Here is a 72,089-nt window from a genome sequence, read left to right as displayed (position 1 = left end):
CCTTTCCTTGAGGCAAAAAATGATGAAAACAAAACAAGACAATGAGACACCATGTTAAAGCTCTGTTTAAGGTGATATGCAAATGAGATAAGGAGTTATTATGAATGGGGAGAAAGAAAATTACAAAAAGGTCCTTCTCCAGTGGAAACCCAGGGACATGAATATTCATGAAGGTCTTCTGCGGTTCCTGTTCACTGGGTCAAACCGACCTGACAATGTGCCACTGGGCTGCAAGTGAGACAGGCAACCGCCCTTTGAGCAACTTCTCCGTGAAATGGACATGTGATTTTTTTTGTGTGCGTGCTGGGAAAGCTGTAGGGGAAACAGAAGCCGGAGGAAAATAATATGCGCAGGTGATCAAGTTCCTTGGAGTTCAGATGCTAGCCTGGCAAGGAGTGGCAGCACAGTGTGCTGTCCACTTCTCTGACATGATGTGGCAAACCGCTGACCATGTCTCACCTGGCCTCTTTCACACTCCACACAGTCACAGGTTATTAATGGGATGCTACAGCAGAGGGATGTTTATATGAGTCAGTGCTCACCCAGGCCTCAATGCTTACTTTAAAATGTGACTGCTCGGCTGGGAAACCAGTCATAGATTTTGGATGCCTGATTATACAGCACTGTAGGGTTGCCATGCTTTAACACTACATAAAGTAACAACAGTAAATTGCCGACAAGAGGACGCTCACCAGAATTTATAAAATAATAAAAGCCAATAGTCTTGAGACTGTGGAGTTGAAGTTGCCACAATTCAAAGCTACCAATGCAGAGCTACCTATTTTCTTCTAATGAAATAGATTCACTAAAATGTATTTTATTAGAAGGAGGAAATACGCTAATATTTTATTTTAAGGTCTTCTGCATTTGCAAGGTCACAACAGAGGACACCGTTTTATTTAAAGAGTTTTTTTTTTTTGCGTGCAAAATGGGCAACCAGGTGATACAAAATTGCTGTCAAAACATCTCGATGGGTCAGTAATGGAGGGACTGTGTGCAGTGGCGAAGTGAGAGAATGTGTGATAATATGTCACTATGGGCCTCTGATGCAGAAATTAGAATACCTACTTTCTCTCCACCTAATTGATCACTGCATGGTCACATTACTAGATCTTTATGCAGGAAAACTTGCATTGGCTCCCACCAATCCTGTGTTATAATATAGCACCTAGTGTCCCACATACATCATATGTGCTGATGTTTGGACCATATTTGATACAGTGACTGCTGGATTCACCTGGAGGAAAGTGACTGTTATAAAGCACCTTTTTTGTGGCATTTAACCCCTTCCTTAGTCACTGCTATCTATTGCTGTGTTACTGATAACCTCAACCTTATTTTGCATTGTCTTTCTGTGCTTCATGCCTGTGAGTCATGCCAATAACTGAAACAATAATGAAGTGAGCTGTTATTACACATGAGGGACCACCACGATCCATGCACAGGTGGTATGGTAGTTGTTGCATGTAATCTTGTTACATGTTCATCTAGACAATTCACACATTTGTTGTTACACAGTTTAGTCACAATGTTGTCCCCCTGGCTGTTACAACGCTATACTTAAATGTTGTAAAAGCAGGCTTACTATTACACACGCATAATTAACTGCAAACAGTAAGCACACATATTACATAACAATGGGAATTTACTCGGTCATAATGGGTATATGGTCTTAGATAATATTGTAAGTATACTAAATAGAGGTAAATGAAAAAAGAAATCCCTTCAAAAATACATTTTATTGATTATAATATATTAACATGGCATTAAATCCCTTGTAACAATAAGTTATAAATCATAAAGAGTCATTTGCAATATAATTATTATGAGTGTTACTAGTAATTCTTTCTAGGACATGATCCCCCCTGCATATATAACAATATACATAAATCCAAAAGACTGAATAGTGTTGTATATTCTCCTAAAATAACTGAATTGGCAAGTTATCAAATTCATAACACATTACAATACCACATTAAACACAGTGTGGAATGGAAACTCATTATGCTAAATAATGACCCTGTGCCTCATTGTCTAGTCGCAGCACTGCTGAAATTAAAAGCCATCTAAATGTGAATTTCTCCCACTGGAAAAGTGCGGAAGCAGCAGTTTTCTGAACAGCGTGTCCTCAAGACCGTGTCTGGTCTGAACTCAGAGGCTTTAAGCAAACCCCCGCCCCAAAAACAAAACCTGCCAATTCACCGCATTATCTTTAGACCTGATTAATGAGGAGCGATCCTTTGGGAAAATGATATATGAAAAGGATTGTGCAAGAAGCCAATTAATATATGGGAGGGCCACAGTTCACAGCCGACATTTCTTCCACATGACAGGTTTACAATTTTCATTGTTGGGGGTAAACACTTTTTCATATCATGCAGGATTATGGTGAATATCTAGGAATAGAAGGTGATACATAATACATGCACTGTCACCTTACAACATTTGATAGAGGAAAGACCAGGAAATCCATTTGATAAGAGTTGATAACATTGATCAAGGTCACTGTGGGAGCAGCCACGCTTAACGGATAAAAATCAGTGGCAGTGTGTCTTCACTCTGTGCCTGCTGGTGCTTCTCAACCGTCAGTGGTTCGTTCTCTAGCAGAATCTGTAGTCTCATTTGTTGAATTATTGAATTCCCAAGCCGTCTCCACACAATATTCAGATACATTATTCAACACATAACCCCGTAAATATAAATTATGGAAAACATTCAGGACGATTGCCAAGCTTTAAAGGAAACAAAACGTATGAATTTTAAATGCACGCTGCTATACTGCTAATGGTGCCGCGGATAGTGCAAGCACTACTTAGTGTACTTTTACAGTACGTACAAATGCCTGTTGGGATTGGACACAATGAGGTCTAGTCCAAAGTATCCCATTTAGTCTCCTTTAATCAAATTAGTTCCCAAAGAGTTCTCTGAAATGTCTGTGTCTGAATGACCTTGGCTCTCCCTTTCTGTACCAGTGGCGTTATCTTCTTCTTCCATGAGAACTGCCACTCTGCCAAGTTAGATAAGACTGTGATCAGAGAGTGATTTATTCCTGGACAACTCAGTGTCTATAAGGGCTTTGTACAACCGGGTGTTTTTTTCTGTTTGACTGTTAAAAAATGTAGCTGGCAAAAAAAGTAGGCTATTTTACCACCCACGCTGAAAATTTAATTTAAAACACTTGCAGGTACTTTAAACGAGATAATTAAAGTGATCAAAACTGCTTGATAAAGAAAATTACTGAGTGAAATACATTTATGTATATCATTTTAAATTTGTGTAGTTTGAGTAGTTAACATTTTCTGTACAGTGTTACATCATATTACAACAAAGTGATTTTTACAGCTTGAATGCAGGATACTTAGAAAGACAATCTAAAGTGTCACTTATCTTAGAATATTTCAGTTAATGTAATGTATTATACTTTGACTATCATGTCTGAAATATGACTGCAAGTTGACCTCTTGAATTTGTAATGAAAAACGTATTGCATACATTTATTACCGAGCATGTAATATTTCTCTGAAAGATTTCATTTCCCTTTACAATATAGTGTACAGTTTTGACATGCCTGGATTCACTAGAATAGAGAAAAGTTATTTAGTCTCAGTGGTGCCTCAGGGGCCCCTACACAGCAAGAATCATTACAGCTGCAGGTGTGACCATTGTTTGGCCCCCAATAACCTGTGACCCCTGTTTGCCTTCATCAAATGGCAACCTCTGTAAAATATGAGCAATTCAACTTTCATCTCTCCCTGTAAATTATTCTCTGAGTGGAAGATTTCTTCTGATCAAGAGACATAGTTACCCATGATTGTTTGACAAATTACTGAAGAAAGGTCTCCAAATGACTGGCAGGCAAGACAAGGTTATACTAAATTATTTTCAAATTGTAGTGCGGTACAGGTGTTAGAAATACAGCAAGAAGGTGTTTTAAGGAGCAGCTGGCACGTTGTAGGTGCCTATACCCAGAGGAGTGATCTCACCAATAAGGAGCTCCAAAAAACAGAAGAAAAAAAAAACTTTTTTGCATTACATTGACCAGGAGGTTTTTCCTTGCACCATACTCCACAGTGATGTGCAGTAAGTACAACAGAATAAGCGGAGAATAAGCGGACAGAGAAAAATCTTAAATAACACACTCACACATACATTAATTGAAGGCAAAGTCCGACAAGCTGGTCTCAGAGTTTAAAAAAAGGGCAGCAGTCTTCTCAGGGCTGAGCTTTATCTGTGATACCTGAGTTGTCAGCAGGCAGCGGCGGCAGGTGGGATGACGGAGTGCCCAGGAGGAGGGCAAGGATCATGTGTGTGTCTGGCATCCATGCTGACACTGACTTCGTTACCCACTGTCGGACTCCTCCATCTCACCAAGGGCACCCGGGCAGAATTTGCAGATGCCAACAGACCTCTGTGCTCCTATTGATGTTACCATTGTATACAACAAAAAAACTGGAGCAGGGCCCTTGGGAGATAACAGACACCCAATCCAAGGCATCCTGGGAAACTGACCTCCTTTGTTTGCATGTCTCCCAAACCATTTGGTGGCTGTACATGAACTACTTGTTGATAAAGTGATGAAAGTAATAACTGTTGAAGAGGCTGTATTAGATATTCATAGAACATTATCAATTTGTATAGCGAATACCCTGATCCGATTTACATAGCTTACCTTCTACACATAGTCCATTCGAACAGTACATTTCCTGTAACAATTCAGGTTAAATACCTTTCAAAGAAGTTCTGGTGTTCAAAGACCATGTCCGTAACCACAACTTCATACAGCTGCCCCTTCACCAAATCAGTCAATTAATCAACACATTCATCAATCAATGGACATACAGAGCATGCAGATATGGACGCGGTGGCTATGGTGGCAACATGTCAGTAAATTCCATGATGTCCTGGAGATCTCCCCTGCAGTACACAGTATGGTGTATGACATCTGTGCCAAAATTTTACCATCTGCACCTGTGCCCCATTAGCACAGCCTCTGTTGGGTATTCAGCTTGCCTTTCACCAGCACTTGCTGCAGCAAGGCAAATGAGCATGTGTTTAATGAACTGCACACACCCACCCTGTGTGGAATCCACAGTCTATAGGCTAATTGTTTTTCAGAGAAATAGAGGGAAGCCAGTGGTTAATAATGTGAATAGACAACTTGGTCGCAGATATTCCATCAAAATTCAGTAAAAGCTGACTCTGCAGTATTTAATTTTCTACTGCAGCAAAGAACATTATGGTCACACTTCCCTGTAACGTGTATTTGAAACTAATCTTAAACTAAAAAAACATGACTTCTCTTATCCTGCTGTGACTCCAACCAAAATGGAAGCTTCAATAAAAAAAACTTCTCCAATGATGGGCTTGGAAACTTGTCATCTGCTGCAAAGTATTGCTAACCGTGACTGCTTACCAGTGGCTTAATGACCCTGTTCTTGATTGACAGATCAGACTAACTCTTCTAGTGAAATGTTATGATCATATTTTTAAAACAACAAACAAAAAAGCCCTATTTTCAGACATTACATGCTATTTCATTGTTTCTATTTTGTTCCTCTTGGCTCCTTCAGGCACCCAATGATGAGTGAAATGATTTTGAGGAATATGTGACACCTCTTGTTAACAGAGATTTATTGTGGGGTGGTGTGTTCAAAGGCTATAACAATATTAATCAAACAGACGCTGTGGCACCAATGCCAGCCATCCTTCACAGTTGATCAGGACAGATTTGTAATCGTGGGGACCACTCTTCAAGCCTGGCTGCTCAAAAGGGAGGGCGAAGTGTTACTTTGAACACTGTTTCTACTGTTGAGTGAGCTTCACGTAAGTCACAGTAATGGTGGTAGACACTGTAAAGGTCCAGCCTAAGGACAGTGGAACACCTAAGACAAGTGTGTGCTAATGGAATCCTTCCATGACACTCCCCAGAGACTGCTTTTCGGCTGTCCACAGTAATGCGGACTCACAGGATGACTGAAACACACAGAATTTCAGAATATGATGCAAAGCAATTGAATGAACTACACTCTATATTAAAAGTTATAAAATGTATTGAGCATAAAAAAACCCTTCTAGGTCTATTTCTGCTTGTGCTCATTTAAAAATGCATATGAAAAAGTTATGAATTATGAATGGACACCAACAAAATTGAATCAATATTCAGAATCTGTATACTTTACTTTTCTTAAATTATACATGCATAAAGAGTGTTGGTGGCTCAGTATAATTTCAAAAGTCACTTCTTCCACTTCGCCTTTGTCAACATGCTCTTTTTGGAGCTATAACTTAAGCATTAATTTTGACTAAGTGCTCATTACATTTATTTACATTTTTGCAGAGCATAAATATATTATGCATAGATTTTCAGGCTTTTTGAATCAACAAATACAGCATAGTGCAGCATCTGTATGCAATATGCAATAGGACTTTGGTTCTCAAACTTTTTTATCCCCCTGTACCTTCCAGTGAATGCTTTTGCCACCCCATTCACTCAATGGCAAATGTAAGACAAATTCTCATTTTCTTTCATCAAGGACATGAATCCAAATTGAATATACTCGGGTTGATGTTTAAATTGCTTGTTGATGAGTTGATATTTCTGTAAATGTATTGTGAAATGTGTTTATTTTGTATGCCTCTCACTAATAGTTAGTCTGGCATTTTTCTTCAGTATCTAATTTGAAGTCAAAGCAGTATGCTCACATGGCTTTTGTATACTAGACATGACCAGTCTGTCTGGTTTTATGAGAACCAGACAACAATCCATCTCTTTGATCAAAGGGCAATATTAGGCTAGTATGCTGTATTTATTTAGTTAAGCTATCTTTTGTGGTGCCAATAATGCAAAACATCCACAGCCATTGGCTCCATTATTAACCCAATCACAATCCAACATGTTCATTTTTTTTAATGCATAAGTTGTATGAATGTGTGGCACTTCTGATTACTTTCAGCACTAGGGTGTGAAGGACAGTGTCCTCCTGAAAGTGCCACTCTGTGGTCTTACACTAAAGCATTATGGCACTCAAACCTGAATAAGCCAGTATATCATGAATGTTGGCATTGCAAAAGGGTGCTGTTAGGTACAATGCAAAGCAGATTGCTGGAAACCCCCTTTCTGTGTTAATATTCAAAACATACCACAGGCTTGAATGCTATAATACTTTTTATAAAACATATCCGTAGTTGACTAAACTTAAGGGTAGATATTTAGATATCAGTGAAAATAGCCACCAAATAACTGTCAATGAAAGTAGTTACCAAGCTTGTTACAATGCAATTGCTATTGTAACATTCACAGTTTTATAAAATGGTGCTGCTGGATTCATTATAACTAGCTAGCAAACTACTGAATGAGCAAGCTAACAAGCAGATTTTAGAAACATTGAAGCAGAATTCAGATGCTGGCTTACCACAAGAACTTCTTAATTTTCTTTGTTGTAACCATTAATCTCAACACATCCATTCACTGTAGCCTATAATTAAAGTTACAGAGATATTTGTCCAAGATGTTGGTCTCAGTTTTTGCAACAGACCATACACATATTTAGTTTGGGACAGAGAAGATGTTACTCCACTTCTCCCACATTTCACCCATCCCTGTCTCCCTCCACTGGCTACCAGTAATGGCTTGCATCCATCAAAATGCTGGTGCTAGCCTACCAGACAGAGCAAATTTTGGTTCCCCTTATCTTCAATCCATCAATAGACCTTGTATACCACCCTCTTTGGGATTCTTGGCTGTCCTCCCATCTTGCAATTGCGCGTCCCGTTGGTGTCCCTTGTCTATCTTGGCTTTGTCAGTATGTGGTGGGATGAGCTTTTTCTTCTAGTCAGAACATTGGAATTGCTAGTCACATTCTTTTACAGACTGAAAAGCCACCTTTTCACACTGTACTTTTTTCCCCTACTCTAGTGTAATCTCTGGTTCCCTTTTTCATTTAATTTTTATATGTTGTAGTTTTGCTAGTCTTGTTGTCCATCTGTTTTGGAATGTTGTAGTCATTGTGTAAACCATAAAGTTATTCACATAATCATAATAATAGAAATGCTGTGTTTCACTTATGTGTTGAAACATGTACACACTCATAATCTCAGCCTTGTGTCATTGTGCACTATTTAAACATGCCTTGTTGTGTCCTCGGGTTGTACAACATTTCGTGCTGTTTTGTTAAGTGCACTTCGTACTCATGCTTTAGAAGTCACCCTGGAAAAGCACATCTGCTAAAAGACAAAATGTAAATGTATATTAAAACAATGTACAAAAATTCCATTTACCCAGGGTATATAAAGGAATATCGTCATGACTGGAACGCATATTCACCAATAGGAACAATAGATTGGAACTAGTCATTTTATAATATGCTGTTATTACTACAAAATTGGCAGGTTGCATTACATAGCACCTACCACAGTGTGTAGCAAGCAAGCTATCTAGACACAGAGGCTCCAGTTTGTGATCTAGCTTGCTAACAATCTACTGGTGGTTGGCACTAGCTTGTAGTAACTATTATATAGCTGGTTTATAGCTTAGTTCACCAGCTACTTAGCCATCCAAATTATGACACAGGTAAAGACAGTGATACTGCACTTGGAAGCTTAGTGCTATTGTCCATGCCCACAATAGTCTAGGAGGTCACAAAGTTACTGGTGTGTGTAACTCTCTTGAAGCCCAATAAATGAAGCAAACTTTACCTGTAACAATCAATTGAAAGAATGCTCAATGATCTTTTGAAATGCTTGCAACAAGCATAGCTAAAAAAAGTTTTCACTTGTTTACAAGTGTTAGCAAGGAGCCGTCAATATTAACATACTCATACAACATCTCATGGACCCCCCCCCCTCCCCCCAGTGGCCATCTGCACCCCCCCAGGCTGAGATCCACTGCAATATTATAGCAGCATTATGCATCTAATAAACTGAGTTTTTGTATCAATCAGAAAACCTTGTGAAAACTTCTTTCACTGTGAATATATACAGAGCTGATGTTAAAATGACCTGGCTTACTTCTTGTTGCTAAGTTTCAAATTTGGCTCCTGTTATTTTCCAACCAAGTCTGCCGCAAATGAGTATTTCTGGAACTTGCCCTTCTTTGCTGCCAGAGCTGGCACAAAGCAGCTTGTCACATGTTTGATTGTTTTACCCTCTGCAGTAAATACAGTAATTACACAAGTTTGGCCTGGCTGCAATGCTAATGATTGATGCTGACAGTCTGGCAAAGTTTTACAGTGTTTACGGACCCCTACTCTTGTCTCATTAATGTTTCAGCTTGGCATTATGCTTAGACAGCCATTGGGGAGGGACAAAAATAGTGAAAGTCTTCATGGACAACACATATGCTACAAGTTCAGCTATAATTACCAGCATGCCTCTGTTTTTGTTTTGATGATGTAACGATTGCTGCTGATTAAATAATCAAAACTCTGTGGCATTTTAAGTGGAGTAAAAATTTTATTTGAAATGATTTTAGAGGTAATTTAGAGGTAATTTCATTTTAAAACATGAACTGACAGAGGCACTTGATATTGATGCCTGTCTCACCTCCAGTACAATCATTTGAGCAGGAATGAAATGTACAACAAACTGCCATTTTGTTTGGTTCACAAAAACATAGCAAATCGTAGCAAAAAATGGTCAACATTCTAACATGTAAATGGGGCAACTACATGCATCTTAAATTCTCTCTATATACAGTACTGTTGATCCATAAGAATCAGTCTGTAAATAGAAGTACCTATCCCCAGATACCTGCATACACATGTGGGTCACATCTCTTTGAATTATTCCCGTTAATTAAATGCATGACTCTGAGGCAGCGTGTTTAAGTAACAATGGGGCATTTTGAACAGACAATTAAACAAGAGGAAGTGCAAATCCTCCCTGCTGTGAATGTCACTGCTTTAAATGTGTAATAAGATGTCAAGACAAATGACTCCAAACATTTACATCAGTGGCAGTCTTTACTAAAGGGATTTGCATGTATGATGATTTATAACCCTATATTCTGCATCCCTGGTAAGTGTGTTATAATGTACCATAAGTGTATTGAGATTACAAGTATTTTGAAAGTCAAGGTGCCCTCCATAACAACAACCAGAGAAAGGTTATGCACTCTAAAGACATTGAACAAAGCATAAAACATATAGTATAAGTAAAAAATGTAAAATGGTAGAAATGAGTTTTTGGGATAAGGAATTTCTTTGTAAAAATGATCAGTTAGTTCACTTATTCTTATGCCTGAACATTTGTATGGAACTGGATCTTGAAATTAATGTAAGGTGTCCTAGAGTGAGCAAGAAAGAATTTGAAAGTAAAGCCCAGAGAAAGGCATCTTAAGGCTTGGTATGCCCAATGGAAAACTTTACACTGGTCCTCTAACTCCCATGCACAACATTTAAACAAGAGAATTTCTATATAGAAAAGCCGGAGACATTTATTCAGGTTTGCTTGTTCTTTCTATGACCTGAAAGAAACCATCCAGCCATGACTCTGCACCTATGGTGTGTCCCTGCACCACCTTAATTTCACCATCACATGGCATAACAAAACAGCGAAGGGCATTAACAGTTTGAGTCGGGGATTTAGGCCTGGAAAGAGAATAGATGCCTCTACTTGCTCTTGATCATTACTGTACTGCCAAACAGCCACATGCAGGTAGCAGCTGCTCAGGAGGAAAGTACAAATGAATAGTTTTACATTTCTCTCTACAGTCCATTAGGCTTCTTTCAATTGAACACACAAGGGAGGGCATATTTAAGAGTGTTAGCAACCAATCAGAGTCTGATATCTGAGGGTGCTCATGTGAAACAGAATCCAAGTTCAGTTGTTGCCCATTGTCGGGCTCATTTTTACATGCTAATGTACCATTAGCATTCAGATGGAGGAAACCCCCAAGTGCAAATCAATCACTTTACAGGACACCATTCCCCCTTCTCTTGTTCCCATGATTCAGCGCAGCTTTTCATTTCACCACTGGAACAGCAGCCATGGTCATTCCAGTATGTGGTGCTGATGCATTTCGTTGGCTGAGGTACATGCTAAGAAGGTCGAACTGTAAACACAAATAGCCATACCCCAGTGCAGACCACAGCACAAGTTCAGCACATTGGGTAATTAGTTTCTATCAGTTTCCCTTCAGTTTACTGATGCAGTCCCACACATCACAAGCTTTTCCAGTGACATATTGGAAGTTTATAAAGCACTCTGAAACCCTCTGGGCTCCCATTAATTCACTGTGAGACGAGCTCTCTCGCAGCTCCGTGAGAACCGCGTCAATTACGAATGCAACCAAAACGTTTGAGATGAACGATGCTGAGGACAGAAGGGATTTGCCTGCCGCTCTGAAGCACTTACAAAATGCTAAGAGGACTTCAAGGGCTGTAATGTAATGTGTCTCTTCAGCGTGTTTCACATCAAGCCACTTTTGTATTACATTCAGACGGATGTACTTTGCAGAAATCTGTATAGCTTGTTTGGCACAGATTACCAGCTCAGCTAATTTAGTACTTAACATGGCAAGATAAAGTAGCTTAGGAAGAGACATCTCTAAGCCATTGGCCCACCACCCTCAAAAAAAAAAAAAAAAAAACAAAAAACCAGAAGATGAATTCTGCTGAAAACAAATTATGTACATCCTGCCTCATGCTGGTGTCCATTTTTCTGCAATGTCATGAATGAAAGTACAAATATTCTGTAATACCTGCACTCAGAGAAAGTATTCCCCTGAACTGAACATTCATTAATCTTTGACTGGAGCAGAAATTGGTCATGACACAGCCTTAATAGCATTAGGCCACATCTATAATGCACTCTACACAAAAGAGACTGTCCCAGTCAGATTCTTTGATGATATCTCTGTTCTGCATTCAGAACACAGTTGGTTCCAATTGTCCTGGGTATTTAATTCCAAAGATAAGCACTGCGAGGATGCCCAGCCCCCGGTTCAAGAGGGATGGAGAAGCTTAGAGTCAAACTCTCTCAGAGGACACAGAGACGTGGTGTGTCTGTCTTATCGTCCTCTGACAGCCCCGTTGGAACCACGCGGAAGTGTTTTATTGAATTTGCAGAACGAGCTGTGGCCTATACAGTGCTGTCCCCAGTGCCGGAGGATTAAAGCGGCCATGAATCGAGTACCGGAGAGGAGGCACAGACGGCTAAACCATGCAAATCCAAGTAACTCTGCTCCAAAAGATGCTGAAATAGATTATTCCGTACATGTTAACAAGTGGCATTGTGGGTAAAATTACAGACACTATGGTATTTCAGGAGGCTTCTGAGATATTGAAGAAATCTCTGTGTTCTCTCTAGACAGAGAACACAAGGCGTTTTTAACTTCTGTGAAGTACTGCATGTGCAGACGAATGTCCGGAGGAATGCCAGCAAATCCTTTTGGTCTTTGCCAAGAATTGAGCGGAAGAGAGGAAGATTGGGGGGGGGGGGGTCACATTGTACATCCAGATGGACACACATGCGGGCAGATGCCCTTGTGTGTCCGCCCTGCTGTTGCACATACCATTGCCACAAATTCCCAGGATTTATCGCCAGCGGGTCAGACTACTGCTCCCTTTTCGTTTCCTCCCAAAGTTCTTCCGATCCCCCCTATCGGAGCCTGCAGGCCGCTCAAACCTCATCTGGCTGAGAAGGGTGGTCATAGGAGAGACAGTGCCCGGGCACTGCAGGCACACTGATAAAACAGTCCAGTATGTTATGCTAAAGGGCTGAGCCGGAATACTCCATCAACCAAAACAGTTGCTCATGAAAGAATTCTGGGTAAAGGAAGAGCTGATTTCCCTGGAGCTCACTGAGAATAATTGGCTTTTTGGAAAGTGAGTTTTTTGCAATTCAGTGCATGGATAGGACCCTTGAAAGTTTTGCAGAAAGACCAGATGGCAAATGAGAAATTCTACCACCTAGACTAAGGAATGACACTCTAAGCTTTGCAAGGAAAGAACTTTAAAACTAGATCCAGCAGATCAGTAATCTCAAAATAATAATAGTGGCAGTGTTACCACAGACCTGAACCGAGCCTTAGTGGCAATGCATACCATACTGGATCTACAATAACAGTTTTGCAGGCATCCAAAGCTCCTTCAAATGCTCTAAAAGTATGACCCATAAATGGGATTGAGATGAAACAGAAGCGATATGATCCATTTCCCTGTCACTCTCCTTTTTCCTTTATTGAGAGAACTGCCCTTGTATAAAGGAGGGAAAAAAATCCCTCCCCTCTTGTAAACAAACCTCCTGCCTTCTTAAACTGGCTCGTATTTTGAGATTGCTGCATGGGTCAAAGATCCGGTGTTATCACAGGCCAAGAGCTGAGCGCTGTTAAAGGTTATCGCTGCCTCTCAGGGGAAGCGTTGGATGTGTTCTTAAAGATAGAGAACCCGGGTGCTCGGTGTTCCATGAAAATGCAATAAAGTGTTGGGAAATCAGGGCAAAGTGTACCAAATGTGCTCAGACTTTCCTTACTATGTATCCACAAAACCCTTTGCGTGGTTCAAGTAAGAGATCGGTACACTTAACATTCATTATTGTTATTTTTAATGGGAAGAGTGGGAAGGAAATGAGCTGACCTGAGTGATTCGACTGACCGGGCACGAGTGAGATTGACGTCAGAGATACGGCATAACCCAAGATGGCTGACTCTCCATACTCAATATTAGTGGTTCTGTCCTTGCATGGTTGAACCAGAAAATTCCATAACCAGAATTCATTAGATCAGCAATTTAAAAAAGCAACTGAAACTCTTGACATGAAACTCGTCAGAAAGCAGGGGTTTCATAATGATGAATCTGGCATAACAGCTAATTCAGTACAGATGGCTGAAAAAAGCTACAGTGAGTGCATTAGGTTACAGGTTCAGTCTGATCTCCTTGGTTTACCAGAAAATAAATTAATCTACCAGCCACAGAGGCACTGGCTTTTCTTATGACTTGATCAGGGGCTCCTATGGATTGTTTCATATTGTTCAGCTGCAAAGTGGAAGTACATAAATAAATCAACCGACCCAAATCCAGATTCAATTAGCTGCAGCAAACCAAATTAGATTTTTAAAATAACTCCACTTGCCTCCATGTAAATCATACATGCAAAACATAAAGTTTGGGCCCCACACAACATTTTCATCTCTAATTAGGCTGGTTTTAATTGGCTGAGCATGCTGTCGCTCCTGGCTGATGGAGGAAGCGGAGGTGACTCTTGATCCCGTCTGCCACTGCCTCCCAGAACAGGGAAATTCTAAAGTACAATTAAAATGCTCATTTCAGAAACACAGCGGGCAAAGAGGTGTGGATTTTCATATACTTCTCCCGTTTGGGAGTAACGAGCTCTAGTGGTGACGTTTGGTGACATCTCATATCGTTTGCGAAACAGGCAATTATAATGACTCATAGTGATAGAGGGAAGGAGGGAAGGAGGAAGAGAAGGAAGGAAAGGAAATTCAAAGCATATTTATTAAGAAAACATAAGAGAACATCCACTTCATGTTGTGTCATTATTTCTCAAAGTCTAACCAAGGAAAATTAGAAGGTAAGAAAATTCATGAGATTGCTTCGGGGAAAGGGTTTTAGTTAAGCGATTTGAGAGTTAGGTTAAAGCATTCAATTTGACTTAATGTTGCCCCAGACCACTTTAGGGAGACATAATATAGCAGTTTCATGAATATAAATATTTTATTTGATTATTTAGGATGGATCTTTGAAAGACATATTCTGGATGATTTTCGTGGATGGGAACTGAGAGTTCAACATTAACATGTATTTTTGTGAGTCCCTGAGGATGTTGTAAATTGGAACAAATGAAAAAGGTAGATTCTGCTCTTGACCACCATCACCATTCATTTGGCATTTACTGTATTTCTTGTCAGGAATGGGGTTTATTTCATGCTGGAACCAAGATTCAATTAAAAGTGAATATTATTTACAAACAGTAACCCAGTGAATATTCACAGAGAAAATTAGTAAATAATACTAGTAGGTAATATTAATAATAGCAGCCAAAATACACTTGGGTGCCACAAAAAGAAATAATTTAGCAATAGCTGTCTGTGACTGTTGACAACATGATTAAATCTAATTTAATTTATTTGTATGAGTCAACAAACGCATTAGTGGTCAAATAGTCTCAAAAATGTTTCACAAAAGGAGAAAAAAAGGACATTTTAATTAATCAAAAGTATAAAATTTTATATATGAAGCTGATCTTCAAACAGACAACTATCTCTGTTAAATTCAGGTGATTGTATTGTATTATATTTCAATGTTAGTATAATACTGTTTCTACATTTGCTATGTATATTTGAACAGGAGCTGAGGGGTGCAACACCAATCACCCTGACCTCCATTTCCCGCTCAGGTATCAACCACCCGCCCACCAAACAGTTCATAGATAAAGGAGCAAGTAGAACTGTGACAATCTTTAGTCATGGTAATTCATACGTTTTATATACAATGCAGATTCACCATCAATTCACCTCTCCCTCCCATCTCCCTCCCTGCTACCTAATTCATTGCATGTGCTCTGCATTACAGTCAGTACTTTCCCCCGGGCCCTCCCACCTGTGCTTGCTGCCCACTCTGCGACCCTCAGGTAATGACATATTCTAATGTATTTTTACAAGTTAGCTCAGTCCAAAAATGTGCCCAGACAGACACAGCTGCTGGTCTGCATTCTTTCAGCTGGTACAAAAAAGCTTCTTAAACTCAGACATCACATTGTGTCTGTATAATTTTGTGTTTACAGAATGCTACTATTGTTTTTTTAAAAATATTTTAATAAATATTTGCTTTTATAAAGCACTTGCTCCCCAAGAAAAGAAAGAAAATGCAAAAGTATGGCAATACATAACTAACATCCAACATTTAAAGACCAGCCAGCATTCTGTGTCATCTGAACGTTCCAGAAATAGAAACAATACTCTACTTTGTGCTTATGTTTTCTCAGATACATGCCTCTGGTTTAGATGAACCAATGGAATCTGGCCATCTAAGATGCAACAACAAATACATGCTGGTAAATTCTCACATCATGTCCACCATTAGAAGCTCTGTTTTATACTTATGACAAAGGTGCAGTTGCTCTAGCACCTGTCTATCTGCAGTTTACCATCAGGCAACCGAACATACATGTACTTAAATGGTCAGTCAGTCACTTCCACAGACAATCAAAATTCTCAGGAGGGAATAAAAAAATCTACTCATTCAAAAATCCACTCTTACTTTCACCTCAGACCTGATTCAATCCAGATTCAATCTACTGAACCACTTTGCTTTTCTAGTCCACAGCTTTTTAATCCTGACTTCAGGTCAGCCCACTATCACAGATATGTGTGGCTTGCAGTCGGCAGTTTGATCCCTACCGAGATAATAATGCATGAGACCATTTTCAATTGAGTAATCCTTTTCACATAGGTTGTATAGTGAAATTCAGATGCTACCTTTTGGGCATGCGGATTTGTTAGCATTTACAAATCTTGAGCAGACTTTGAAATATATTCACACTGAGTAAGATGACTTAATGCTATAATCTCCCCTGCAGTGTGACTTATTTGAATTAAATAATGCTCATAATAATAAAAAAGCTGTATGTTGTTCAAACTTTGTGAAAACAAGCTATGTTCTTTTTTTATAATGAGACCCTTCCAAATATGTTGTCCACTGCAATTGCCAAGCTGTGGGCTCTGCAGTGATACATACTTAACTGCACATATTAAATGTGCACATATTCATAAGAATGCACAAGTCATTTCTACATTGCTTTGCTTTGCAAAAGGCTTTGGCATTCTATGCTGAAACTGGCAATTTGCTAACATTTATAGTATGAACTCTCTCAACACTCCCCTCGTTGACAGCTTTGATGTATTAACTACTGATAGCATAAGATTAGGTTCCCCAAAAGAGTTGGGTTTCAGTCATTTTAGTGACCTAGTTTAATTTTTAGTGGCTGTGAACTGTGGAGATCAGTCATTTCACAACACTATATCTGAGATTTTGTCTGAAATTACAATGGCGGTTCTAGAACTTCACCCTAGATCTGCAGACAAAGATGGAATAACATTTTTTTTTTTAAATAAATGAGAAAGAATACATCATACAAGATTTCAATGCTGTATCCATTCCGTGGAACAGCTGACCCCAGTTACCTCTGTTGCGTTGTTGCCACCTTGTTGTAACAGGTACATTGTCTTGACTTTTTTCAACTTGAATCATCTGGCAGTGATACCTTCTTGCAGCTCTCTCCTGTATAATGGCTGAAACTAAGAGGAGTTGAGCTTGGTTAGTACGTGGATGGATCCCCTGGTAAAACCAGGTTACTGCCAGAAGCGTTGTTGATTAGCCAGCAGGGGACTGTCTTTCCCTGCAGGAATTCAATGCCCCAGTGCAGCAGCTTTGGACTCTGTACCATAGTAGATTCTGTCTTTCAGATAAGACACTGAATTGAGAAAAAAATAATAATTTTTAAAAATTAAACTGAGACTTAAATGAGAGTTAAATTGATTCTGCTTGGTCAATAATGATCCTGTGGTGCTTATTGCCAAGATTAGGGGCATCCCTGGCTAAATTATCAATCAGATGCTTTCAGTCTGGCATTTAATATCCCACAGGTTAATTGACAAAATAATCCCCTCCCCAAAGACATCATTGTAGAAGAGAACTGGCTCAAATACTAGTTCTACAAAGGTTAACTAATGACAATTAAAAAATCATTTAAATGGCAGATTTCATAACCACATTCCCAACTGTTCCTTGCCTTAAAGGAAAAAAATATATGTTTAGACCTATTTTTAAAAAGAAAATAATTTATTTTATAGAACTGAATTGAATTTGTTGAATGTGTCAACTATGGAGCAGGCATTTTAAAAGTCTTGCTGTTGTATCTTCAGTATGTGCATGAAAGACTGGAGAGCTTCATGGTCCTGTAGCATTACTTCAAAGCCATGCTTATTTGCAAAGGTTAAACAGTTTCTCTAGAAACAGCATAAAACCAACTAAAATAGGATGTAATTTTGCCAGTTCAATTTAAACCAGAGTATTCTGCAAACCAGAAAAGAACTGATGTTGAGATGTCTGAAGAGGAAGACGCTGAAGGCTGTGCCAGTTACTTCTTTTGACACATTCTCTTGGTGTGTGTGCCTGATGCAGTGTGATATCGATACAATACGAGAGTTTCTGCTGCAATGACTTGGCATTTTATTATCTGGAATTGCAGGCATTATTCTACCATTAGAATTCTTTTTTGAGACTCCTCTTTGTTGTCTTGGGGTTATTGTTAGCTTTTATTAGTAACTAGCAAGTGAGGAGTTTGTCCAAGCTGCTATGGAAGATTGTTAGAATAATCAACTAGTTTGCCAGATGAAAAGATGGTAAAAGCATCAATACTTAGACAGTGAACATAAGTGTGACCAAAGCTGCTGTTACAGGAGATAATGTTTACCATATTTTTTAATGAAACTTGCTTATTTTTCTCTCTTTAGAAATTCAGAATCACATTTCACTATTTATGCATCTTAACTCTCTAGACATGGGCTTTACAGCAGCCTCTACACTGATTGGGAGTTGGCCTGAAATTACAGGCAGCCAGGACAAAGGTTTTTTCAGGGCAAGTGAAAGCTTCATTTCAAATGACCTGTTATCCTGTTTCCAGCTTTACATTCACATGTTTTTAACCTGTTCATAAAATACATTATATTCTACAAAAAATATAGAAGTTCAAAGCACAAACAATACAGTTAATTGAGAAAGGTTATGTTGTGCATGGTTTATCCGGAATTGTCCTCAGTTATCTTTTGCCTCCAGTATTTTGAGTGTATAATATGTAGATAATTATTTCAATGTAATAATGATGAGGAAGGCAACAACTAGGTCAAAATCAGTTAAATGGAATACATGATATTTCCTATGCAAAATGAAATGCAAATGCAAATGAATCAACACAATGTCTGTGTATTGTATTGTATTGTCTTTATTCAGTAGTAGTTGAAGGATGTAAGAATTGAGTCCGTGATGAACACAACCACATGGGTTCATATTGTGTCAACAAATGCATTTGGGTAGCAAATGGTTTACTTAAAGTACTGGTTTGCTTGTTCTTTTTATCACAAATACAGGGTTACCATGGTGGCACAAGGCAGCACAGACAATCAAATACATTTTAGCATATAGTATTAGTAATAGGAACCACAGAGAGAAAGGAGTCTTAATAAAAGCCTGACAGAAACAGCGATATCATAACAATTGGTACCAAATGGCAGAGATGGGGGGAGACTGTGACCTGAGAAAACAAAAGCTATGTGAAGGCTTCAGCCTGCATTGCCTTCCTCATAAAAGCTTGCTCTCTGTGTCTGCGTGGCAGCTCTGCCGCAAGCTCCGCGCTGCTGTGTCGGAGCTGGGTTACTGCGAGAATCATCGCCTGCGGACGCAGACATTTGATGTGCCAAAGCGGCTCGCCTGAAAATATCTGTAAACAGACTGCAGCTTGCGGAAGGGGAAACATGACACAGCCATGCTGCCCTCATTTCCTAGCCTTTGATGTGTTGGAGCACCCCCACCCCCACCCCCACCCCCACCCTACCCCAACCCTCTGCCCCAACAATATTCATCTCGATTAAAATTCAGGATGAAGCGCAAGCTCTTCATAATCTGATGCTGCAAGTGCCGCTCCAACAAAACAAATTACCGTTCGGTTTCTGGGAGTTGCAGTCTTGGCAGCCCGGCTTGTTGAAAGACGGCTGCAAGGTTGGCTTGTTAAAAGAAGGTTGATTCCCATCTGAACCCCTGCCACTGAACCTTTGAGTAAGGTACTATACCTGAATTGCTTTAGTAAATATCCTGCCATATACAGAGATGACATGTAAAATGCAAATTTATCCTTGATGTGGATATCTTGCCAGCAGACATGTAATATCTCTTAATAATGCCCTGACACCACAGAAACATGTTTAAGTGGCGACTTTCCATTGGAGTAGTGTACTTGTGAAGTTACACGTAGATTCCCATATATAAATGAAATAGATACAATCAAAATATTAAAATATAATATTAATATAATATTAATATTATATAATAATAATATCAAAATATTTTAAAAATCTGAAATATAATGAAATATACCAAATGTTAGTTAGGTGCAGGTCCATATTTATTTTTATATTTGGTTATTACTATATATTTGGTTATCACTAATGAGAATGCCTGTCATTGAAAACTGTGCTCCAGCTCTCATTTAATTTCTTTTTGAATGATTTCGCCAGCTGTGACCCCAGCTGTTGGACACATGTGCAATGGTCAGTCTAATATCTCCGATGCCCAGGGAAATCTCAGGGCTGATGAAACAGGTTTTTAAATGCTTGTGCATTACCAGCAGTTCCATCTCGTTAAGCATCGAGCTAATCTCACGCCTGGAAATATACGTTCTAATAGGTACATGAAACATTAAACAATTGTGTGACAGACATCAATATCAGACATAGCACACAGATAAATGCTAAGAAATGATCAATGCAGTTTACAGAGAGTTCTCTTCCCTTTATGCTTCAAAATTAGGATGTGTCTGCTAATATTGCCTTCATATAAATGGTGTCCATGTGGCTAACTCCAGCCCTTGGATTACTGTTGGGGCATTCATATGGCTGGAGCTGCCCATTATCCCAGACAGAACCAATCATTAGAGGTGCCAAGTATTATCATTACCTTGGCACAAAAACATCCTCCCTCTCTGTCTCATCAGCCTAAGACCCATTTGCATGTGTAATAAGAAAAGCCAAAGAAAATCACAACAAATTGTAATCCCCAAGAACAAAACAAAGACAATCTTTTAAGATCCAGCACCTTTTTTTTCGATTTATGGAGAAATTCAGGGGTTTGAGTGGAGCCTCATTTGCATCTGCAATCAGTGCAATCCACCGGTGTGTAATCCGTGCGTGAAAAGTGATTAGACTCTCACAAAGTTACAGAAGGTCGGAAAAGTTGTCTTTTTCCCACTATTTACATTGTATGCAAACTTGCATTCCTCTGGCTCCTGGATGGGGAAACCCGTGCATTCATCAATGTTGAGTGTATTCTTTGGATTCTCTCCAAGGAAAATCAACAAAGATAATGGTTTTAGACATGAGACCATTAACAAGACATCAATTTCTCGGATACCCTGGATAATATAAAAAAAGGCGTGTAACACAGCAGCAAGTTAAAGCTTCTGCAGGGCAAGAGCCAGAATAATAATAACAGCAACAACAATAATATTACAACGAATAATACTATTAAAAAACTACCAGTGGGAAGATTTTACCTCCAAGAAGAGTTCACTGATAGAAAAGGTCACCAGCCCTGCATATTAAGTTTAATTTATAAATGGTTGCTGGTCTGAAAAACTGTTCTGGCTGGAAACCAACAAGCCTATTCAGAGACATGAGATGCAGAAAACCGCACAATCGTGATGGCCTTCATGTCATCCAGGTACCTTTTCCATTTAGATCCTTAAGGGGATAATTGGCTTGAAAGATGCCATTCACTCAGATGTGTGCAATCATTCTAATGTAGTTCAGATTATTCCTCTTAATATGCACAGTGAGGCAGCCTGTAGAATTCAGCCTTTCAGGTCCTCAATTGATCTTCAATATTTCAATTATTCTATATCATTTTGCTCTTGGCAGAGATTTTTTCCCCATCTTACAGCACCATTTCCAATAATAATTCATCCCACAAAGATGTCAGCTAGTTTTGGCTTTTTTCCTGTTTGAAGTGATTTCAAAGGTCAAGTCTGAATTTTACTCTTGCCAAAAAACAACAACAAAAACTCATATCATCATTTAGATATCCATTTAGTTATCCATTTTGTTACATTACTACCACTGCTGCAACGTACAATACTAAAATATTGAAGTCGCAGTGCTGAGTCTGAGGGGTTCAGACTGACTTTGTGAATAGTGCATTCTGTGTCAAATTTCATGCTTTTATCACTGTACTTTTTTGCCCTAAAGCTTTTCAGATGCAGAGCCACTGTATATTTGACCTGTGACATCATGGGTCAATGACCTTGGTTTTTAAGATAAGAGTGTACTGTAGAGTTCACACAAAAATGGGCAAAACACCCAGCATCTTGGCAGTGAATCTCATGACATACTTTTGACAAACCTACAGTTCTCAGATGGCGCTGTTGTGCATATTCACACTTCCTAAAACCCCATGACCTTTTTATTATGATAAGCTGCAAACAGTCATCCCCTTTTCAAAGTATCAACCTTTGACCCCTCTGGGTCATCAAATACTAAGACCATTATGGGCTCAGAGCCATATTTTAGGTGTACTGAGCTACAATTCTGACAAAGATAAAGCTTGCATGAAGGAGATCACATTACTTTTGCTGATCACACACATTCTGGCTCAAGTCAAAGATATGGGATTAAGGCAGGAGGAGGGATTGTTGTCTTTCTCTAAAGCCTTACTGAGCTCTCCCTTTGACCTCCCTAGCACCTTCACTGTAACCTTGAATGTGGCAACACTGGACCTTTTGCTTGCATATTGTCCAGGAACTCATGGATGCCATGTCAAAGTGCATGATTGAGATGCCAGTGGCTGCTAAATGACCATTGTATGTGTGACAATGAAATGGTCACCTGTGATCAGGCCATGTTCGCAGTCTACCTAAGACATCTGCAGGAAGAGAGACCCTCTTAGGGCTTTGTGCCACATCTATCCCCTTTCATGTTCTCTGTCTTTCCTTCAGGCCAGGCTACATTGTGTGTGCAGCGGTATCACTGGTTTTTAGGTACTCAACTTACTTTTTGTTGTCTATGCAGTGCTGTTTCATTTTAGGTTACCTTTTTTATGCAGGGTGATTGCCATAGCCTGCCTTTTATATATTATCTGCTATTGCAGCTGGATATTCATGGAAGTAATAGAGGTTAAGGTTAATCCAGGATTTTAACAAGCATTAATACAGCATTAATATTAACTCCCAAGTAAGCGGAGATAGCAAACATGGGGTGAATGGGGTTGTTTGGGATGCAGCCTTTATTCATAGAGACAAAGAAAAGAGTCTTGCACCCTGCCACTTCATTTTGACGATCAATAATTTTAATTGTAGACCTATTTTTGCAAGGTTTCTACTGACTTATATGTAACAAGTGCTTGTGAGTTACTTTGCGTTCACGCACACTGAAAGCATTTTTTGTTATTTTGTTTTTGTTATTATTACCATACCATGTGAGAGGTTGGCATCCAAACAAAATCCACACTCACATTACATATAGTGACTTATATGATATGTATTTTAGTTTCATCTTTCACTTTTTTCAAGAAAACAAGCAGGTAACATATTGCCCAGTGCAACAGACATATGCAAAAACGTTTCCTAATGTTACCCTGAATATCTTCAAAGGCTTGCTGTTTTGCATTATTTTGATTAATGAGATGAAGTACTCGCCACTCGGGAGCCGGTGCAGGGTTGCATTTGTTTGTTGGTGATGCACCAAAATCTTTTTTTCAAAGATGCTCAGTTCCTCCATATCCAAACCTTCCCTTGCTCCCTCTCGGAACTTTAGAGCCCCGTCGTAGAGTCCCTGAATAACCGAGCACCACTTCAAAAAGGTACGTGTGTCCTCCGACAACCTCTCTGCGTTCCGCCTCAGCCACGCCTGGGGACCGGAAGAATGGTTCACATTTAAAGTGAGGAGGAACCCGGGTCAAAAAAAAAAAATGTAGGCCACGGATTCTGCAGCATTCAGAAATATTTCAGAGAGGCAAAACTACACTTCAGTTCGTCATGGGCGGCCTGCAGCAGACATGGCTGCATTATGAATGTCTCGGTTGGTGGCTGAGAACCAGTCTCCTCAGCCCCTGTGGCTTTGCTGATGCTGATGGTGTTTGGCATGAGGGAAATAGTAAAGGAACTAAGTAAGTCTTTGAGTGCAGTTTGTAAGTATCTATATACTCAAAATCTGACACAACAAAAATAAACTGCAAACACAAACCAACAGAGAAAGTGAACCTGATCAGAACTGACCCACATGAGTTCCAGGCAGTAGTTCACATAAAACATTTCCATTTAGGCTCATATCATATCAAAATGAAACCATATCATTACACATGAGACAATATATAGGAAGATATGCACTTAGATCATTTTCTCAAAAAATAACAATAAAACCAACAATGTAATATCAATATAAAGTAGCTGTACCATTGCAAGAAAGGAGCCTGCTCTTCTGTGAAATATTAGTTTGTATTTTTTCCTCCATCTTTTAGCTTGCAGCTGTCTCTATAGCTCCGCTGTGTAATCCACACCCTGCTAAACAAGTTACAGTGTTTACCGTTATTTATTCAACTCGAATCCTCCAGCCGGTACACGGCTAGGGAAATTGTTTGAAAAGCTTCAGTGGAGATGACAAATTTGGAGGAGTGAATTTATCGCCAGCAGCCACCTGGGCAGCACTGTACGTGGCCTGCAGAGGTGAAATGCAAATAAGAATCACAAGAGCCATCGGGGCAGCTCCTGGGGAGTTCCTCCTTTCTCACTTTTTCATTGACCTTCAAAATACTAATTACAGCCAAATATCTGAAAAGAGATATGTACTAAAAAACAATAAGACTGAGATGTCTTGTGCTGACATCTAAGAACACTGAAACATATGAGGAGGTAAAATGGAGCTTTTTTTATCGCATATTTTTTTCTTTTCACCACAGTGCTTTGTTACACTAACATGATAATGCAGTGGATGAGATATTTAAGAATGTATCTTCAAAGGGCTTACCCTTTTTAGTGCACACCACTTGGAGCCGGATCCAACTAGGCCGATGAAACCTATATGGAATATCTGAATATATGAGCACCCTGCCACCTCAGTTTATCAAATCTAAGTGAATTTGTGAATTATGCTACTGCACTGCAACCATTAAACCATTCAGTCCAGCAACTTCAAATTTAGGTGTTTTGTATGGATTATTCATTATGCAGCAAATATCTTAATTAATGTGACTGCAATAATGCACATTTTGTTATCTGTCTTTATTCTCCATTGGTCCATCCATTTCGACTGCTCTGGGAGCTCAGGTTAAATGATTTCCCTGTGCATCTGTACCTCTGTCTGAATAAGTATAACACAGATCTGGTTCATTGGCTTTGGAAGAGATGATTAGATGTTTGGGCTGTTACTTATTGAGCATACAGGTGCAAACGGATGATCTTATTTGGTTGCAGAATGAGGCGCAATTGCATTTGAAATGGTTCTTCAGCTGGGTCTCCTTGTGAGTGGGTTACATGATAAGTGTTACGGAGGCCAACACTCTTCAAGGTGCCACTCTATTTAGTTTTGTTTTTATTATGATTGATATGATTTTATTAGAATGATTTTGTTGAAGGCAGATATTCGTGTCCAAATAGATTTCCATATGACATGCAGGCTTGGTATATTGTTACCTCTATGTCGCTCTTTCTTCAGCTCATTTTAACAGTCTTTATCAGCTAAGTGTAGATCCGTTCCCACAATTCGAACAGGCACATGTCCGCTGCAATGCAGAGATGTGACTCTGTTAAACCCTGCCTCTTGTCTATTTCAACTTTGCAAACTTGTCAGCCCAACACTTTCCTGCTGAAGGCAGTGGTAGAAGCCACAGATGGGCAGACACCACTGGGCCTGCCGTCTCCAAGGAGAGGGATTCGCTGCCCAGAGAATTGAGCTTCAAACCTGTCTAATCCAGCTGTCACCAGATCACTGATGGGCAACAGTGAAGAGAAGACTTCCCTGGCCCCAACCCCTCGTCAACTCACACACACACACACACACACACACACACACACCTCCCTCTCCACCTCACCCCTACTCAGAGCACACTCTACAGTCCTGATCCACATCATAACCCTGGTGGCAGCAAGCAGAGAACACAGCATGACAGACAGGAACAGCGCCATCTAGTGATAGCCACAAGGCAGACAGATGCAAACTTCTACGACACCAGCACAGGCCTTTGGCCCAAATAAGGGGATGTTGGCATCGAAAGGCACCCCCGAGTCTGACTGCATGAGTCCCAATCGATAAAGGTTTTCAGGGACAAAAAGAGAGAGCTGCTGTATGAATGCAGTCTGGACATCAGGGTTGCTGGCTATACAAAGCCACCTGACCTTCCCCTGCCTCCCATAGATTCAGGAACAGCGATTGAATAGATGAGAGAGGGGGTGACTTTGGTCTCTGCTCTGGCTCAGAGGGGGGGTCCAAGCTGAGCTGTTTGTTTTATTCCATCCCCATCGGGCACTGCTGGCACAAAAATCAATGTGCGTTTGAAAGGAAAGGACACATGCCAAACAAGTATTGATGTTATTTTAAAAAAAGTTATGTACAGGCATGAGTCAGCCGTCAGCACATCTGTAAGGGAACCAATGTGGACTAACGATCTGAGCACCCTGATCTGACCCCAGGGTTGTGTATTTAAAAAAGGATGTTTCTATGGGAAAGTAAAACCTGGGGTAAGGGTTTGGATGGGTTTACCACACATTCACAATCACCATCATAAGGAACACTGATGGTGTGTCCTCGGTTCATTGCGCTAAGCACTATCCCTGGGGTTCAATTTCAAAAATTAATGACTTCTTTGAGAAAAGTTTAAATGAATTTCAAGCTCCAATTAGATATGCATGTGAAATTGTAAGTGTAAGTCTGAATCCTGTGAATTCTTTGCAGAGCAGCCAGTGTATACCTTTAAATGTTGGGTGGAGTTTTGCTGCTGTACCTATGAGGATCTCAACCTGAGACTCCTTGCTAAAATACCTATATTGAGGACGAGTTAATGAAAGACAATGTCTTTGACAATGTAAGGTATTAAAAGAGGCTATAAGGACATGTGCATCAGACTGCCCATGCATGCACATGTAGCAACATGTAGCGCAGCCTGAAAGTGAGGCTCAGAGGAGTCACAGACTTGACTTAAAAGGACATGCATTATTTAATAGGCAATAATTCCTTTTCAATTAGCAGGCTTAAACATGCCAAAGAAAAGGAGCCAGGAAAGATTGAAATGTGTGCAGGAATCATTCTCCCCTGGCGTTGTTAAGCACGATTGTCCAATTGTTTTGGCATCCAGTATGAATTATGAGATGACGGTCTGGCTCGTCTGAATATGCAAGAGTGTGAAACAATTTGGACTGTAAGCCGCACCTCCCCTGTGGAGAGGTGTTGCCACGAATGCTATTAAATCCAGGGCCTTTCCTGAGACAGAAAGGGGGTTCCCGGGAGACTGGCTCAGGTGCAGCGCACAGAATCCACCCTTGCCAGGGAATGAAGAGCAGGCCTCCCATCACATCAGCCTGACACAGGCAAGTGACAGCAGAAACAAACCACCCATCTCATGCTAGGCACAACAACAATCACAGCCCAAACCAGTTTCGGCTGCGCATATTCATTCCAATTACAACGCACTTCTGTGTCCTTCACTTTTGCGCGGCATGATATGAGCAAATGTTATTTCTGCTCTTACAAAAACATCACAAGTTTAGCAAATGCTTAAAATGTTGTGAGACAAACAGAAAAAGTCTTACGGACAGTGTTAAGGATAACGTAAATTGCAGTTCAGCTGGACCTTGTCATCATGGGTGCATTGAAAGAGGTGGTTTAAAAAAAAGGTTGCGAAGTGAATGTGGAGAAGCCGTTTAGCTGCACCCAAGGGACAATTGGCAGTTCAACAGGTGCAAAATATTTTTCAAACATAAAAAACCTTCCAAGGCAGGACTCATGAGCCTGACAGACACGTTTGAAAACATTGCATAGAATTTGTTGGCCATGGTTTGTCTGTTCTCTTTTTCAAACTGATGCTGTGAATATACTGATATATTGTTGACCAAAGTGAATGTGTGCACTGTAGTGCCATGACTAAAGGTAAAACCAACCATGGTGGTTTCATTGAATAACAATTCATTTAAATCTATCAATATTATATCATGTATCACCATGCCAAGAACATGTGAGCTGACCACTACCACCCTCACATGAACTAGTGTGGAACACATTCATGACTTCATTAATGAAAAATGCATTTCTTTACATAATAACAGAATGAATAGAGTGCCTAAAAGATAACAACATACCCCTGTATAGCTGCCATGTGGTATGTTCAAAACAAACAAAACCATTATGATATTGCATGCAGCTTAACTTATTCATTACTGAAGTAACTGCAGAAAACGGCTATTTTCACACATAAAGCAGTAAACTGATAATAATGATGCCAAATAGATATGTGGGTCCCATGGGTATTTGTAAGAGGTGTTTGTCGTTCAGATATGCTCTTTTTTCTTTCAGATAATGTAGTAAGAACTATGCAATTCCTAAATGTATACATTCATTCTTCAGAACTAATGAAATGACTTTCGTGCGGTTTGGAAATTCGTCTTATATGAATTTTAAGTTTTGTGTATGGCTGCTTTTAATCTTCCTCAATTAAAAAATTAATAATGTCAATGTCAAAACTGGAATGTCGTTGCGACGTCACTGAAATAGCACCAGTTACGTGCTACTGGAATCGCGGCTTAAAATGAAGTCAAATCAACACAAATGTAGGCTAAACATTGGTTTCCCTGCATATGGTTTTATTACATACGTTCGAAGCATGTCAGAATGTAGTCTAACTTTTGTGCTCACAGCCATCCAACAGCCGTGTCGTCTGTCTGCATTTTCATGAGTTATAGCCATTCATCAGAAATTACTGATTATATTAACACTGACGGCATAATAGGTGTGCCAAAACTGAGCAATAAGACGAGGATGCAGTTTGGGGCTTATTGTGCCCCAAACTGGTAGTCATTAAAAACAGAAACCACTCTTTGTACGCTAACGACTGAGCTCTGCAGTGAACTGAAATAGTTTATCACAAAGTTAACAGCAATAATAGGGTAAAGAGTTAATTTCAAGTGTATAATCTATAATGCGCGTTCACTTAAAATCATAGCTCCAACTTCACGAAAAATAATAAAGTATGATCGTCGAAGATTTCAGAACCGTGGACAGCAGCGTCTTTTCTGAGGTACTGTAGCCATAGGATAGATGTTAGCGTCTTTAAGTGCTGTTACAGTAATTTTAATAACAAAGCTGTTCAGTGGCTCTGTCATATAATTAGAGGAAATGGTCGTTATAAAAGCATTAAATTGCCTACAGCATTATTTTAAATGTGACCTTAACTTTATTAATGTGCAACTGTTACGTGACTGTTGGCGTGATGGCCATTCAGTTTGTCATGTCAAGAAACTGATAGAAAAGATGTTAATTTAAATGAAAGAAACACCAAAGGGGATTCATCCGTATGTGTACCGTGGGATCATTAATCACATTTCGTATTGTTTATATGGTACCAAGGGGACCACGTGTGTTGCTGCAGGCGGTGAGTAAGACAGGAGCTTAGCGGGGACTGAGCGGAATAGGAATGAGAACATGCTGAGAAAAGACTATACAAGGAGCAACAGACACGCAGGGCGTTTCTTCACCTGAAAGAAACCGAGAGGGATCAGGACATAAAAGTCCCTCAGTGAAAAAATAACCGCAGGTCTGGCTTGTGTTTGCGACATATTCTGATCAGTTGGGAAATGGTTTCAAAGATTCAGCCAAGCCAAACGGAGAAGATTTTTTTCAGTGGTTTTATCTGAAAGAAGATAAAGTTCGATTAATGCTTTGGACTGCGTTGTGCACCTTTGTTTTATTTCTTTTCCAGACAGGTGGATATTTTTGGGCGCATATATGGCCAAAACTGAGACGGTGATCATAGCGGATACAAAACATTACTAGCAGAGTCACAGCTTACTGTACATCCTCCATGATACGCGTGCATTTGTTTTTAGCCCCTATATTAGACGGTTCTTGCTTGTTTTCTGTCGTAAAAGTCCAGAAAATTAGTTTAATGCCTTTGTGCAATTAAGGTGACCGCGAAACAAAAGTTCGAGCAATAACACAAATAAGTCGCCTTTGAATATTTAAAAAAGAAACTTGATGCAGCTTCGGTACACGAAATGTGGTCGTTATAATGTCAAGTTTGAAAATGTGACTGCGCTGAGGAGGTAGCACCGTAATATGCATTGACGAAGAAAAGGCAGATACGGTACACCTGCTACGGTATTCACGATTCTGTATCCCTGGATGAAGCTATTGTTCCTGTTCCCTCTGCACAAAAAAAGGCTGGAGCCAGGCTGGATTTCGCTTCATGAACTTGAGCTTCCATAACCTTTACAACAAGTGGAGGAAAGTTGCGATCAGATCACAAAAGCATACTATATGAAGATCGCGACAGAGGTGTTGGCTTTTGCTCGCAGAAATGCCTATGCATCCCGTGACCTCAACTTTAATGTACAGGGGAATTTGCACTATCCCAGATATTCTTTCTTACCGGACCCCTATAAACCTTCCAGAGGACGAAGTGGAGGGTAAGTGTAATAAAATGTAATCGTTTCATGCACTACAGCCAAATGTTGTATGACCGGGGTAATATGAAAGTCAACATAATACGCAACTCCATAGACAACAGTAACCTACAGCTATGGTGAAGATCGACGCACGTGATATTGATTTCATTGTAGAAATGAAGATGCGTACATGGGAGACTACTTCATAATATGAATCTTATTTCCAAACAAGGTCAAGTTATGTTATATTTAAACAAAAGTTCTTAAACGGCCCCGTTTAAAGACAGGTTAGACAAACAACACCTGTTAGTGGTAGTGTACTGAGCATTGCTTTCGTCGTTTGTGGTGGTGCCATTTGAATTCTTGATTCTTTCGTTTTACGAAATCAAACGTTCGTCAATGTACATTTTGTACAACGTGTTGTAACAATTGCAATGCTTATATGTCGTGTACAAGGAGGTTGATTTCAGCACCATGGGGAGTAACACATGGTGGGATAATGTAGCAAGTATTTCAATATTTAAGCGTATTTTGCAACTCTTAACCACCTACACCGCTAAACCGACGGATATGTCGCAATGGTTGTACGTTAAGTCTGTACGTGATTTTTGACATTTCATGTTTCTTCTGGTAAAAACTGAGAGCGTAGATGGACACTTGGTTTGCGTTCTGTATGTCTTTACCAATTGACAGTGGCAGTTAGGAGGTAGGCAGGCGCATTAATATGAATAATTTGGGTCTGAAAGACAGCGGAGTTGTGAATTCCCTTATTTCAAAAATAACTGGAACTGTGACATGTTTAAGTAGCTGCAAAATGGTGCAGTTTCAGCTTGCAACCCTATATTCAATGAAAACATGTTTGTGGATGTTGGTGAGGTAAATACTCCAATATAAACAATCCTCAGCTGGAGTGATGTATTGTATCAGAAGCAGTGAACACCTGAGTGTGTGTGTGTGTGTGTGTGTGTGTGTGTGCGCGCGTGTGTGTGTCTATACTTATGCATGTGTGCAGCATATGTGTGCGTATGTGTGTGTGTGTCTGTATTTATTCATGTGTGAAGCGTGTGTGTGTGTGTGTGTGTGTGTGTGTGTGTGTGTCTGTCTGTCTGTCTGTATGTGTGTCTGTGTAAAGGTCTCTGTGCACAGCTTTATAGGATTATGTAGATCATACTAAATTTGGAACAAATCGGCACAGGAAATTGCAGGTAGATATAAGAAGCTCTATATTTCACAATACCTGAATTAGATGCACCTCCAGCACAATGAAGCTGGGAATTTCTCTGGCCAATTTGTTGAATTGTCAGTAGAGAAAAAACAATGTTTTCTGATCTACACTACAACTGCATCTAGAAAAGTCCTTTTCCAGTATGTTTATTGTGCATAAATGTTTTTTCCATTACATACTATCTCTCCTTGTTGACCATGTTTCAACTAAAAACATGCCTTACATTGATTGCATTTTTTCTTTTCATTATCCAAAAAACCCTTCCACAGCTATTTTTCAGCACTATACGAAGTGTAATTAGCTCATCCAAACATAGTGACATTGTTGAGTTTTTCCACATTTTTCTATATTCTGTTATCAGGCACTGCACAAAATGAGTCAGTGTGTAACCTAGTTTCACTCTAGAATAGAACTGTGCTTTGAAAAGATGACAGGAACCAACAAATTTGATTTTACATGCATGCAGTATTCAGGTCTCTTAATTTACAAAATTTAGCAAACAGTAATTAATCAGATTTAACACGCGAATATTCATATCTGCAGTGGTGGAGTCTAAAGTTGTTTTGCCTGAGTGAGCTGGTACATATCTCAGGACCTAGCAGCATTCCTTTCTTTTAGCATAAGGACAAAAACTCCAGATTGCCTACCCAAGAGCCCCTGGGTGATTCCCTAATGTGGTGAAGTTCCTCAACCAGGGTATTTGATATTCTAGGTGCTCTAATTAAAGACTAGGCATGATAAGATGACTAGCATAATATCTGGACTGTCACAGACAGGAATTTGAAAGGAAACAGGGCTATCTGGCTTTTAGACAGCAGAGGAAAACATTTTTTAATAGTGATATCAAGTCAAAAATCTTACCTCAAGAGAATAAAACTTGAATGTAGAAATGATAGCTATGGGGCAAATATCATTTGAATCCCAAGCCTAAACCCACATATACCACAAATATGCTATCTGTATCTACTTTATTCTCAGATTCAGTGGAAAATTGTAGTCTCTTCACTCTACATTCATTCTTATGCTTGCTATAGACTGCAGCTTGATGTTGCCCTGTATTGCAAGTACAATTTTCTTACATAGCAATTTTTTTCAAAACACAGACCATCTTTGATTCATGTTATCTTTGCAGTCAGTTATCTAAATTTGTTCCATAAGAAAAATATGACTGTATTCAAATATACTGAATAAGGTCTATGGGGAAGAAAACCAGCCAACTTTTTTGGGGGGGAGAGAGGAGAAGTGATAAACCTTATCATGGACAGACATTGCTGCCCATGAGGATTCATAAAAATGAGCCAGCTTTCTAGGATGGAGGTTCATTGAAATTCCATCAGTGGTTCCCCAAGAATCCAATCTGTTATGGTTAAGGGAATGGAAAGTTGTAGAGCCAGACTTTCTCCTGGATGTTAAGCATGTTTTAGCATTATTTTCTTGTTCATCCTCTCCTTTTTCTCAGAGGAGGGAGAGGGCTGGCAACGGGGCGGGGGGTTGAAGTATTGATTACAGAAGATATGCAGAAGTATCGTATAATTCCCTAGACCACCACTGCTTCCAGTATCCATGTTTTTAAAGTAGAGATTGGAAAAAAACAGTTGTGTTCACAATCTTCAAAAAGCAATGGAGTTAGATGGGTAATGGCACTGTTCCACTGTTCTACAGTTTTACATAAATTAGAACTGGGATTCCCAGGGTGCACACTGCTGGATTTGTAAAGCAAATTTGGGCACATTTCCCACACTCCACATTGAAGGCAATGTGTACTTAAGCATTAAGGGAAAGGGATTCTTCCACATTACTGTGCTCGGACAGAGATTTGTTTCAACAACGTTTTGGCTTGGATGACATGATAGGCAAAGATGAATCAGAAAATGATGCTTCAGCATCAGTAATCACTAATGTTTTATGGTTCCACTGGAAAGCAAGCCTAGAGGGCATACTGCCTGTATTGTACATACATCAAATCATCACCATTTGAACATGGCCCTGAGAGACAAGCTAGGTTACCACAACATATAACAATGATGTTGTGAATAGTTGTGATTTGGTCATGGCTCACACATTATGCTGTAGTAATGTGTGGAATTTTGTTAAATCAGTTTCTTTGTGGCGAACATGGTCATAGAACATGTGGTCTGGCATTGCTCTGGTCATGTTGCACCTTGAAATTCTCAGAAAAGAAACTGAGAGAGCATAGCAATAGTTAGATGGTACAATAAACGTTTGAAAAAAAAAAACCCTTGAATGTTGAAATGCAGTGTAATTTAGTTGCAGCTAAATTATTTTAATAAACATACATTTATACTGTGGATGTTGCAAGGATGTAATATGCAGAGTTTTCATCACTGTCAGAGCCTGGTAAAGTGACATGATGAAATTATTTATTTAGTTTCTACTAAATATTAACTTCATAAGGCCACGGAGAATTTCACATTTTCATTTTAAATTATACTTGGAGAAGTAAAAAAATATTCAGTTCAAAGTAAAGTCTCATACTGTGAATAAAGGCATGATTACATTGCATTTTTCCAATATAATACAATATTAAATAAATAACCATAACTGTCACGCTACACATTACATTGTTAAACTGTAATGCTGTATAGTCCCCTCTGTGTCCAGCAGTGCCACAAGAAGAAATGTTAAACTGTATTTAACCAGTATGCTGTGGCTTAAATCAGGTTTGCCTCCCACAACCAGTTCTCTGTTTAAAAGCATGGAACATTCTTGATGATTCACGTTTTCTTAACAGAATACTCTAACTACAAAAAAGCTTTCATCATATCTGCCCATGGGTCAGTTTGATAATTTTGAAATGTCAAGAGGCAAATTAAATGTAAGAGCTGATGTGATCACCTTGTGGAAGGAAAAAAGTGTATGTTTTCCCAGCACAGAGGATTTCACAACACGGACATATCTGATAAAGGTTTAAAATTGAGTTCATAAGGTATGGTTAAACTGAGGTCTCTATTTAATCTATCTTTGACCTCATCCTTAACTTTGGGTCAGAAATGTAAGCAAGTGGTGCATTTTTTGTTCCTTACAGAAACTTATACAAATGCTTGTGTAGATTAAAGTCCATTGCAGGTAGATTGAAGAGATGTTGAGGAAAAATTGGTCATTCATTAGTTTTAAAATGATGGCATGCTTGGTTGTAGACTGCTGTCTAAAGTCTTACATGAACAGAGTTCTCATCTGATTCATACCTGAATTCCCACACAACAGAGAATAATTGACAATGGGGTACAATTGAGGCACATTGGTTATTTTAAATGTGATTAAATTACCTGGTGAACATTAGCTTAACTGATTCAATTGGATTTAGAAGAGATTCTGCTTCAAACACAGGAACCACTGATGCAATATGAATGCTGTAGGTGCCACGTATAAGGAAGAGAGAAGAGAGGCCAACGTTGTACCCTTGGATAGCTTGCTGAAAATAAAATCACAAAACTGGCATAATGTGTTTTTTTCACCTTCTTCATTGAAAAAAAGACAAGGAATCATGAAGCTAGACAACAGGACTTGCATTTCAAATCAAAACATGGCAGCTGGGCAGCAGGAAAAAGCAGTCTTTGCAGAGGAAAACACTGATGTAAATAAACCATTTGTCTGTGCCAGCATTACTCTTAGTGGAGCGAAAATAGATACTGTTGAAGAGTTTCCCATCCAGCCTTATTGTTTCCTAAATCCAGACAAGAGGTTGATTTTATTTGACATTACATTTTTTTTAAGAATCCAATCCATTTCCCTCCTGGATAAAAAGAGACATGACATGTTTATACACTGCAGAACATTCACTTGGAGAAACAACTTCTCAGTCACAATTTCATTTCATTTTAGAAAATCTCTTTTTTGACAGAAGATTATTTAGATGATTGGAGTAGAATTTAAATGGATCTTAATTTCCTCGACGTGTTATCAAAAAGCCCTGGGCTTCAAGTCTTAGTCAGGGGGAAATGAAAGTTTAAGGTGGTTGTCACAGCTGACTGTGGAACGTGACAAGTAAAAATGGAAAATGTCGGCCCACTGCGGTGAATGTGTTCAGTGTACCAAAAGAGGCATTCATAAGCTTTTTTTGACTGCTTACAGAATAAAGTCCTATGTGTTTGCGTTCCTTGCTTTTTATTTGGGACAAGGTGACATGTCACATATTCAGGTCATAGGGTTTACATAAAAAATAAGGAAGCATGTTTTTCATTCTGTGTTCAAGAACGAATAAGATCAAACTGTAAGGATTATGGAGATGCCAGTCTGTACAGTCAAAGCAAGGGCTCTTGGTTCAGTTGTTAAAATATTATGTTTCTACCCAAGGGTGCAGTTTGCCAATTATGCAGTAATAATTACAATTTGACAGTAATTGCTGTACTTTTATAACCGTATATGGATATTGTTATGATTATGGCTGTGGTTACTGTCATTATGACTGCTAGTCTCATACCTCTTCTTCGTTTTTTCCACCCTCTTGTTCTTTCTCTTCCTCACCTTCTTATGCAATGAATGCCTTGACAGCTAGCTGTAGGGTAATGATGACCTCTGGTACAATCGGGGAGAGAAGAGCTATTTTTTAACGATATTTTTGAAAGCAGCGCAGCTAATAATATCTGGGAACATTATGCAGTCTATAAGACTGTGTGGGTTTATCATGATTACACATTTCTTTAAAGGCAGAGATGTCCTGTGATCTGTGCCTTCTGCCGAGCTCCAACTGCACGGCAGCAGCTTCTAGCAAATTGCTCATCCCAGGTTTCCTTTTTTCCCTGTGTTGCTTGGTGCATGACTTGCAGCATTTATGCATATGGTAATATTTATAGAACATTGCTTGTATCACCCTGGCACTGCAATGTTATAGTGAACACATTATTTGCCTATCTATATGTAGATTTTATAACGCAGTATATATAGAGAAGTAGTCATTACAGGGCAGCAGTTGGAAAGTCATGAGGCTCCAGGGCTGTTGTACCCTCAGCAAGTGTACAGCAAGTGATTTCAGTAACTATCTAGCTGTTAAAATTCATAACATGCCAAATGAAAGCTAAATAAATCATCTCAGAGGGTGTAACGCTGTAATATAAATTTTCTGAGCTCAACATTAATACAGCAATCATACAAGTGCTGTTTTTATTATTACAATTTCTTTAGCAGATACCCATACATGAGCAATGTAAAGTCACCCTTACAAATTTTTATGTTCTGGATGTTTAATAATAATCATTTATGGGGAATATATGCTGAAACAACTGGGGTAAAGTATCTGGTACAAGTGGGATATATGCTGAAACAACTGAGGTAAGGTACCTGGTACAAGAGGAGCATCCCACTATGGATTTACCCCTGCAAACGTCTTGTTCCTGTTAAAGAATACAACACATGAGGAAGGAAAACAATGCCACATTGCCCCTATCAGGAGTAACAAAGACTAGAGGCACTGTTTTGCTTCACACTGCAAATTACTGTAGACTGTGGCATGTGTTTTCAGTTTCTTTAGGAAAATACAAATATTGTCATTTGCAGAATGCTTGTGTCAAGGGACAGGAAAATTACACTGGTATCTCTCTTAAAAATGCCATGGGCCAGAGAGTCATGAGTAATAATTGTAACATTAGTCATGCTTTATGGGAGGGGGGCTTTTCATAATGAATGTTTAGAATTGTTGCTTGAAATTTAAGGCTGCATGTATGTCACATTATGAACTTGCTTAGGTTATGTCCTTCTATAGGAGGACACACTTTGCTTTAAATTGTATGCATTCGTCTAAGTGGACACTTACGGAAGCAAATTAGGTGAAGCATCCCGCTTAAGGGAACAACAGCAATGCTGCCACACCGAACCTGTAACCTGGATGCAAATCTTCAACCTTTCTTCCAAATTAATCCAAATTGCCTGACAATTACATCACATCACAGATTTTATAGTCCTTTCCCCAGCTGCAACAAGAGCATACATCTGCAAAACCCTACTCTGCTATTGCCATATATATGAGGCTGGGAGGCAGCTCTGTGTGACCAAAGTCATTTGTCACCATTTTTCTGATATGCATCCAGTGTGGGTGTCTCTGCTAGTGTGGGGCTGTTTTTAATTGTGTTTTTTTTTTTTTTTGGATCGGCCTCGTAGCGAAGTGGCACTTGGTACGACAGGTCAAATTGCACTTTGGAGGAAAGGGGAGGCGTTGGGGGTGGGGGGGGGGCATGTTGATGAAACATGCGGGCGAGACTGTGATTTTCAATTACAGCGTCAACTCTATTGGGAGTGAAGCAGCGGTGTGCTGAGCCTCGTTTAGAGCCGACGGACCAGCTGATTGGAGCAGCACCGGTGCTGGCTGGCCAAGGGGAGGAGGCAGAGGTAGAGTGAAGAAAAAAAAAAACAAAAAAAAGATGAAATGCAGAGCCAGGTTTGCAGATATCCGCACAGGTGTTTGAGCATACTAGTGTCGACCTTCCATATTTGCTTAAAGACATAAGACAAAGGGCATTTAACAGAAAGCACTTGATGTCAACACAGTCAATCAAACTGCTGTGTTTATTTATTCAGTGACCATGTTTCTAGTTCCCTGTGGGTCCTATCAACCAAGTATTAGCACCCAAATGAATATAAATCAACATAACAAACTAACTTTGTGTCTTGCGGGACAGAATATGGAATATTTCCCCACTCTTTGGAGAGGAGCAGATTTGATCAAAGCAGAGGAGCTGCCAGCTGTCTTAAAAAAAAAAAAAAACACTTAGAGAATGGCAAGGAAAAGGGACTAGAAAACAGATACCAGATAATCATTTGCAGTCCTCTGGGCCACAGTGGGTGGTCAGTCCTTACAAGTTCCTTCAGTATACTTTGCAGTGACTGACACCCAGAATGCATAATAGATTTTTTGTGTATATTTATATAATTGGGCAGGTGGTCCTAGCACGGGCAAGAAAAGAACTCAAATTTCACAGCACATGCCTCTGAAAATTTTGAAAAATTGAAAGCTAGGCACACAGTGATGCGAATGCAAAGAGACAGCTATGAATAGAGGGCAAGGCTTTTATCATTGATGGACAGGGACAGAAAGGCTTGCTTCCCCCCCCCCCCCCCCCCCCCCCAATGCTATCTAGTTACAGAACCAGCCGGATTCAAACGGAATTATTGAAAAAGCAGTTTTTCTGCAGATTTGTTGGAGTGCTTGTTTCACACTGGCATACAGCTCTGAGTGATGCAGACATCTGATTGCTCAGACAGATGGATTGATGGCCTGGCAGGAGAAATATGCAGGGGAAATTCAGCAATATCTTTTCCTGCTTGTAATGTTGGATGCTGAAAGAACATTGAGATTCTTAATCATATAGCTTCAAGGTGGAGGGTTACTTTCTGTCTCTTAAAATGCCTTTGTGAATACAAATGCAGTTATAAAAAGACTACAGCGTGTATTCGGCATGGACTAAACAGTCAGACAAGACCTATATAATGTCAGCCCCTGCAGAATTGGTGGGAGGCGTGGAGGAATATTTTGCAAGGGTTGAGCTGGCTACCACTTACTGAAACATACTATCATGGAAATGAGATAATAAAAAGACACAGCGATGACAAATAATGAAAAGAAAGCCTTGGTATATTTTTTAGGGTCCTTAGGGCGGAGGGAACAAAAAGTTACTTTCTGTCTCGCTGATGAGTAGAAATGAAGGCCTTGGGCATTGTTGTCTTCTCACCTTCCTGTGCCTAATCTGTCAAGTCTGCTTAACACTTTGAACTGTCGTCTTTCATGAATGTCAGTTGCTGGATCAGCCTTCTTTTGTGTTCTGCCACAAAGACGGCAGACACGGCCGTCGTCTGCAGTCAACACTCCGCGGTCATGTAATTACTCTGAAATAAATTGACAGTCAGTCGTGCGGCGGAGGAGCCTCGCACTGTTCTCCAAGCTCTTGAATGCGTATTTTAACTTTAAAGCTCGAGTGCTCAAGTCTTGCACAATAGGGCATGTCAGTCAGATGTGAAATTCAAACTGGACACGTCAGCAAAGTTCTTATGCACTACACTTACAAATATGTAATACACTATTGTAAAAGTCATGGGACATCCCATGTAATTGCAGGAAATTGCATATGACCAATGGTGTAACTACATGTGGTTTGAAGAGAATGACAACAGACCATTGCAGTGGCCAGCATGAAGCTTGAGCTCAACCCCACAGAAAATCTTTGATTTAGTTGGAATGCCAGCATTAGGGCAAGGTCAATATGGCTGTCTTCATTTGTAGAGCTTACTAATGCTTTAAAGGAGGAGTGGAGCACAATACTACCATCGTTCTGCCAGAAATCAGACCAGTCTTCCATGAGGCATTGAAACATTAAGGCCAAAGGCAGGCTAACATGCTATTAATTTCTTGGAGCAAAGATGCATTTATTCATCAGTACCTGTGTTCCATTACTTTTGGTATGTCAGTTCCTGCCACTTACTGTTGCCGCTTGTGTCATATCTGTTGTTGCATATATTGAAAAATACCCCATAGCTTAAATCTAGTATAATACCTTGATTCCTAAAATCACACATATGAATGGGGGGAAAATCCATATATTTTGCAGTATCTGCATATTATGATACATATTAACATGTTTATTTTTTATTTCATTTTTAACATGCATTACAAATATTTAGTACACAAAAGAAAACCCATGTAACTTATGTTTAATTACATAACAACTTGTTAAGTAGGGATAGAGGATGAGATACCAGAGGATGAGAGCCAGAGAGTGTGATTTATTCTATGAACTATCCACCTTTCTATCTAATCTCCAAAATCATGTTCTCATAAACCTCACACCATCTGAGCTTTATGTTATCATGGAAAACTAAATTCTGCCAGTACTCTCAACACATGCATTTGTACAATTTATTAAGAGAAATATATACACATTTCAGCTCTCGCATACATGCATTTGAATGAAGCATGGAATTTTTGAAGGGTTACCAAGGCATGGTCTGGATCACATCTGGAGTATGTTCACTCTGCATACATACAGGACTGTAGATCTGTTATGTAAATATAAGTATAGATGACTGATTGTCATTCATCATCAGATTGAAGACCACTTAATATTTATTGTCCATATTCTTCATTCATTTGTGTACATTTCACAAAATACAGTACTTGTATACCATTCAGTGGTTTTGGAAGACCAATGAGTGACTTAATTTTTAAATAGAAATGTAGAGTGAAACAGCTGCGATATGTTTAACTATGATCTAGTCACAGGTATCTAGTATATTGCTGTACACCACTTCACAGATCATTTCTCCGCAAAACTGTCCACAGTCTGCTTTGCTGGAGAGGAGTGCCTCCCTCCTCCCCCTATGACACTATGATTGCACATAAATTTCATATCACTGCTGATAGTCTGTTGTGGTTAACAGCAATTTGACTTAAATGAAGTGCCCTTAGCTAGCAAGAGATCTGTACTCGCTAAACTCTGCAGAGAAGTGTGTGAATACTTCTCTCCTCTGTGTACACTTGGTAAGTGTTGATCACCAAAACTATGAAACTGTTCATAGGAAAGGAGAAAAATAATATGGAAGTATGGAATGAAAAAATATTCACATTCTTTGTACTCTCTCCTCTTCTTCTCCCTCTCTCTCCTTTCCTCATCATGTTACAGTGCCTTGGTGATTGGTGCTGAATGAAAGTATAGATCAGTAAACATTAGGAGGTTGGGAGAAGCTGCTATGTGTAATATTGAAAGTCGTATCGAAACACAGATTGGAACATTAGAAGAAGGTGGGTGAAGGGAGACTGTGTTTTGAAATGCAATGCAACTAGTTTATAAAGGGATTTATACTACTTTAATAAAACATTGACAAGAATTTCAGCTCAGGAATATGGAAACCATAGGCAAACAGGATGAAACACATATATAGTACCAAAAGCAGTTTGATCAAATTAAAATGAATCAAAGATAAGCACAAAACCACTGTAGTTTCTAATTACACTAACATTTTAAAATAAAACATTTCTTCCAATGTTTTTCTTAATCTGGCAGATAAATTAGACATTTTTTTCCTCATCAATAATAGTGGAACAGGGTCCTAAAAGCATTATGTCAATAGGGATGTTAACATAAAGATTAGTGGATTTTATTGGATTTTATTAGTGGATTTTTATTGTTGCAAACTTTGATTTTTTTATGCAATATTGATATATCTCGCAGATAAAAAATGATAAATGATGTCGATGAAAAACATCTTGGGTCTTATTGAGCTAGCTAAATAAGATTTATTTATACTGTTTTATGACATCATATACTAACGATTACTTTAGATTCTGTATGATAAACTGTGCTGCCTTATGGTTTGGATGGTGTCATGGGAAATGCATACAGATCCATTTTGAATGAGATGAATATTTCCACATGGACTATGACTGTGAATCCTCCATTGAACAGGAGTCAGTTTGACATATTATACAAGTCTGATTCATTACATGGAAAACAGACCCATTGAACATCCATATGTTAATGCAGGTATGATCGTTAGGTCATTGGGTTATACACTGTTATGAAGTACCTGCCTCTGCAATGAAGTTTTGATCCCAAATATTTACTTAATTGAAAGAACATAACATGGTTGTGGAAGTTATTTAAAATAGGTGTATAATCAATACTGTGCTCACATCCTGAGCCTCTGAGCAGATTTTGGGCACAGACTATGACTAACTCTTGTTGCTGTGTTTACACATATGGCCTTAGTCTACAACTCGGTCATCCATAATGAACTGAAGCAATCATTTTCACATTGGGTAAAAGAGACATCCAGGACAAGGGCATAACTCTCCACCTCCCATGTACTATACTGTATTGACAACACAAGACCATAATATGAAGCTTAGTTCTGTCCTGACAAAGCGTGCCCTTGCCAAACTCTTTGCCTTAATCATTCCCAGAACTGTGCTTTATTAGGCCATCAATGCTGTGAATTTAATTGGGAGGAATTGCTTGAAAAAAAAAAACAAAGAGAAAAAGGACATTAAACATTATACATTGGGGTGACAATAGTTCTGCTCAGGGATGGTTAGGGTCATTTATCGCATGACAAGTAATGCTTGCTCGTTGATGACTTGCTTGACAGCCACAATGGTCAGCAGGATACGCATTTGTCAGCCTAATAGCATCATCAATCAATAGCTGTAAAAATACAGCTTGGCACAGGTTGTCACAAAGCCAAGTCTTAGGCAATACATTAGGAAAAGGCAACCACCAAATTTACTTGCAATACAATGCAACATTAACTACATTTGGAATTATGCCTATAAAAAATATTGAGCAGGGTCTGAATGTAAAGTAGTTTAAGGGCTTAGCATTTGACTTTCCTTTGGCGTTGCTGAATTTTAAAGGAGACAAAAAATAAAAGCTGACGAGGTGTTGATGGAGATATAAAGACCTCAGACCTCAGACCCTGTACATTTCCAGTCCCACTCCCACAGTATGTTTAAAACCACTCCTAAACCACACCCACAAAATGAGACTAATCCCACCTTCCCTTACAATTTTTTTTTCCAGAAATATCTCACATCTGTCCACAATGGTTTCTGGTTCTCCATCCCACAAAAGCATGGCAACTTCCCACAAACATATGCACTGGCTCTATGTGCATGGTAAACACATTAAAATTCCCAATTCTGCCAACATATTAGCAAACAAATATGCATCAATGCTCTCATGAACTAAAAAAAAAAATCACCATTTGTCTATACTGTTAAATTTATCTGTGATCTGTGATTCTGTAAAGTACTGGTATGACATTCTAGTTGGGACAATATTTGCTGATGGCATAGCAGGGTTATGAAACAGATCTGATGGTACAGATCTACCTCCATTTCAAAATTTGACAGTTCAGAAAATGTAGTGGTTTACTAACTGTCTGCAAGACCAGGAGAAAACCTACTCCAAATGTAACTATCGCTCACTTTTTTCTTTTAGAGGCAGAATTGGCCTTGTTTAATCAGATTTTCCAGATTGCCTGCTTTAAGCTCTTGATTCTGTTTCCACTGATGAGCAGTGACAAGCAGGAGGTTAATGTCTTTTTTTGGAGAATGTTCTGTGTGAGTAAAACTGCTTTCTTACCCATTTGTCTGGTGGGTTTTGCAAGTCATATCTCCAGGGCACATTAAAAAAAGTGAGAGGCAAATACAGCTCATGACAGTGGTTCATATCCTGTCCTTCAGCACAAACTGACTTTCTCTGAACATTGAATTCATTTCCCAGATGTAGGGCTCCTCCAAATCCAAGTGTCGAGAAATAATCTGCGGTCTGTGAAAAAAAAAGAGGGAAACTCTCACCATAAGCTGAGCCATGACTAAGCCTGCATGTGATCAAAAATGTAAGCCACATTTTCCAACTTTGGCCTTGGTTCAATCTTCCTGCAATTCCTTTTTGACCTTCAGGCATATATCTCATCCCAACTGCAAAACTGTTTTTTTTTAACGTGTACTAATTTAAGCAGTGATTTGTGTGATGTTGTTCAATTCTCACACAATGGTCTTGATGGAAGTAGATAGCAACATTATCATAGAATTTAATGAAAGCATGCTTTAAGTGTGGCAAGGTGGGTGGTGATGTGGCACATACTGGCTGATGATTGGCATTTTAGCCATTGTCCATTTAGTATTATTTTTAAATTTCAAGAGGAGAAATTATCTTAAATTAGTTGGTTTCAGCAAATGACCGACTTGCCATATGATACTGGTACTAGTCTGCTAATCTTTTACCTGGAGTTTGCGTACAGGTCAGGGTTATCACAGCAGTCTTGAAGTCATGCAATACTGTGTCTTACAATCATGTTTCACAAATATGGGATCCCTTTGGAACCAGAGGATATGAGGAGAGATGACCCATAGAGCCATCTATATGAGGCCACCTCTATGAAATATTGTACAAACAATTTACAATTTCATTTTTTTACTGAATAATTTATTGGAATAATGTATACATACACACAAATCCATTTCAATTCCTTAAGGAGAAAAAAGAATGCAGAATGCAAACTCAGCCATTTCATTTTTCATTTAAACATGTTAAACAATTTACAACAGCCCCCACAGAGATATTCATGCTAATCCTTTTGAATTCACTTGACATGTCCAATACACATGCTGCATCCAGAGCAAATTTACTGATAAGGAGCATTTTACATAGGTTTGAACTTTTAATGCCAATAGAACACTTGAGATGTATCCTATAGCATGATAAATGCTAAGCCACCTGGGGTACTGAACAGGCAGTCACTAGTGGTATCCTAGACACTATCCCCCGCACCATCCTTCATTACATTGTATAAGTATGTTATTTGTGTATATCATTCTTTTACAATAAGCAGCAACAGAAGGCTGATGGTCTCTGGGTCATGTATCTTGTGCAGAATAAAAAATAAAAAAATACAGTTCATTTTGCACTGCTTTAATTACCAAGTACTTACAGCACAGAATAGATACCATTCAAGCATTCAAGCAAAATTTCACCATGTACTTACTGTACAAATACCTTGTAATTAATGCATTCGTTACATTTCAAGTAACACGTAACACAAATTTAGTACACAAATGTACTTACTATATAAATACCTGGTGGTTAATTCATGAATTATATAACACAATAAATCATATAACACAAAGTAAATACCCTTTAAGTACAAATACTTACTATGAACATACCTGTTCATTAATGCACTGTAAAATAAAGTTTTACCGAAAACAGCTTTCTTACTTAGTGCTATGAAATTCTAAGATTCCCATAAATAGTACATGCACAATGATATTTCAGTTAAGAACTTCACAGGACCAGAGACCCTGAATAGCTCAGTGTACTAAGGCAGTCATTCTGGGCACAGGCTGAATTCTCCAGCTCAGGTTGGAGTCTGAGCAGTGTCATTCATTGACTGTGACTGGGGGGTGCATACACTGAGGTGGGTCAGCTAGGGTCACCTTCTTGCACTAGTCTGAACACACTGTGACTTGCAGGAGCTTGTGAGTCCCTCAGATGATGTCAGGGAGGTGTGCCTATCCTCCATTCACTCTTCTGGTGCACTCCCTGGGGCTTATGGTGTGAAAAAATAGCCGTTGGTGTGCTGATGTGTCAGAGGATTGCATTTTTCATGCCCCTGTGCAAATCTGAGGAGTCTCACAGAGGTAAAGCTAAATGTACAATTGGCTATTCCATATTAGGAGTGAAAATGAGAAAATAAACAGGGCCCCAATTCAACACACTATTTAGATGTGCAGGGCAGGGTTGGCTATGTAGTGATCCTGGCATCCTGCTCAGTGCATTGCACACTATGTTACTTCGGTCTCTGTAGACCATCCACAAGAACATAACTGCAATTTCCACAAAACACAAGCTCCTTTTAGCTAATACCCATTTGAATACTCCAGAGCCTTGTTAAAAGTTGGTTACTGGGATATTAAAATCTTCTGGGTGCCAGATGAGGCCCGTTTCTGGTGGAAGATGGATTGAGGCTGCCATGGAGGTTTAAATATAGTTTGCTGTATTAGACTTGGAAAAGGTGTTAAAGAGGCATTGATTTTTGAGGCTACTACATAAAGCATCCGTTTGCTGCCACAGAGAAGGAAAACCTGCCAGATCTGAACATGGCGCAGAGGGAGTTTTAATCCTGAGCTGTTGTCCTGGAAAACATGGAAATGGTTGTTCCCTCACGTGTAAAGCTCACGCTGTACTGTACAGTTCCTTCAACAAAAAAGCCTAAATGGTACCTTTAAAATGCGTGGAAGTTGAAAAATATCCATGCAAAAATAGTAATTGCTACTTACTTACACCCTTAGAAACAGTGTTATCTAAAATAACATCATTTAGGTTTACATTAGACATCACATTTAAAATTGACTCTGTGATCTTTTATACTTTGAATTTTAGTGCACTGGTGTGATTCATCTCTACAGAGTATATTTTTCTCAGATCTCAACATTTTTGTAGCATTTGAGAAGACCACTTGGATACTGTGAAGCATGATTTAAACATGAAGTTTCCTTTAATAAAGTGACATCTCACAGTTATATTCTGTTAAATTCTTTGTTGTATTCACATGTCAATTCTTTACAAGTGCTCATGGGTAGCATCTTTTCATGCTCGCATTCAGTCAAAGGGCACTGTTTGTACTTTATTGATTTAGTACAGCTCTCCAAACTGCGCAGTTGCTGGGTTAAAATAATAAAAAAAAGACTTTAAAATCTCCAGATCTAAATTTGAGCGTTTCATCCTCTATCAAACCTCTAGGGGACTGAAAAGCATCACATCTTTGAAGTCCAACTGTACCTTTTTCACTTCAAAGAGAATACCATAGTGTAGGGGAAAAGGCTTGCTCCATGATAGTGTAAACTTGAGGGGGAAGAGAGCTGTTCAAACAGCTCTCAGATGCATGGAAAGAAGGAAATAAAGCTAACACAAGTCTGCAAGTTTAGTAAAGAAACACCAATAAGCAAGAGCAAAGGCCACAGACTATAGACAAAGGCTGATTTAACCTTTGAAATTAGTGACATGGAGTCAAACACAAAAATGAACTTGAAAGTCTTCATCTGAAAGCACTGTATTTTGCAATAATAACAATAATAATAATAATAATAACAACTACAACAACAACAACAATAACAACAAGCATAATAATAATAATAATAAAAATAATAATAATTATTATTATTATTATAATAATTATAATAGTAGTAATAATAATAATAACTATTGAATTACTCTGTAGGCTTGAAACTGTGAGTCACATGACAAAAAAGGGGAAATGAAATCTATTGGATAGGATTAATCATGCCTTTTTGCAGCAGAGTTCAAGTGTATTTCATATGCAAAGTCCCATCTCTTTATCTTCTAAAGCTTTTGCGATACTCATGCTTAAAAAGAAATTGTCACACACAATGTCTCACACAATACCCGTGCACAAAGAACTGAACCTTGCGGATCTGTTTTGTGATGTGATGAACTGTGAGGTGACACATGTCTAACATCGACACGGTTCAGTGTTGAGGCTAAGAATAAACATTCAAATGCAAAAAGGAAGACTGTATGGATGGCTGGGAGAGCAATGACCCAGAGAGTCACAATGGCAGAAGAGTTCACATCCATTGCCTCATGCCATCCCATCATGGCTGATATTTAACAACACTTGATGCTCGGTGCAAGCTGACGCAGAGGAGGCTCTCTAATAAAGTTGCCTGTAAAACAGCAGCAAAAACCCATTTCCTATTGCTTTATGCGAAGCCAATTAAATTAAATCTGGACATCGATACAAGTGTTTCATTTCTGTATCTTAGGCTTGGATTTCACAAGTGGACTGTGTGAATGTGTGCATTCTGTAATCGCAGAGAAATCCATTTATATCATGCTGTTAGACCAAAATTCTGCTGATATCACAAATCTCTTTACAGAAAGCAATAAGCCAGAGGTTTCATTCTGTTTGTGTAAAACTCAATACCCTTGGTAAAGAAAACAAATCAGCATGTGGACTGGCTGCCGCTGAATTTCAATTTCCAGCTAAATTAAAGCAACTCTACCAATAGCCCCATAATCCTCTATTCAGCACTTCAAAAAGGGTGCAAGATTGTTTCTTTGAATGCCCCTCCAAAGAGGTGATAGAGGCAGTCCTACTAAATTCTGTATAGCAGTATGTTGGGTCCATGCAGCAAGGTCAACCATAAAAAAGTATTACCTTTTGACCTTTTATTCAAAAATACTATTCGTTTCCCTGAAAGATGATAAAATTCCTAGCGCATAGCCTATAATATGTTTACACCTTGATACTTGATACAATGGTCATCCTTTTTCAGCATGCTTAAGTGACATCCTGACAGGTTTGGAAATGTGTAATCACTTGTCTGTAAACAGATGCCCAGTTGTACAACTCCAGTTACTGAGGAAGCATTAGAAAGAAAGAACAACATGTTTGTGATACCTGCCTACCTGCTTGCAATGTCACCTTTTATGACTGGTGTACAGTATGTAATGCAGTTAATAGTATAGCAATGGTATGAAAACTCTGACATTTTGAAAATGGAGGCAATGCAGTGGTTAAAAATGAAAATGCTCTGGCATTCTGACAGCTTCAGTGAATTTGTATTCAGTTTCTTTATATTGCACATCACTACAACCGAACAAGTTAATGAGATAGGAATCTCTACCCAGAAGTGACTCTGCTGTCAATATCCTCTGGGCGGTTTTTTTTTTTTAACCAATGACTGTAAATCCAAAACACAGATGAATATTATTTTCAGCATAAACAGATTCTTGTGCTTGTTTTAAATCTAAAAGTTAAAAATAGAGGTGTGCTCCAGCATTGGTTTCTCTGCCAGATGTGGGAGACAGGGTACAACAGATATTCCTTAATGTTTAGAGGGAAAAACTTAAGTTTGTGTTCTTTTTTAGTTCTCTAGATCTACTTGCTCGTACTCATTACACACTTCTGCTGTGAATCAGCTCTGCTGCTGAACAGATAAGATTGTGAGACATTATTATTGCATCAGTTTTATGAGGATTACAGATAACCTGACCCAGTCAATCATTCATGTAGAAGCCTCTAGAGAAATTTCCCTGTAATGCAATAAGGTGCTTTAGTGCAATTTAACAAATTCACATTCTGTGTATACTATGCACAGGCAATACTCCATTTTGAAGTAAAGGTGCATGACTATCAGATTGTTTAGTGTTGTATGTGACAGATTTGATGTTTATCTTTTGCCACAGTGGGCAGCTGGAGTGCTGTCGGTCAAGATGAAGGAACAACTGTAGTCTGTAGTAGAGGCAACTACTACAAATAACCCGAATGGAAGGAACTAAATATTGTATGTTTCAGGTTATTCTTGAGAACCTTGTTGCAGTGATGTTCCATGTTAGTTCATAACAATGGCTTAACTACCCAAATTGTCATTATGTAGTTGCCCTATCATTACAGTCCTGCAGAGTAATGTTGTACAATTATAATGTGAATTAATGCATATTGGTTGACTGGTTGATTGGTTGATTCGCTAATGTATGCTAAATTCTCTTTTCAGTAGTTATATAACTGTTTGCTCTGAGGTGCAGAACAGCTCTAAACATGAGCAGTTTGGACAGCAGGTGGACACTGAAGCAATATTGTTGCGCAGAGAGGATCCCAGCTGGCGGAAATAGAAATGTATCAGGAGGCTTTCAATAACTCAGGCTTTACCACCAATGAGACATCAAGTCCCGACTGTCAGGATGCATCATCTACTGGAGAAAGTGTGGCTGCTGAATTGTTACCCTGTCGAACCTTATAAATGGGGTGTCACATTCTAACCCACCGTTATATGTTACATTTGGCCCCTACAGCTGCTGCTCCAACTCTATTTGTGCTCCTCGTCCATTCTGTCCCATCCTTCCCCACTTTCTGTCAAAAACAAATTCCCAAGGGTAAAACTACTGTCTCCAACTAACAGCCAAGGCTGTAATTATATAATGGCATTGGTATTTACTGAAGGAAGACATCATCATGTCTAGTACTTGCAAAGCATCTGTCTGTCACCCTTCTCTGACAATAATGAGCTTTATATGCATACAACTGTAGATCAGAATAAATCAGTATCAAATTGTTTTAGGCCTGAATTGCCAGCACATCCCATTTTTAATTGTTGTTACAGCATGCCTTATTCGGTGCAAAACATTGACAATAGAATTTGAAAATAAATGAAGTATTAAAAATGGCTGAGCAATTGTAATAATGAACTGAGCGGTGGATAAAATAATGAAGGCAATTATGTCAAATCCACTGGGATTGCTATACTAATCTCTCTGTATTATGCAGAATACTTAGCAGCATGACTCTTTCTCATTTCAAAGGGACTAACAAATTCCTTTCTTTTTATCAGACAGGATTTTTTTTTTTTTGGATTGAGTAGATGTGTAAAAATGAACTCTAAAACTAACTTTATGATGAGCAGTGTGCTGATTCTCATTTGAAGCATGAAAAAATACAAATTCCATGGACAACAAAATGCTTTAAAATTCTCAGATTTTTCACTTTTGCAACCTTAATCTATAGCACAATTCAATTTGTCAAGCCTGGTTTCCAAGAGCAACAATAGAAACACATTCTGAGTGGAAGAGAACATTTAACAGGACTCAGCTAGACTTCCAACTCATACTTCTGCCGTGAAGGCAATCATTCAAGGGTGTGCAATGGATATCCCCTTATAATGGGCTCATAGCTGCTGTCATTCAACATGGGCAGCATCAAAATAGTGACAGCCACTTTATATTTACACTGAAAGTCAGGATGGTCAAAGACCATTTACAAATAAACCATGTAATGACTACTGTGTGTGGGTGCATGTATATGTGCTGACATCAACATATACATATAATGTCGCAAGGGCTTTTTTGATGCACTCAAGGTTTTCAACGTGACACAGGAGTGCAGAGACATGAAAGTTGTATCAAAGTTGTGTGCTTACATAGTAGTGTGCTGAAATAGTGGTACCTTATTGCAGATGCCTAGCTTCCGTATTCCTGTCTCATGCTACTAGCCTTAACAAAAGGATGCTTTGCATGTATACAATACTGCAAACTTGTCTTTCTGCACCAATATGAAAAACCTCTCTTTGTAATATAACAGTAAACTTTGTTCATGATATTTATCATGTTTGTTAATTTGAAGGCCACACTGGAATTCTGATTTCTGTAGTCACTAACACACAGTGGGTAACATTGAATGTGGGATATCTAATCATTTTTTGTGCATGTATTGCTGGCGAACTAGAAGTTTTCCCTATTCCGACTGTATAAATGGGGTAATGGAGTGGTGTTTATAGCTATCCAATTAAAACAAGTACCTGGCACACTACTACAGTAGTACTTTAAATCTGTTCGAGCCAGTTAGCAAGCTAGAATGATACACCATTCTAGTTTAGTAGGTAACATGGCTAATCATTGTTAGTTGCGCTATACCCTGTAGTTGTATAAATTAGCTAGTACTGCATCCTCAAACAGATTTTCCTCTCAGCTGAGAACTACTGTACACATTCTGTCCCCGTACTGTAACTATACTTACTGTATGCACTTTTGTACGTCGCTTTGGATAAAAGCACCTGCTAAATAAATAAATTTAAATGTTTTACAATGAATTAGCTTTCCTTTTTTGCTGGGAATAATTTTGTAGAATTGACCTTTTTATAATTAGTTACATCTTTAACGGCTATCTGTGAATAATGGCTAATGTTAGCCAGCCAGCCAGATATCAAGCTACTGTCAGCTGACTGCATTTGACAGCAGTTAATATTAGCATGGCCCTGTACTAATAATACTAGATAGTAATAATAGATAGTAATTGCTATACAAGTGTCCTTGATCTGTCCATGTCATCTTAGCTTGCCCCCATGGCTATGCACTTTATTGCCTCGTTATTTTTTGGGATGAAATCATTAAATTGAAAGACTTGGCAACATTGTTTTGGTTGTTCAAATGATAATGGATAAACAAAAGACTGAGCAAATTTTTAAACTAATTTATGTAACTAGATACTCTATTTTACAAAAAAAAATGGTTATGGAAAAGTCTTCTGTGTTTTGAGAATAAAACAAGCATCGCTGCAGGAAAAAAAATCTTTAAAAAAACTATTTTCAATATATGCAATTAAGTTGCCCCAATTAATAACATCTATTCCTTAGATAATCTAGTGATTTATGCAAAGCCAAGCCATGGTTGGATTAACACTTCAAATTACATTGATAAATACTCTTATCAAAACCACTTTATTTACCTGCAAACAAAACTCATGTTTAATTTTAATTGTTAAAATTATGACATGCAAAAATAGGAGTTTTCGTCCATGGCTGTGGAACAGAGTGTACTGCCGTTGTCTCTTTTGTTAATATTTCAATTAGCAATTGAGGAATTTCAAGTGCTTCTATATAGAACAAACCTATTAGGCCTACTTTGTAAAGTGTACAGTAAACGTGCATCAGAGGGTACTTACATAACAGCAAATGCTGGCTCATTAATGTGCTTAAGATGTATAAGTGGCTTTAAAATGCATTATTGGTCTTTTAACAGTAGAAATAACGGTCAATTCATTTTTGATATTTGGATACACTGTTCTGTGTAATTGCTCTTGTCAAGCATGAAGGAGTTCCACAAAAGCTGGCTCTCTGAAAGCTTTGCTTCCTTTTAGCTCAGTGTTTGATATGCTTTGACCCTATCCTGTGGTAGTGTCAGTGGTATTACTTAGTAGATGCCCTTTTTGGGATTTGATGACATCACATATCACATTTATGAAGAAATAGTATCTCACCTAAGTTATGAACTTGAAACAACCTTTGCGTATAAGCTCACTTCCACAACCACTATCATCCCTTTGTTCCATGACAATATCTACTATTAATGCACCAGTGCTGCTGTACAGATAAATATGACATTTGTCAGCTTTTTAAATATCTGAGTGTCAGTTAATGTTGACTCTTATTTCATGTTAAGCCTACTAATGCTCTTTCCACAGAGAGTATTTGATTATTTACACACTCTTACACACAACACCATAGATCATCAAAGAGGAAAGAATTGAAGCAGATTTATGAGTCTTAAGGAATAGTGCAGTTCAGATCCAGCATTTGATAATTAAACAAGAAGTTGACAAATAACCTTGACTAAATACAAAGTACCATTTTTCTGAAGATCCATTTGTAACGGATTTAATTTCCCTATAAACAAATAGGATGATGATGATGCAGGACTGTTTAAATCTATACATATCATGAAAGAGAGGCATATGTTGAGACATTTAGCATCGGAAATTATCTCTGGTATACTACATATTTCATGATTAGTCAGTTGACATTATGACTTGACAAGTGGAAAATTGCAGATGACTGAATAATGATCTACAATGCATACAAATGAGATGATGCAGTCAGCCATGAGGAAAATGACTAAACCGTTTAAAAACAGGTGCCTCAAATCAGACCGGACTACTTTAAACAGAAAGATAGCCATTGTGGCAAGGTTTAACTGAAAGTCTGTTCAACTATACCACCATTATCGAAAATGAACCTAGGGCTGTAGGCTGATAAATGATCAGCACACCTTTTTTATCTCAGTGGTCAGTTAGTATGTATAATTGGAGCTTGCAATTAATTTACATTCACAGGTAAAAGTCAATAAGTACTATATTTGAAAAAGAACCCCAGGGAAAGTGGTGTACTCAGAACACACAAAGTATGCTTATCTTACATTGATGATTTATAAAGGCTTACTCCTTCCAACTAAAGATTTGCCCTGTTTTCCCATGAGACCGCTTTGGATAACCTTTTAAAAACTCTAGGTGATACATCCAAACAATCATGCTTCACTAGTTTTTTTTTTTTTTTTTGTCTAGACAAAGCTTCGCTGTGTAACACTGGATGTTCAGGATTCAGAGGTGTGCATGGTTTACCATCCTGTATCTTTAAATGTAGTTCTTTTCCACAGAGATCCGCGAGGCCTTCAAGGTGTTCGACCGCGATGGGAACGGCTTCATCTCCAAGCAGGAGCTGGGCATGGCCATGCGCTCCCTGGGCTACATGCCCAACGAGGTCGAACTGGAAGTCATCATACAGAGGCTGGACATGGATGGTGAGATATGCCAGAAGACCTTCCCAGACTGACCCATGCTTCTCCAACAACTTGACAAACAGACATTGGTGCACCTTTTAAAAGACACCTGTGCTGGTCCTACAATAACTTGAAAGCCAGGAAAATTTTTAGTTGGATACACCAAGGACTTACTAATCTGCCTTGTGACAGTCATTGACTTACTTTGAGCTTAGGGTTCATTGTAAATTACCTATTGGGTTATTTATAATAAAATTCAATTTTATATTAAAAGTATACATTAAATGATAATTGTTAAAGGTGAACTCCACATACAGCAGCCTTAGATTGTAAATTGTTAAATTGACTGTGTTCACAGTTTAACTCTGGACTGCAAGAATCCTTTTGAAATATACTAGCATGTAAATATTTAATATATAAAATCAATAATACTTACAATTACCACATTGTTTCATTACATATAAAGAATGGGTGGTTTCTTTATTATGTTCCTACTACTGATTGTATTAATTTGCTGTAATATATGCTACATGCAGGGCCCTATTTAAGCTGTGTTGGTGTAACATATGAAGGCAGGTGCTGGTGGTAGTGATGCTATGTGTGAATAGAATAGTCAGGACTCTTATCTATATATGTAGTGGCAGGCACTGAAGTACAATACAATAACACCTTGTTTTTCTGTTATATGGAATAGCTGATGTTGTCCCGGTACACTAGGAAGCTGTATAATATCCAATTAGCTAGTGGTCCAAACCTTGGTGGTCTGGGTGACAAAATGTTAAAACCCCTCCCGACAGCAAATAAGTCATGAGATTTGCCATGATGATGCAACATAGGACATCTTGTTTCCACATTCAGCCTGGGTCAGGTTTTGGCATAACAGACATCACTAGCCTTTCTTCCACCCCCCCTTTGCTGATGGTTGTATAGCCAAACTTGAAGTCTATTTCCATAGTTACACCTACCATGGACATTTGCATACATTGGAAATCTTGCCACATTGTTCCTGCATCATACTAATGCACTGATATTGTACAGTTTGTTTTGATCACTGTGTCCTTCTGTCCTTCTTTTCCACCCTGTAAAAGAGGCACATACTGTAAATATTACAGACATAAATAGATATTATTTGTTTAACAGGTAGTCTGGATGAGGGGCAGAGTTCAATTTTTTTGGTGGAGTGAACGCTATATGTCACACTCAACAAGTGCCAATTGTATTCCATTCTATTATGCCTCTCTCTCTCTCTCTCTCTCTCTCTCTATATATATATATATATATATATATATATATATATAAAATGTATGTATTTATTTGCTTGGGGATCATGCTTAGCTATGTAGTTTTTCATTCATCCATATCCCTCTTTTTCAGGGGATGGTCAAGTTGATTTTGAAGAATTTGTCACGCTTCTCGGACCAAAACTGTCAGCAGCTGGAATGCCTGACAAGTTCCACGGAACAGACTTTGACTCAGTTTTCTGGAAGGTAATCGCTGTTTCTTTCTACTTAATACTGTTCTTTGCTATACTAGAGACTGGTAAGTAATGACCCTTGTAATGTGGTGCCGCCATAAGCTATCAATCATTTAAAAACGTTAATCTATCAAAACTATTCTATAGGTGAAAATTTGGTGAGGTAACAATAGGACACTGTAGATCAACCTTTTAATTCATTTATGCAGCTTTACTTGCACATCATGACTCATTAATAACTCTCTCCCTTTCTTTTATCTGTGTTAATTATAGCTTTCATTAGATATTGCCATGGTTTTTTCCACTCCAAAAAAATCCCTGGGGCATTATTATGCTATTTTGTGATAACATACCAGACATACTGATTAAAATTTCCATATGATAAATGTAAGCATGAAGTCCTCAAAGTCTGAGGAATTCCTTGTTGTGTAATCACATCTATTATTTCTTAATTAGTTCCTGAGGAGGTCCCTTAAGATGGATGCATAAAATGATTTGCAGTCTGCAGTGAGATTTTGTCTTTAAAAAGTGACTAGTTTCCTGTGTATGTATAGATAAAGAAGTGACTGTTTTTAAAGTGATACCCACCCAAATGTGCTTTGTGCGTCACCAGTGCGATATGCAGAAGCTGACAGTGGAGGAGCTGAAGAGGCTTCTCTATGACACCTTCTGTGATCATCTGTCCATGAAAGACATCGAGAACATCATCATGACCGAGGAGAATCACATTGAGAACCCAGAGGAGTGTCAGGTGGATATCGACAGTAAGGAACCACAGTTTAAGCTGGGTTTTAACCTTTTTGCAAATTTTCTTTTCTACAATTGCTAAAACACAGCAAAAAATCTGAACACTTTGTGCACATAAAAAAACCCCAGAAAAAACCTAGAAACAAAGTGCCCACAACACCAATCTTTTCCAAATATTAAATGGATTTTCCATGTTTACCAAATCAATTAATCTGTAGTAACAGTTTTGCAAGATCTCTTAGATGCCATTTTCAAATGTTTCTTTTTAAGCAAAAATCTTAAGTAAAATTTTCCCATAAAGTATTTTTTATAATCATTGACCACTATAATAGAATAATTTTCCTAAAAGAGCAAATAGTTATCAAGTAATCATTCATTTTTGTGCATCAAAATTAGGTATTAGGGTTCAATACAAGTAGAGAAGGTTTTACTAAGAAAAATGTGTAGTTACAGTATGATTGAGTATGTAAACAATACTATGCTTTTGAATAGCGATGCAAACATAAAATATAGTGAACTATGTACTATATACTGTATAATTATCAGTATACATATATACACACTAGCTCGCTGGATATATACATGCATGTTTCTAAGACCAAGAAGACTCATTTGTCTTTTTTGAGAAATTGCACATAGGACCTCAGGCTAAATTATATAGTTTGATACACATTGGGGAATTGTTGGAATTACATCCAATGAATGCTGAAAAAGAGTTTAAACATTCAGCCAAATTGTGTTTTAGCAATTGTAAACAGCCATAAAAGGACTTATTCATTCAGCTGTGCATGCAAACACATTTTTCCCTCTGTAGCACTGCACAGCATGCTCTACACCATCAACACCACTGACTATGGTGCTCTGATCTGCAACATTACTGTAATATTACTGTCATTTACCTATTGAGAAGGACAAAGGACCCGACCTGTTGCATTTCACTCTTTCACCCCTACCATCTCTCTCCTTTCCCTTTCTCTCTTTCTCTCTAGCTAGCCCTACGCAGCAGGTAAAGCAGACATGCGTACGGAAGAGCCTAATCTGCGCCTTTGCAATTGCGTTCATCATCAGTGTTATGCTTATCGCAGCCAATCAGGTCCTGCGCAGTGGCATGAAGTAGGAGTGGGCCCGACATGGCCTTCTTCCACTCTGACAGACTCACGTGGGCCACTCCCTCCTACTTCTCCTCAACCAATGACTGAAAGAAGTGGTGAAACAGTAACAACAACAACAACAAAACAATAAGAGCAGGGACTCTCGGGCAGCCCAGCAGCACTGCCATCCTCACCTGACTCTTTCACCCAATAGGGTGAGGGGAGGACGCATGGAATCCTGGCAGAGGCCTTTCAACTTCGGTGCATGATCTGCATGGATTTACAGTCATCTCCACCCAACCGACGCTTTCCATTTGTAGAAATTATTATCCGTGTACATATTATATGACTATATAGCAGAGGATTATTACTTATTTATGAACAACTGTGATCAGTGGTGTTTGGAATGGGACTGGGGGGAATGGATAGGGAGGGGGGGGAGGAGCTGGAGCATCTCTGGAGGAGTGTGTAAAAAAAGAGTGAATAAAAAAGAATGGTAAATGAAAACTGCATCAAGTAAGGGCTGTTTAGGACATTACCACCGTATCTGAACCGTAATCCCAGGAGCAATTCACCAAGGAGCAAGTCACCAAGGTACAATGGGTTACTCATCGCACCCTGTAACAATAATCTGTCGCACTGCCAACAAGGGCATTTATAACTCATTAATGATGCATTAGAAATAGCTGCAAAACAGTAATTGAGCACACAGCAATCATTTTCATATTTCATGGACCACTGCTTTGGAGGCATCGGCTATTAAAAAAAAAAACACCAGCAATAAAGTATAAATAATAATTTACAAAGAAACAAATCTGTGTTTCCAGAACGCAGTGTGCCTGTCGAGGCCACATGAAAGATCATAGAAGTTAATCCTAATGCATTGCTGATGAGAAATAAATCACATTTCTATAACGCATACAACATTAACCTGGCAGCTTTCATCTGAATCACTGCCACCAAAAAGCTTTATGAAGGGGCGTAGAGGGGGAGCAACAAGCAATTTCCCAAAGGCTTCTTATGCCCCCTCTGATGATGGAAAGCCATGGTTTCTTGACAGTGGTAGAATGGCTATAGTAACAACAAGAAGTAACACTCAAAGTAGGCAATTTATTGATACAATTACATTGTGATTACTCTGTAACTAATTTGTAACTGTTTTGTACCTGAATCTTTCTTATACAGTAATTAATACTGAAGACATTTTTGGTCCATGTCATTACATAGGCTATATGAATGAACCTTCATTCAGTCGCAAACATTACCGTTAAAATGTCTATCCAACTTTTAACCCACACCCAAACCTAACCTCACAATCACCCAAACCTTCAATGTGATTATAGCCTGCACATTTTGTAACAATATGTAGTTGCATTGCAGTTCAATTGTGTTTGCATTAAACCACAGTGTAATTACATTGATAAACTGCTTACTGTATACAAAGTGTTACCCAGCAAGGCATTACCAGTATTAAAATTACAAAAAGTACAGAGTACTGAAATAATATAGCGACAAGGCTCTGTGTTACAAGAGTGTTTAACCCGGAGAGGTATATAAACATGCATTTGTTAGCTGTTTCTATGACATCTGTGCCAAAATGGACAGTGGGGAATCATGGGTCAGGGGTTTTATTGAATGAAGCTTTTGGTATAAAACAGCAAGCATATGAGGGAGCTGCTCATATGCTAGTGTTGGAAAGCGTGAAACTCTGCCATCCAAAGAGGGTGAATCTTTATTAAACAAACCCACATCTGTATCACTGGGAGCCTATGCAGATATGCATTATTGATGCGCCAATGAGCTATTGCAATAGACCTCATGCACCACTTTGCCTGTGTGCAGTAGACCCCTCATTCTTGTAGGCCACCTTTGTCAGTCTTCATATCAAAATGGAAGGTCAAAGAAACTCCTATGAACAGGCTGTCTGTCCCATTGAATGGCATCATTGAATATTGAATTGATGGATATAGGTAAATATTCCCTTTTCAACGTGTTTGGTGTCAACTATGTCTGCACGAGCAAATGATGAAATCGTCCATATCCTTTGGGGAGGGAGGAATGGGGGCATCCATGAAATGAATCTCACCTCTAGTGCTGTATATAAATCCTGATGGAAAAGGGTTGTAGTCTGAACTGACAAGCGGAAAAATGGATTTATTTAAAAGTTTCTGATTCAGTGCAGAACATCAGATGGTCCTACAGGAAATCCCCATTCATATATGTTCTTCACAGACACACTTGCAGACCGAAAATTTCCAGAGCTTTACAAATATACAATATCTCTTTTAACCTTTGGTATATGATTCTGTTTTCTAAACTGGGGATGAAATGGATTTATGAGTGCAATATTGAAAATATTAAATGGATCAGGGGCCTCCTTTGCAATTTGATGAAAAATATTAGGGTTGAAGGTTCAGGAAATCATTTCTCATTAGAGTCATTGGCTTTTTTTTATTATCTCACAATACAATTATAATGTGGTGCACAGTACAGATGTTCCTCTTGCAAGGGTCTTTTTCACATCATTGTTAAAATGTCTCCTTTTACAGATTTATTTATTGTATCAAAATAGTATTTGAATATGATTTCAATAGAAATTATATATTTTGAAAAGTTGAGTTTTTTATTCACAAATGTTATTTAACAAAATGGTATAAAATAGTACTTTAAATGTTACTTTAAAGTTATAAAAGAATTGTTATCCACTGAGAAAAGGATTGGAAATGAGATGACTTGAGATGAATGTATTTGAAATTTGGAGGTAGAAGTCATTTGAATGTTGTTTTATGACAGGTTATGTCGCCTTATATAATTCACTTTATGACACTTTTAACATGTAGTATTTTCCCATGGAATGTCATTTGTGATGAAAGCAAAATGCCCACATTGCGTGACAACATTGACCAAACAAATGTATTATTTTACTGAAAAGTAGGGAAAAAAAAGTATTTTGGAATGTTGACAAACTCGTTGACAAAACGTGCCAGGTCAAGAGTTTTACTACTGTGTCCTGCTATGTGTCTGGACAATTATGTTATATAATCAAACATGTTTCAACCACCCTGTGAAAAAATGTTGATTGAACACATGAAATGTACCTCTATAAGTTCAAAATGTCTGTGGGATGATACTTCACATAAATAAAAGTAACATGCAACCAGCGCATTTTTTTGTTCTATTCAGAAAATGCATATTGCATTTATCACATTACTGTCACATTATTACTCTAAGGAAGCTTATAGAAAATTCCTATATATTTACAACTTTCAATCGGATTTATTTTTGGCAGGCTTTGTCCTTGGTAGCCCCGCATTATAATGCATGACAAGTTTATTTGTCCTCTTACTACCCGCTCTAGGCCTCAACAGGTACACAGGTTAAGCACTAAGGTGGCTCATTAAGATGTATTCTGTATTTAATCATACATGATTGACAGGTAACTGTAGGTCACTACCTTTCAGCTTCAGATATTCTAAGGTAACACATGATCCCCTAAAGGCTTGCTGTCTACTATACTATAAGTGCAGTGCAGTTGAGTTCTCTCTGTCTGAGAACAATGTTGGAACTCTAATCTGAACAATCCCCCCCCCCCCCCCCCCCCCTTATCATTGTCATCCAGCAGGACTGCGGAGGCCCTGAGCATGCTTCACTCCTGTTGACTTAGTCTTACAGAGGAACCTATGATCACTTTTCACAGTGAGCAGGCATCATTACCACGCACTGAATACTCAGCTAATAGACCTGGTTGTAGGATGCTCCGGAACACGGGCGTCCTAATGATGGCGATTTATCAGCCTCAGCTTCTTCTTCACCAAGCTGCCAAGGCAAGATGGAGAAACAGGAGGTACTGTCAGGTAAACCATCCCCTCTATTAAAATCACTATCTCACACAACAACTCTCTCTCCTGACGATATCATGTTGCTGCTGTTTGTTGATATCTTCAGCTGCAGTGCTTGATAATATTTTCACTGTGCAATATGTCACTGTCCAGACTAATAAAATAATAAAATTCATATTTAGGAAGTACTATAAGATCATTGTGTAAGATGCAATTCTAGCTATCCAGTGAAATGCAATAGGCAACAAGATTGTACGTTACATGGAAAGTGGTGAGAGGCCAGGAATGGCGGTGGAAAAGAAAGCACTGCCTACTGTCAAATTCATTAGAAAGGGGCTTTGCCGTGATTCCCTACACAAGAGAAACAAAAAAAAGTGGCTAGAGGTGGTTGTTGTCATAGGTGGCATGGCTGAGATTCGACAGCCTCACGACGAGAGAATTGACAAACATTTGATTAATGTGAAAATGGCTGGCTTGGATCCTCCAGGGGAACACATTTACACACCAGGCAGCACAGCAATGTGACCGTGGTTGAGCACCATCTGCTTGGGAAAAAAGGGCAATTTGGACAACGCTCCAGAAACAATAGTGAGGTCACTGAAGAAGGCGAGCATCATGGACCAGTCTGATGACACACAGGATGATGATTAGATGAGGCAGAAACATTGACGTCACTGGGAAGGATGATCTCACTGCAGTGTGTGTGATGTTTGAAGAAAACAGTGGAAGAGAGATACTGAGGACAGAGAGAGGGCAAATCAGTACTCAGGACAAGATTTTAGTCGAGTGCAAGTTGATGACTCTGATGACTTTTTCTGTATGAACGAAACAGCAAGGCACCATTTAACATTTTACTCATTCAGCATTTAATGTTTACAAAATTAAAAATGTTGTTTGGTACGACGTGACTATAGAAACGGAATAAGACTGGCGTGCACTGGAAAATAAATGTGCTTCCCTCTGTCTAAGATGTAGCTAATTTGCACTAAAATGTGTTTTCCGGCAAGCTGCAGCCCCTCTGTTCCCTCTGTTCAGTGCTCAGTTTAATCTACGCTTCTCTTGCCTGTCAGGGCTGCACACACCTGACACACAGCAAAGGATCTGTTGAAGCTATAATGGTTTATTTAATATATTCTCAAGTAAGGTACTGACTTTCACTTGGAGTTGTTGTGGATGGGGAGCAGCTGTTTATGTGCAGTAGCATGATACTGTTAAAATATATTTACCATTTGCATTTTGGCAGTGTGCAATAATGATGTGAGAAGACTTACATACTGATGCAGCTCTTATAATTCTGCCGGGATCAGTGTTAGTCATTTGGCATTTAATGTTTTCATAAACCAATACTAAAAGGTCAGTAAATTAATGCATTTTGAAACACATGGATTGTGTTCATAATTTGCATACAAAATATAAATTCTTTTTTTTTCCTCTTAAGAAGTATGATACTATGCAACAAGTTTTACATATTTCTGCCATCTGTCATGTATAAAAATTCAGCAAATGGCATAAGGAGATGTAAATCATCCCTTATCTTTAAGCTGACGGGAACCCATACATACACCCTAAACTGTGAAAAGTAATACAAGATAAACTCGAATGTCAGGAATCTACAGAAGTCATTCGCCATGCTCTTTCTGCACCAAACAGAATTAATAATAGCTGAAAATACCTAGCTATATAATAAAGAGACATTTCTCCTTTTTGATGGATAGCTGGTGGAAAGGGGTGAAAGAGTAATGAAGGACTGTCAGCAAAAATTACAGAAGTAATCATTTCTTCCCAAAAGTTTCTCTCATAGAAAATGCCTCTTCCCCTTTGTAGACATGTGTAGACGAATTAGACATGTCTAATTAACAGATGCAAACAAGCTGTGAGGAGTGTTACCTTACTTAGCTCATAGTAACAAGTGTGACTAATTCAGTGCTGCACTTCAGAATTACTTACTAGAACACAAGAATGGAAGTCAGTACAAAATATGAAGGTGTTATGTATGCTTTATAAAGACCTTATATCCTCTCTTTCCAGAGGGACTACAGCTCTATATCTCTAGAGATCTATACAGCAATTTTTATTGCACTCAAGCATGTTCTCAACAGGCTGTGTCAGAGTGAAATATGCAGGCCAGGCATAATTCGATTATGTTTGAGGCATCACACTTATGCCATATCATGACATCTCTTACACACCGCTCCCCTTGCTCCTGTCTCTTCCTTGTTTTGCAGACGCTAGGTGACAGGTGGATGCAGCGAGGTGGGTGGAGCCAAAAGTTTAAATGCTGGCGGCAGAGAGCTGCCATCTCTCTCCCGAGGCGGACGCACCACTCCAGCTCCAGTGTTTTGTTATTTCTTTTGGGTTTTCTTTTTTTTCCCTTTGTTCTTGTTTCAGGTTTTTGTAAGTGTAGTGGTATGTTTTTATTTTCTTTAAGGTATGGAATGGGACCTGGCGCTCTTTGAACGCACAGCCGCCCATCAGGAACAGCGGGGTGCTCCTACCATCCACAGCCCTGGGGTCGCACTGTGGGTAGGTGCGAGGAACCCCTTTACCTCACTGCCAGGGTTACAGTTTTTCTGGTTCTGTTTTTCCTTGGTTATGTTTTCTGTTAAATCCACTACCTTTGAATGATTAAGTAAATACTGGTTTTGTTTTCCTTGCAATAACATGCTGGGTTTTATTGTATTGCGGGCCGTAACAACATCACAGACTCAAACAAACACAATGAAAAAAGTCTAATAATGTACAACCTAATGTACAATAAACTCAAGACCAGTAAATAAATCCATATTCCAAAAAGGCTACACGATACATGGGTGATACATATGACCATGACAGTGGAGAAATATCATGTTAACAGTTAAATTCTGTTTTGTGCATTCATAGCTCAGTGCATTCACTGTTCTTTCACTAAGCTCTTTGGCATTTGTGCAGAAACAGTTTGAATCTGTAGAGTAATAAATCTGTTGCAAAGGCTAAAGCTTTCTTACTTTCTGGAGCTCCTGGACTGCTTCTTGAGCATTTGTTGCCACTCCACTTATGAATATTGATCCATAGATAATAAACACTTAATTACCATACATCTACATATCAATATGTAACATGTTGGTGTGACTTAGTATTATATAATTGTTGGGAAGGTTTGGAGAGGTTAAGCATGTTCAATGATTAACCATCTAGCCACACAGTATGGTCTGAAAGTTTTGCACCCATACATTTCAGCCGTATATCTGACAGTAACATAACTCCCTCTTCTCAGAAGTCACCAGGGCACTGTTCCACTCCCACTCTGGTGATCCAGACGATGATATCCCGTTGACTGATGGATTGTCTCAGGTTCAGTAAACCCATGGTGCGTCATTCAATCTACAGCCTGCCTCTTCTCAGGCAACCCATTTGATCCGCTCAATTTGTCACAAGGGGCTTTAGGACTTTCTGACTCTGACGTGCATCACTGAGTGCATCTACGTTCTGTTTGCAATGCAATATATCACCTGACGTGGGTTAACTCCCGCTATCTTCAGCCATCGTTCCTCGTAAACATCCATGCCTTGATCTACACTTTTGAATTGCCCACCCCCCATCCCCAAAGATACGGTTCTGCGTTCATCTTTCTTTCTGAAGGTTCTGATGTGTAACCCTGAACAAACTCAGGCTATATTGGATAGCTGCACAAAACAAACAGAAAAACAAATTGAAAGGCACGCTGTCAGACCATGTCCTTGCTCAAACAGGAATGGTACGACACACAGCAGCCGTGAACATAGCTTTGGATGTGAGTTAAAATCACCCTGAGGGAGTGACCACATGATCTATGTTGAAACATACACCTAGTGATCAGCTCTCCCTTTCCCCCTCAGGACGTTGAGGCAGTAATTACAGGGAACCTAGAATGGGGGTGTTTTTTTTTTTTATTTTACATGGTGGGGGAAACTGAAAAAATGGCAGCACAGCCATGAATCAGCAAGAATTTCTGTTTTCTACCCCCAGGGTTAAAAAAAGAGTACAATCTCATTTTTTTGTGACAACATTTTCATCAATTGCTGTCTGAATACTTCCATGCAGTAATGAAAAGCAGTGTGAGGCACACAATCCATCCTTCTTAACACTTCACAAACCAGGAAAGAGAAAATGCAGCCAAATCGGTTCCTTCTTTTGCCCAGCTTCAGTGCGCTCTGTTTCACAAAGCAATGCATTCCACAGACACTGTATTCTCAAAATATAAGGAGATGAAGCATAGCACCCTGTAATGGTATGCAAATTATGTGTACAATAACAGTCAAGGTTGCACAATAAACAGACTTTTGAAGGGTAGCCTCATCTGATGTGATTAGCACTATGGTACTCCACAGTCCATGTTCTCGTGCCTGTGCTCTCAATAGAACATTATCCTATCTAATCCACTCCAGCCCCCTATGAATGATGTGCAAGCATAATGCAAAAGCTGTGGAGTACATGAAGGATTCTGAGAAATTTCATTTGGATGCGATGCATGGGCAATGTCATTGAAGAAGATGTAACCCAGGGCAAATTGATTTTGTTTTTCCAAAAGGGAGGTGGGGATCTTATTGGAGGAGGGAGTTATTTGGAACGCCGCTCTCGGATGCCTCAGACACACCTGGTACCATTTCTTCAGGCACTGATAGACATTTGAGGTGATGCTGATGGCTTTTTTTCAACACAGACATTATTTGTCTGAAGAGCTCCTGCAACTATTTCTTAAACTAACTTTATCTGGGTGTCACACAGTGACTGACTTTTAAGTATATAGAATCCTGCTAGATTTACCGTTGATATCCCCTTTTAATGACACTGGATGACTAGGAATGATGGAGGTTACATTCCTTAGATGTCTGGAAAGACAAATCGTGCTGATAAGGCCTTCTGGAGCCTGTTTATAACCACCTAGCTGACACATTGAGACATGTGTTATTTTTTTATTTTCCCTGTCCCATCCATACAGACAAGGGGATAATATAAAAGTCTTGTGAATTGCATGCCGTGCTATCCATTCGGTGTATTCATGCTGGTTTTGCATTTCATTTGCCATTGCTGTGTCTTTTAACTTTGAAAAGAGGAGCAACAAAGGCGGACTGTGATAGAAACACATTTCCATTTGGGACCTCAGATTTTCATGGACAGTCAATGCCGTTGTCTTATAGTTCAGGATTTGGGTCATTTGAGTGGTCTCTCATGGCCGTGCATACTGACTAGATAATGGAACTGATTTCTGTTGCAAGTCGGTCACAATCTTGAGGAGTCCCCACTCTGTGAAAGATCTATGATTCAGTGGGGTGAGGCAAAGGGCTGTATTTTATGCCCTGTGATTATCAATCATGCACTACATCACACATCAGGGTTGACTGAGTGCTGTGTTTCTGCAGTACCCATTGGGGAACTTGGGAGCCACTGATTACGACAGTGTGCAAGTCAAAAAGCTTTTAAAGGCTGCATTTGATCTCAGGGAACCCAAAGTGTAATGACAGGGGAAATGTGAATCTTATTGTGGTGGAAATGGTAAAATCCAGACACAAAGAGAGTCTCTGCCAAACTCTACGCTTGATATGCAGGGATTTTCTTTTGGGGATTCGATTTGCTGGGGAAATGAGACATTTTCAAAATACCACACCACTCCAGAGAGCTAAGAGGCTTGAATTAAAAAATGATGCTTTATGTAATCTCAAAGTATAAACAGAATGGTATAAGTATAGTCCGTTTATTAAAAATGAAAGGATTGAGAGTCACAGAGGAAAACAAATTCTCTTGTAAGAAATTGGCTAATGTGCTGTTGTAATTTCTGCATTATCACTGATGTGTTGCCAATGCGAATAAAAATGTAAATATTTCAATCCATCTCTCTAGTTTTGATGTAACAGAAATGTGATATACATTATACTGAATGAATATATAAACTTCCATTGAGAAAAGAAACAAATAAGCTGGGCAGTGATGTTTTCCCAGCACGGAGAGTTAAGTATATCTCCCCTGTTTAAGTCTTCTGTTGTAAACCAGATCCAAAACTTCTCAAACAGCTCCAAACTTATCAAATCAGATGGTCATATTCCTGTTAGTTGGCCGTATGCACAGCTCATAAGCTGGAGGTGCTAAATGAAACCACTTATAGCCGAGTCATGCATCATCTATGGACTGGCAAAAAGACAGATTTAGCATATCAGTTTGTATTCTTTTTAATATTCATACAGCGTAGTGGTTGTATCATTAGCGATACAATAAGTAATGAAGGAATAAATGTTTACATAAGTGCAGTGTATTGTGTGAGGCATCTGTGGTGAGATGATATCAGGTGTATGCAAAAAAAAAAACACTATCAGGTGAGATGCATGGAGGAAATGTCTGATACTGACAGTATCATACAATTTAATTCTGACAATCAGTTTTCCTACACTATATTTATGGTATTCAGTGTGTTGTTTTTTATGTTTAGGGATAGTAAATCAACTATTTTTTTTACAACCTTCTAAAGTTTTACACTGAAATGCATCCTTTTTATGGCTGGAATTCATGATTATAATAATAATTAATATAATAACATGTAATGGCATTATTATTATACCTTGTATTGTATAATTTATATATAAAATATATACTTATATGTAATAATTATGTTAATTATAATTTGAAAATGGTAAAATAACACTGTCTCTAGCTAGGACATTACAAAGAGTCTTTTGGCATAAACTTGGGTAGGCACTTCCCACAAGGTACTGCAAAACCTCATCTGGCTCTTAATTAAATGTTAGTGCTGTAAGCATGTGCTGGAGTAAAAGGAGGATGCTCCTAGCATAATTAATGGTGAACCCATGCACCTTGGACCTTATGCGAATGATCACTCTCCCATGCAGCCTGCATATATTAGCAATTAAAAATGCATCAATGAGAATGTTCCAGTTCGGTAAGCATTGCACCTTTGAATTGTTCGGGTCTAGAAGTAAACGATTAACAGGCCTGGCCAGTCCTGATAACCTGGACAGGTCCTCAGTGATTAGAAAGCAGATCCTTTCTCAATTTCACGATAAATGGACATGTCTAACTTTGCATTACCAATGAGCTTTTTTCAACTGCCTTGAAATCAGTGCCAGGACTTAATTAATCATTCATATGGGTTTTTTCCATTTTCTAATCTAAAGTATGATCCAATTAGTTTTAAAGTGTCATCCCTCACCCACACCATGGGCCATATCAGTGGTGCCGTTAGGTCTGATCATTCAGGCCTATAGCCCCAAATATTTTATGCCTAGCCCCAAATATTTCCGCCCTGAAAAAGGAGGTGTTTATAGCAGACAGTTTATAACAGACAGACTGTGTAACAGAGTGGAACTTGACTTGCAGTATCCGAAGGTTTGATAATATTTATTTATTATAAGGTAGATATAACCTCCCCAACCTAACGATGCCGATCTCCCTTCAAAAAAAGACAATCCCCAGGCAAACTTGACTTAGCCCCTGATCTTTTCAATAGCTAGAAATGCCCCTGGGCCATATGTATCAATCTTTGCGTACAGTTTAGCGTGGGAACATGTGTACGCATAATCCCATAATTTGTGCATGGAGGGTTTTCGTCAGAATTATCAAACACCACGTACGCCTAATTGTCTTCATAAATCTGAGCGTAAATCAAGTCAGTGTCAGATTATGTGTCCACTCCCACAATTGAAATTTTTTGGACACGGAGATAGAGGTGATGGTTGATGAGGTGGAGAGGAGAAAAATGTCCTTTCTGGAGGCCAGACTTGCGGCATTTCAAATCCATGAAAAAATGCGGAGTGGTCCCTCTTGCCCCCTCAGTTGTATTTTGCCCCCCCCCCCAAGTTTAAGTTTTATGTACCCTATAGATAAATAGTAAAAACAAACATTGGAATACTTAGATACTTACATACTGAAACACACGGAAGTGAAGTTTTGGTCAACAAGAGAGAGGGAGAGAGAGCGCGAGAGAGCTGCATGGCATGAGCAGAAAGACAGACAAAACGATCTGATCATCTTTTTTTTCTTTTTACTTAATGACCCTGATGCTGTTGGCTATTATTTTGTTGATTTTAGCACTCATCTCTCAGTGGTTAGAATGATTCATAAATTCTACTATTTTGCGTCTTGTAGACCTATGTTCCGAGTGCTCTGAATCCCTAAATTCTGCGAGGACACTCAGGTTTTGCTATATTGCCACCCACAGGATGAAAAAAATGCAGAAATAGGTATAGCAGGATGATAACCTACTGTTTTACTATATAATAAGATTTTCCCCCTCGCCATTTTTAACTGCCCCCTCAGTCACTTCATCCTGGTGCGATAACACTCATCAATGATTGACACAAGACCCGTTTACTTGCATCACCATTAGTTCCTCTTGGAGTCGCCAATCTGCAAATTACAAATTTTATGCGTACGCCACCTCGAGACCATACACAGAGGTACGCATGTTTTCCCGGTAAGTATCCTTTCATAAGTACCATTTTATGTGTAGAAAAGTCCTCAGCACGATTTTAGTGCATAAGCACTGTTGATACATGTGGCCCTATATGTTTTGTCAGTTGTCTGCAGATAAGCCAGGTTTTTAGTTTCCTCGTGTAACTCCACAGTTTACAAAAATTACATGGCACAGTGCTTCTTTGACCGTAAATAAATATTCACATAAAATAAAATAATGGGAAAGTGTTTGCCTGGGTTGCACCATTTACAAATCCAACAAATTAGATTTCCACATAGTGGAGCTCAAAATCAGCAGTGGGATTACATTTTGAGTAAACAGTGCTGCTGTAGGAGAAAATACACAACCCTCAATTTTTACATTATTTCAATACTTACTCAGATGTTCCATCTTAAAAAAAAATATTGACTGACTCGTGCTAATATATAAACATACAATAGTACTTATTGAGTGAACTTACTCAAGGGTTAAATCTTCAGAGTCATATCCTACATGTAGGTGTACTTAGTCTTTGGAGGGATATTGTGGAATCTGTTGCTCTGGGAAGGGTCAGGTTTTTGCTCATTGTATGAAATGCCTGTGAGTTTTGACACTGAGAATCTGACGTGTTGTATAGTGTGCCTGTATGAGCTGGACATACAACACAATACAGTAGTTCATCCCAGAGCACAGGTATATTCGCACCAAACCACGCATTGCATACTGTATGTGGTTTGTGCACATGACAAATATAATAGCATTATGTGTTTTTGGCATGAAAATCAAAAATGATTATTTCAGGAGAGATACAGAATTTTCAGTCAAGTTCAGATTCAGTATGCTAAGCAGATATCGGTATCATTATGCCTCTCACCAGTCAAATTTCAAACAGTAAGGCAGACACAAATGAATTGTAGATGACAAGACACACAGGCAAGCAGACAGAGAGTATGATTGTGTTAGGAGCAAAGGATGAGAGGAATCGGTAGGAATGTACTTTCTATGGGTTTCTAGTGTGGCACCCTGCCAGCAGCACTCCATTTGTGCCCAGGACACAGGAGACACCTTCCTATATGGATAAGGTGACAGCGACTCCTTACTGTGAGTCTAGAAAGAAGGAACGGCTGGCGTGCGCAGATACGCCGGCACTGAATGTGCGATGGACACTTCCAATCCCAGCCTGGGGAGTCTGGTAAATGTTCCACCGATTAAGCCAATCAAAGGCAACTCCATCTGCATACTAATAAACCTGGTGCCGCTTGCAGTGGGCTTTGCCACTCTTCGCCGAGGGCTGCCTAAACCCTTCCGAAGCACACAATCCCTCGGGACCGGGATCTCCAGCATTAAATCCCTGACCCCCTCATGCTCTCCTCCCAACAACCCTCCATTTCATGGTTCAATGAACATGTGGCAATCAACGGCCCACGAGGGAAACCGCCAGCCATTGTCACTAACGGGGGGAAATGTCATTCAATTTGACCCAAAAGTCGAGATTGGATTGCCTGAACTGGGATAATATAAAAGTTTTACTATATCACTCTTTGGAAAAGAACCCTGATGTGTGAAGAGGAAAACACTGTCAATCGGTTCTATGCCATCTCTCGGTTCTTACTCTGGACTGGACGTTATTAGATTATTTCTCTGGATTTCAGTAATTAGTGGACTGGAAACATATGACCACTGCCATACAAATAAACCATATTGGTGTGGCTAATGTCAGATGGCAGAAGTAGTTTTCAGACACTACACTCATTCACTGCTACTTTAACATAATAAAATACCTGAATCATTTGCATTGAACCAAAACTTATTCAGAACAATCACTTACAGTAATATATCTTTAAAAATTAACCACACCAAACTGGCCTTAATCACACTTTGATTTTACCTTTGAATTGGTCTGTCTTTACACAGGAAAATCCAAGCCAACCCTAAAAGGTGTCTACTAGGATATCACAAGGTTTCTCAGCTGTTTGTTTTGGCCATAGATATGCTCTTTTATTTACAGTGTGCACCCTTGCTGCAGTCATTAAAACTATAAACAGCTGGGCTTTGAGCCAAGATGAATTATTGACATGTGTTTTGTCTCATTAGTCCTAAATTATTTGCAGTGCTATGAATTTTTCAAAAGGCGCTCGGATCAAGTTTCATGTTCGCGAAGTGTCATTGTAGTGCACAATCTATTTTCAAGCTGTGCTGAGAATACAACAAGCGGAACAAGACTAGGGGGAAAATCCATCAAAAAACACATCTAGCCACCGCTTCTTCTTTTTAATAGAGAGGAAACCTCTCTGGTTTTAGGAGAGAGGGGTGAATTTTTTCCATTTGTGACCATGCACTAGCACAGCTGT

At 38.9% G+C, this 72,089-nt stretch overlaps 1 protein-coding gene across 1 annotated transcript; it reads left to right on the top strand.

The window, feature by feature from the left end:
• The first annotated feature begins 29,476 nt into the window (after window positions 1-29,476).
• Window positions 29,477-59,958, top strand: LOC118776611 (calcium-binding protein 7). Its single transcript, XM_036527066.1, has 5 exons — window positions 29,477-30,390; window positions 54,046-54,189; window positions 55,543-55,655; window positions 56,256-56,406; window positions 57,379-59,958. Exons 1-5 carry the CDS (start codon window positions 30,282-30,284, stop codon window positions 57,504-57,506), a joined length of 645 nt encoding a protein of 214 aa, XP_036382959.1. The 5' UTR covers window positions 29,477-30,281; the 3' UTR covers window positions 57,507-59,958.
• Window positions 59,959-72,089: the final 12,131 nt, after the last annotated feature.

Source organism: Megalops cyprinoides, chromosome 4 (genome assembly GCF_013368585.1).
Source record: "Megalops cyprinoides isolate fMegCyp1 chromosome 4, fMegCyp1.pri, whole genome shotgun sequence".
Lineage (NCBI taxonomy): Eukaryota > Metazoa > Chordata > Actinopteri > Elopiformes > Megalopidae > Megalops > Megalops cyprinoides.
Note: the sequence above shows the minus strand (reverse complement) of the source record. Positions and strands in the feature narration are given on the sequence as shown.

Bases quoted from the DNA above. Each gene is read 5' to 3' on its own strand.
- LOC118776611 (XM_036527066.1), top strand. From the start codon at position 30,282: ATGCCTATGCATCCCGTGACCTCAACTTTAATGTACAGGGGAATTTGC. The intron at 30,391-54,045 runs GTAAGTGTAATA...TCTTTTCCACAG, and splicing joins TCCAGAGGACGAAGTGGAGG to AGATCCGCGAGGCCTTCAAG. The intron at 56,407-57,378 runs GTAAGGAACCAC...CTTTCTCTCTAG, and splicing joins GTGTCAGGTGGATATCGACA to CTAGCCCTACGCAGCAGGTA.